We start from the raw sequence: 72,089 nt of genomic DNA, 5'->3' as shown, positions 1-72,089 counted from the left end.
TCCCATTCACAGTGACAGAGTCCCCAGTGTAATCTCCCATTCACAGTGACAGTGTCCCTGGTGTATTCTCCCACTCACAGTGACAGAGTCCCCAGTGTAATCTCCCACTCAACGTCACAGAGTCCCCACTGTAATCTCCCATTCACACTGACAGAGTCCCCAGTGTAATCTCCCACTCACAGTGACAGAGTCCCCGGTGTAATCTCTCCCTCATGTGACAGAGTCCCAAGTGTAATCTCCCACTCAGAGTGAAACAGTCCCCGGTGTAATCTCTCCCTTACCGTGACAGAGTCCACGGTGTAATATCCCACTCACAGTGACAGAGTCCACAGTGCAATCTCCCTCTCACAGTGACAGAATCCCCAGTGTAATCTCTCCCTCACCGTGACAGAGTCCCCAGAGTAAACTCCCACTCAGAGTGACACAGTCCCCGGCGTAATCTCTCCCTCACCGTGACAGAGTCCCTAGTGTACTCTCCCACTCACAGTGACATAGTCTCCATTGTAATCTCCCACTCACAGTGACAGAGTCCCCATTGTAATCTCCCACTCACAGTGACAGAGTCCCCTGTGTAATCTCTCCCTCACCGTGACAGAGTCCCCGGTGTAATCTCCCACTCACTGTGACACAGTCCCCTGTGTAATCTCCCACTCACAGTGAAATAGACCCTGGTGTAATCTCTCCCTTACCGTGACAGAGTCCACGGTGTAATCCCCATTCCCAGTGACAGAGTCCCCGGTGTAATCTCCCACTCGCTGTGACAGAGTCCCCATTGTAATCTCCCACTCACAGTGACAGAGTCCCCATTGTAATCTCCCACTCACAGTGACAGAGTCCCCAGTGTAATCTCCCACTCACAGTAACAGAGTACCCAGTGTAATCCCCATTCCCAGTGACAGAGTCCCCGGTGTAATCTCCCACTCACTGTGACACTGTCCCCTGTGTAATCACTCCCTCACAGTTACAGAGTCCCCAGTGTAATCTTTCCCTCACAGGGACACAGTCCCCTGTGTAATCTCTCCCTCACAGTTACAGAGTCCCAAGTGTAATCTCCCACTCACAGTGACAGAGTCCCCAGTGTAATCTCCCATTCACAGTGACACTATCCCCAGTGTAATCTCCCACTCACAGTGACAGAGTCCCCAGTGTAATCTCCCATTCACAGTGACACTATCACCAGTGTAATCTCCCACTCACAGTGACAGATTCCCAGTTTAATCTCGCATTCACAGTGACAGAGTCCCCAGTGTATTCTCCCACTCACCGTGACAGAGTCCCCGGTGTAATCTTTCATTCACAGTGACAGAGTCCCCAGTGTAATCTCTCCCTCACCGTGACAGAGTCCCCAGTGTAATCTCCCAATCACAGTGACACAGTCCCCGGTGTAATCTCCCATTCACAGTGACAGAGTCCCCAGTGTAATCTCCCACTCACAGTGACAGAGTCCCCAGTGTAATCTCCCACTCACCGTCACAGAGTCCCCAGTGTAATTTCGCATTCACAGTGACAGAGTCCCCAGTTTAATCTCCCACTCAGAGTGACAGAGTCCCCACTGTAATCTCCCATTCACAGTGACAGTGTCCCCAGTGTAATCTCCCACTCACAGAGAAATAGACCCTGGTGTAATCTCTCCCTTACCGTGACAGAGTCCACGGTGTAATCTCCCACTCACAGTGACAGAGTCCACAGTGCAATCTCCCACTCACAGTGACAGAGTCCCCAGTGTAATCTCACATTCACAGTGACACAGTCCCCGGTGTAATCTCTCCCCCACCGTGACAGAGTCCCCAGTGTATTCTCCCACTCACAGTGACAGAGTCCCCAGTGTAATCTCCCACTCACAGTGACAGAGTCCCCGGTGTAATCTCTCCCTCACTGTGACAGAGTCCCCATTGTAATCTCCCACTCACAGTGACAGAGTCCCCATTGTAATCTCCCACTCACAGTGACAGAGTCCCCAGTGTAATCTCCCACTCACAGTGACAGAGTACCCAGTGTAATCCCCATTCCCAGTGACAGAGCCCCCGGTGTAATCTCCCACTCACTGTGACACAGTCCCCTGTGTAATCACTCCCTCACAGTTACAGAGTCCCCAGTGTAATCTTTCCCTCACAGGGACACAGTCCCCTGTGTAATCTCTCCCTCACAGTTACAGAGTCCCAAGTGTAATCTCCCACTCACAGTGACAGAGTCCCCAGTGTAATCTCCCATTCACAGTGACACTATCCCCAGTGTAATCTCCCACTCACAGTGACAGAGTCCCCACTGTAATCTCCCATTCACAGTGACAGTGTCCCCAGTGTAATCTCCCACTCACAGTGAAATAGACCCTGGTGTAATCTCTCCCTTACCGTGACAGAGTCCACGGTGTAATCTCCCACTCACAGTGACACTATCCCCAGTGTAATCTCCCACTCACAGTGACAGAGTCCCCAGTGTAATCTCCCATTCACAGTGACACTATCACCAGTGTAATCTCCCACTCACAGTGACAGATTCCCAGTTTAATCTCGCATTCACAGTGACAGAGTCCCCAGTGTATTCTCCCACTCACCGTGACAGAGTCCCCGGTGTAATCTCGCATTCACAGTGACAGAGTCCCCAGTGTAATCTCCCACTCACAGTGACAGAGTCCCAAGTGTAATCTCCCATTCACAGTGACAGTGTCCCTGGTGTATTCTCCCACTCACAGTGACAGAGTCCCCAGTGTAATCTCCCACTCACCGTCACAGAGTCCCCAGTGTAATCTCGCATTCACAGTGACAGAGTCCCCAGTTTAATCTCCCACTCAGAGTGACAGAGTCCCCACGGTAATCTCCCATTCACAGTGACAGTGTCCCCAGTGTAATCTCCCACTCACAGTGAAATAGACCCTGGTGTAATCTCTCCCTTACCGTGACAGAGTCCACGGTGTAATATCCCACTCACAGTGACAGAGTCCACAGTGCAATCTCCCACTCACAGTGACAGAGTCCCCAGTGTAATCTCACATTCACAGTGACACAGTCCCTGGTGTAATCTCTCCCCCACCGTGACAGTGTCCCCAGTGTAATCTCCCACTCACAGTGAAATAGACCCTGGTGTAATCTCTCCCTTACCGTGACAGAGTCCCCGGTGTAATCTCCCACTCACTGTGACACAGTCCCCTGTGTAATCACTCCCTCAAAGTTACAGAGACCCCAGTGTAATCTTTCCCTCACAGGGACACAGTCCCCGGTGTAATCTCTCCCTCACAGTTACAGGGTCCCAAGTGTAATCTCCCACTCACAGTGACAGAGTCCCCAGTGTAATCTCCCATTCACAGTGACACTATCCCCAGTGTAATCTCCCACTCACAGTGACACTATCACCAGTGTAATCTCCCACTCACAGTGACAGATTTCCAGTTTAATCTCGCATTCACAGTGACAGAGTCCCCAGTCTATTCTCCCACTCACCGTGACAGAGTCCCTGGTGTAATCTCGCATTCACAGTGACAGAGTCCCCAGTGTAATCTCCCATTCACAGTGACAGAGTCCCCAGTGTAATCTCCCATTCACAGTGACAGTGTCCCTGGTGTATTCTCCCACTCACAGTGACAGAGTCCCCAGTGTAATCTCCCACTCAACGTCACAGAGTCCCCACTGTAATCTCCCATTCACACTGACAGAGTCCCCAGTGTAATCTCCCACTCACAGTGACAGAGTCCCCGGTGTAATCTCTCCCTCATGTGACAGAGTCCCAAGTGTAATCTCCCACTCAGAGTGAAACAGTCCCCGGTGTAATCTCTCCCTTACCGTGACAGAGTCCACGGTGTAATATCCCACTCACAGTGACAGAGTCCACAGTGCAATCTCCCTCTCACAGTGACAGAATCCCCAGTGTAATCTCTCCCTCACCGTGACAGAGTCCCCAGAGTAAACTCCCACTCAGAGTGACACAGTCCCCGGCGTAATCTCTCCCTCACCGTGACAGAGTCCCTAGTGTACTCTCCCACTCACAGTGACATAGTCTCCATTGTAATCTCCCACTCACAGTGACAGAGTCCCCATTGTAATCTCCCACTCACAGTGACAGAGTCCCCTGTGTAATCTCTCCCTCACCGTGACAGAGTCCCCGGTGTAATCTCCCACTCACTGTGACACAGTCCCCTGTGTAATCTCCCACTCACAGTGAAATAGACCCTGGTGTAATCTCTCCCTTACCGTGACAGAGTCCACGGTGTAATCCCCATTCCCAGTGACAGAGTCCCCGGTGTAATCTCCCACTCGCTGTGACAGAGTCCCCATTGTAATCTCCCACTCACAGTGACAGAGTCCCCATTGTAATCTCCCACTCACAGTGACAGAGTCCCCAGTGTAATCTCCCACTCACAGTAACAGAGTACCCAGTGTAATCCCCATTCCCAGTGACAGAGTCCCCGGTGTAATCTCCCACTCACTGTGACACTGTCCCCTGTGTAATCACTCCCTCACAGTTACAGAGTCCCCAGTGTAATCTTTCCCTCACAGGGACACAGTCCCCTGTGTAATCTCTCCCTCACAGTTACAGAGTCCCAAGTGTAATCTCCCACTCACAGTGACAGAGTCCCCAGTGTAATCTCCCATTCACAGTGACACTATCCCCAGTGTAATCTCCCACTCACAGTGACAGAGTCCCCAGTGTAATCTCCCATTCACAGTGACACTATCACCAGTGTAATCTCCCACTCACAGTGACAGATTCCCAGTTTAATCTCGCATTCACAGTGACAGAGTCCCCAGTGTATTCTCCCACTCACCGTGACAGAGTCCCCGGTGTAATCTTTCATTCACAGTGACAGAGTCCCCAGTGTAATCTCTCCCTCACCGTGACAGAGTCCCCAGTGTAATCTCCCAATCACAGTGACACAGTCCCCGGTGTAATCTCCCATTCACAGTGACAGAGTCCCCAGTGTAATCTCCCACTCACAGTGACAGAGTCCCCAGTGTAATCTCCCACTCACCGTCACAGAGTCCCCAGTGTAATTTCGCATTCACAGTGACAGAGTCCCCAGTTTAATCTCCCACTCAGAGTGACAGAGTCCCCACTGTAATCTCCCATTCACAGTGACAGTGTCCCCAGTGTAATCTCCCACTCACAGAGAAATAGACCCTGGTGTAATCTCTCCCTTACCGTGACAGAGTCCACGGTGTAATCTCCCACTCACAGTGACAGAGTCCACAGTGCAATCTCCCACTCACAGTGACAGAGTCCCCAGTGTAATCTCACATTCACAGTGACACAGTCCCCGGTGTAATCTCTCCCCCACCGTGACAGAGTCCCCAGTGTATTCTCCCACTCACAGTGACAGAGTCCCCAGTGTAATCTCCCACTCACAGTGACAGAGTCCCCGGTGTAATCTCTCCCTCACTGTGACAGAGTCCCCATTGTAATCTCCCACTCACAGTGACAGAGTCCCCATTGTAATCTCCCACTCACAGTGACAGAGTCCCCAGTGTAATCTCCCACTCACAGTGACAGAGTACCCAGTGTAATCCCCATTCCCAGTGACAGAGCCCCCGGTGTAATCTCCCACTCACTGTGACACAGTCCCCTGTGTAATCACTCCCTCACAGTTACAGAGTCCCCAGTGTAATCTTTCCCTCACAGGGACACAGTCCCCTGTGTAATCTCTCCCTCACAGTTACAGAGTCCCAAGTGTAATCTCCCACTCACAGTGACAGAGTCCCCAGTGTAATCTCCCATTCACAGTGACACTATCCCCAGTGTAATCTCCCACTCACAGTGACAGAGTCCCCACTGTAATCTCCCATTCACAGTGACAGTGTCCCCAGTGTAATCTCCCACTCACAGTGAAATAGACCCTGGTGTAATCTCTCCCTTACCGTGACAGAGTCCACGGTGTAATCTCCCACTCACAGTGACAGAGTCCACAGTGCAATCTCCCACTCACAGTGACAGAGTCCCCAGTGTAATCTCACATTCACAGTGACACAGTCCCCGGTGTAATCTCTCCCCCACCGTGACAGAGTCTCCAGTGTATTCTCCCACTCACAGTGACAGAATCCCCAGTGTAATCTCTCCCTCACCGTGACAGAGTCCCCAGAGTAAACTCCCACTCAGAGTGACACAGTCCCCGGCGTAATCTCTCCCTCACCGTGACAGAGTCCCCGGTGTACTCTCCCACTCACAGTGACAGAGTCTCCAGTGTAATCTCCCATTCACAGTGACAGAGTCCCCGGTGTAATCTCCCACTCACAGTGACAGAGTCCCCGGTGTAATCTCCCACTGACCATGACAGAGTCCCCAGTGTAATCTCCCATTCACAGTGACAAAGTCCACGGTGTAATCTCCCATTCACAGTGACACTATCCCCAGTGTAATCTCCCACTCACAGTGACAGAGTCCCCAGTGTAATCTCCCATTCACAGTGACACTATCACCAGTGTAATCTCCCACTCACAGTGACAGATTCCCAGTTTAATCTCCCATTCACAGTGCCAGAGTCCCCGGTGTAATCTCGCATTCACAGTGACAGAGTTCCCAGTGTAATCTCTCCCTCACCGTGACAGAGTCCCCAGTGTAATCTCCCAATCACAGTGACACAGTCCCCGGTGTAATCTCCCATTCACAGTGACAGAGTCCCCAGTGTAATCTCCCACTCACAGTGACAGAGTCCCAAGTGTAATCTCCCATTCACAGCGACAGTGTCCCTGGTGTATTCTCCCACTCACAGTGACAGAGTCCCCAGTGTAATCTCCCACTCAGCGTCACAGAGTCCCCAGTGTAATCTCGCATTCACAGTGACAGAGTCCCCAGTTTAATCGCCCACTCAGAGTGACAGAGTCCCCACTGTAATCTCCCATTCACACTGACAGAGTCCCCAGTGTAATCTCCCACTCACAGTGACAGAGTCCCCGGTGTAATCTCTCCCTCATGTGACAGAGTCCCCAGTGTAATCTCCCACTCAGAGTGAAACAGTCCCCAGTGTAATCTCTCCCTTACCGTGACAGAGTCCACGGTGTAATCTCCCACTCACAGTGACAGAGTCCACAGTGCAATCTCGCACTCACAGTGACAGAGTCCCCAGTGTAATCTCACATTCACAGTGACACAGTCCCCGGTGTAATCTCTCCCCCACCGTGACAGAGTCCCCAGTGTATTCTCCCACTCACAGTGACAGAATCCCCAGTGTAATCTCTCCCTCACCATGACAGAGTCCCAAGAGTAAACTCCCACTCAGAGTGACACAGTCCCCGGCATAATCTCTCCCTCACCGTGACAGAGTCCCAGGTGTACTCTCCCACTCATAGTGACAGAGTCTCCAGTGTAATCTCCCATTCACAGTGACAGAGTCCCCGGTGTAATCTCCCACTCACAGTGACAGAGTCCCCGGTGTAATCTCCCACTCACAGTGACAGAGTCCATGGTGTAATCTCCCACTCTCAATGACAGAGTCCCCGGTGTAATCTCCCACTGACCGTGACAGAGTCCCCAGTGTAATCTCCCATTCACAGTGACAAAGTCCACGGTGTAATCTCCCTTTCACAGTGACAGAGTCCCCAGTGTAATTTCCCAATCACAGTGACAAAGTCCACGGTGAAATCTCCCATTCACAGTGACACAGAGTCCCCAGTGTAATCTCCCACTCACAGTGACAGAGTCCCCAGTGTAAACTCCCATTCACAGTGACAGAGCCCCCGGTGTAATCTCCGACTCACAGTGACACCATCCCCAGTGTAATCACGCATTCACAGTGACAGAGTCCACAGTGTATTCTCCCACTCACCGTGACAGAGTCCCAGGTGTAATCTCGCATTCACAGTGACACAGTCCCCGGCGTAATCTCTCCCTCACCGTGACAGAGTCCCCGGTGTACTCTCCCACTCACAGTGACAGAGTCTCCAGTGTAATCTCCCATTCACAGTGACAGAGTCCCCGGTGTAATCTCCCACTCACAGTGACAGAGTCCCCGGTGTAATCTCCCACTCACAGTGACAGAGTCCACGGTGTAATCTCCCACTCTCAGTGACAGAGTCCCCGGTGTAATCTCCCACTGACCATGACAGAGTCCCCAGTGTAATCTCCCATTCACAGTGACAAAGTCCACGGTGTAATCTCCCATTCACAGTGACACTATCCCCAGTGTAATCTCCCACTCACAGTGACAGAGTCCCTAGTGTAATCTCCCATTCACAGTGACACTATCACCAGTGTAATCTCCCACTCACAGTGACAGATTCCCAGTTTAATCTCCCATTCACAGTGACAGAGTCCCCGGTGTAATCTCGCATTCACAGTGACAGAGTTCCCAGTGTAATCTCTCCCTCACCGTGACAGAGTCCCCAGTGTAATCTCCCAATCACAGTGACACAGTCCCCGGTGTAATCTCCCATTCACAGTGACAGAGTCCCCAGTGTAATCTCCCACTCACAGTGACAGAGTCCCAAGTGTAATCTCCCATTCACAGCGACAGTGTCCCTGGTGTATTCTCCCACTCACAGTGACAGAGTCCCCAGTGTAATCTCCCACTCAGCGTCACAGAGTCCCCAGTGTAATCTCGCATTCACAGTGACAGAGTCCCCAGTTTAATCGCCCACTCAGAGTGACAGAGTCCCCACTGTAATCTCCCATTCACACTGACAGAGTCCCCAGTGTAATCTCCCACTCACAGTGACAGAGTCCCCGGTGTAATCTCTCCCTCATGTGACAGAGTCCCCAGTGTAATCTCCCACTCAGAGTGAAACAGTCCCCAGTGTAATCTCTCCCTTACCGTGACAGAGTCCACGGTGTAATCTCCCACTCACAGTGACAGAGTCCACAGTGCAATCTCGCACTCACAGTGACAGAGTCCCCAGTGTAATCTCACATTCACAGTGACACAGTCCCCGGTGTAATCTCTCCCCCACCGTGACAGAGTCCCCAGTGTATTCTCCCACTCACAGTGACAGAATCCCCAGTGTAATCTCTCCCTCACCATGACAGAGTCCCAAGAGTAAACTCCCACTCAGAGTGACACAGTCCCCGGCATAATCTCTCCCTCACCGTGACAGAGTCCCAGGTGTACTCTCCCACTCATAGTGACAGAGTCTCCAGTGTAATCTCCCATTCACAGTGACAGAGTCCCCGGTGTAATCTCCCACTCACAGTGACAGAGTCCCCGGTGTAATCTCCCACTCACAGTGACAGAGTCCATGGTGTAATCTCCCACTCTCAATGACAGAGTCCCCGGTGTAATCTCCCACTGACCGTGACAGAGTCCCCAGTGTAATCTCCCATTCACAGTGACAAAGTCCACGGTGTAATCTCCCTTTCACAGTGACAGAGTCCCCAGTGTAATCTCCCAATCACAGTGACAAAGTCCACGGTGAAATCTCCCATTCACAGTGACACAGAGTCCCCAGTGTAATCTCCCACTCACAGTGACAGAGTCCCCAGTGTAAACTCCCATTCACAGTGACAGAGTCCCCGGTGTAATCTCCGACTCACAGTGACAGAGTCCCCGGTGTAATCTCCCACTCACACTGACAGAGTCCCCAGTGTAATCTCCCACTCACAGTGACACCATCCCCAGTGTAATCACGCATTCACAGTGACAGAGTCCACAGTGTATTCTCCCACTCACCGTGACAGAGTCCCAGGTGTAATCTCGCATTCACAGTGACAGAGTCCCCAGTGTTATCTCCCATTCACAGTGACAGAGTGCCCAGTGTAATCTCTCCCTGACAGTGACAGAGTCCATAGTGTAATCTCCCATTGACAGTGACAGAGTCCCCGGTGTAATCTCTGCCTCACCGTGACAGAGTCCCCGGTGAATTCTCCCATTCACAGTGACAGAGTCCCTGGTGTAATCTCTCCCTCACCGTGACAGAGTCCCCGGTGTGATCTCCCACTCACAGTGACAAAGACCCCGGTGTAATCTCTCCCTCACTGTGACAGAGTCCCCGGTGTAATCTCTCCCTCACTGTGACAGAGACCCCAGTGTAATCTCCCACTCACAGTGACAGAGTCCCCGGTGTAATCTCTCCCTCACTGTGACAGAGTCCCCATTGTAATCTCCCACTCACAGTGACAGAGTCCCCAGTGTAATCTCCCACTCACAGTGACAGAGTACCCAGTGTAATCTCCCATTCCCAGTGACAGAGTCCCCGGTGTAATCTCCCACTCACTGTGACACAGTCCCCTGTGTAATCACTCCCTCACAGTTACAGAGTCCCCAGTGTAATCTTTCCCTCACAGGGACACAGTCCCCTGTGTAATCTCTCCCTCACAGTTACAGAGTCCCAAGTGTAATCTCCCACTCACAGTGACACTATCCCCAGTGTAATCTCCCACTCACAGTGACAGAGTCCCCAGTGTAATCTCCCATTCACAGTGACACTATCACCAGTGTAATCTCCCACTCACAGTGACAGATTCCCAGTTTAATCTCGCATTCACAGTGACAGAGTCCCCAGTGTATTCTCCCACTCACCGTGACAGAGTCCCTGGTGTAATCTCGCATTCACAGTGACAGAGTCCCCAGTGTAATCTCCCACTCACAGTGACAGATTCCCAAGTGTAATCTCCCATTCACAGTGACAGTGTCCCTGGTGTATTCTCCCACTCACAGTGACAGAGTCCCCAGTGTAATCTCCCACTCACCGTCACAGAGTCCCCAGTGTAATCTCGCATTCACAGTGACAGAGTCCCCAGTTTAATCTCCCACTCAGAGTGACAGAGTCCCCACGGTAATCTCCCATTCACAGTGACAGTGTCCCCAGTGTAATCTCCCACTCACAGTGAAATAGACCCTGGTGTAATCTCTCCCTTACCGTGACAGAGTCCACGGTGTAATCTCCCACTCACAGTGACAGAGTCCACAGTGCAATCTCCCACTCACAGTGACAGAGTCCCCAGTGTAATCTCACATTCACAGTGACACAGTCCCCGGTGTAATCTCTCCCCCACCGTGACAGTGTCCCCAGTGTAATCTCCCACTCACAGTGAAATAGACCCTGGTGTAATCTCTCCCTTACCGTGACAGAGTCCCCGGTGTAATCTCCCACTCACTGTGACACAGTCCCCTGTGTAATCACTCCCTCAAAGTTACAGAGACCCCAGTGTAATCTTTCCCTCACAGGGACACAGTCCCCGGTGTAATCTCTCCCTCACAGTTACAGGGTCCCAAGTGTAATCTCCCACTCACAGTGACAGAGTCCCCAGTGTAATCTCCCATTCACAGTGACACTATCCCCAGTGTAATCTCCCACTCACAGTGACACTATCACCAGTGTAATCTCCCACTCACAGTGACAGATTTCCAGTTTAATCTCGCATTCACAGTGACAGAGTCCCCAGTCTATTCTCCCACTCACCGTGACAGAGTCCCTGGTGTAATCTCGCATTCACAGTGACAGAGTCCCCAGTGTAATCTCCCATTCACAGTGACAGAGTCCCCAGTGTAATCTCCCATTCACAGTGACAGTGTCCCTGGTGTATTCTCCCACTCACAGTGACAGAGTCCCCAGTGTAATCTCCCACTCAACGTCACAGAGTCCCCAGTGTAATCTCGCATTCACAGTGACAGAGTCCCCAGTTTAATCTCCCACTCAGAGTGACAGAGTCCCCACTGTAATCTCCCATTCACACTGACAGAGTCCCCAGTGTAATCTCCCACTCACAGTGACAGAGTCCCCGGTGTAATCTCTCCCTCATGTGACAGAGTCCCAAGTGTAATCTCCCACTCAGAGTGAAACAGTCCCCGGTGTAATCTCTCCCTTACCGTGACAGAGTCCACGGTGTAATATCCCACTCACAGTGACAGAGTCCACAGTGCAATCTCCCTCTCACAGTGACAGAATCCCCAGTGTAATCTCTCCCTCACCGTGACAGAGTCCCCAGAGTAAACTCCCACTCAGAGTGACACAGTCCCCGGCGTAATCTCTCCCTCACCGTGACAGAGTCCCTAGTGTACTCTCCCACTCACAGTGACATAGTCTCCATTGTAATCTCCCACTCACAGTGACAGAGTCCCCATTGTAATCTCCCACTCACAGTGACAGAGTCCCCAGTGTAATCTCCCACTCACAGTGACAGAGTCCCCTGTGTAATCTCTCCCTCACCGTGACAGAGTCCCCGGTGTAATCTCCCACTCACTGTGACACAGTCCCCTGTGTAATCACCCATTCACAGTGACAGAGTCCCCAGTGTAATCTCCCACTCACAGTGACAGAGTCCCAAGTGTAATCTCCCATTCACAGTGACAGTGTCCCTGGTGTATTCTCCCACTCACAGTGACATAGTCCCCAGTGTAATCTCCCACTCACCGTCACAGAGTCCCCAGTGTAATCTCGCATTCACAGTGACAGAGTCCCCAGTTTAATCTCCCACTCAGAGTGACAGAGTCCCCACTGTAATCTCCCATTCACAGTGACAGTGTCCCCAGTGTAATCTCCCACTCACAGTGAAATAGACCCTGGTGTAATCTCTCCCTTACCGTGACAGAGTCCACGGTGTAATCCCCATTCCCAGTGACAGAGACCCCGGTGTAATCTCCCACTCGCTGTGACAGAGTCCCCATTGTAATCTCCCACTCACAGTGACAGAGTCCCCATTGTAATCTCCCACTCACAGTGACAGAGTCCCCAGTGTAATCTCCCACTCACAGTGACAGAGTACCCAGTGTAATCCCCATTCCCAGTGACAGAGTCCCCGGTGTAATCTCCCACTCACTGTGACACTGTCCCCTGTGTAATCACTCCCTCACAGTTACAGAGTCCCCAGTGTAATCTTTCCCTCACAGGGACACAGTCCCCTGTGTAATCTCTCCCTCACAGTTACAGAGTCCCCAGTGTAATCTCCCATTCACAGTGACACTATCCCCAGTGTAATCTCCCACTCACAGTGACAGAGTCCCCAGTGTAATCTCCCATTCACAGTGACACTATCACCAGTGTAATCTCCCACTCACAGTGACAGATTCCCAGTTTAATCTCGCATTCACAGTGACAGAGTCCCCAGTGTATTCTCCCACTCACCGTGACAGAGTCCCCGGTGTAATCTTTCATTCACAGTGACAGAGTCCCCAGTGTAATCTCTCCCTCACCGTGACAGAGTCCCCAGTGTAATCTCCCAATCACAGTGACACAGTCCCCGGTGTAATCTCCCATTCACAGTGACAGAGTCCCCAGTGTAATCTCCCACTCACAGTGACAGAGTCCCAAGTGTAATCTCCCATTCACAGTGACAGTGTTCCTGGTGTATTCTCCCACTCACAGTGACAGAGTACCCAGTGTAATCTCCCACTCACCGTCACAGAGTCCCCAGTGTAATCTCGCATTCACAGTGACAGAGTCCCCAGTTTAATCTCCCACTCAGAGTGACAGAGTCCCCACTGTAATCTCCCATTCACAGTGACAGTGTCCCCAGTGTAATCTCCCACTCACAGAGAAATAGACCCTGGTGTAATCTCTCCCTTACCGTGACAGAGTCCACGGTGTAATCTCCCACTCACAGTGACAGAGTCCACAGTGCAATCTCCCACTCACAGTGACAGAGTCCCCAGTGTAATCTCACATTCACAGTGACACAGTCCCCGGTGTAATCTCTCCCCCACCGTGACAGAGTCCCCAGTGTATTCTCCCACTCACAGTGACAGAGTCCCCAGTGTAATCTCCCACTCACAGTGACAGAGTCCCCGGTGTAATCTCTCCCTCACTGTGACAGAGTCCCCATTGTAATCTCCCACTCACAGTGACAGAGTCCCCATTGTAATCTCCCACTCACAGTGACAGAGTCCCCAGTGTAATCTCCCACTCACAGTGACAGAGTACCCAGTGTAATCCCCATTCCCAGTGACAGAGTCCCCGGTGTAATCTCCCACTCACTGTGACACAGTCCCCTGTGTAATCACTCCCTCACAGTTACAGAGTCCCCAGTGTAATCTTTCCCTCACAGGGACACAGTCCCCTGTGTAATCTCTCCCTCACAGTTACAGAGTCCCAAGTGTAATCTCCCACTCACAGTGACAGAGTCCCCAGTGTAATCTCCCATTCACAGTGACACTATCCCCAGTGTAATCTCCCACTCACAGTGACAGAGTCCCCACTGTAATCTCCCATTCACAGTGACAGTGTCCCCAGTGTAATCTCCCACTCACAGTGAAATAGACCCTGGTGTAATCTCTCCCTTACCGTGACAGAGTCCACGGTGTAATCTCCCACTCACAGTGACAGAGTCCACAGTGCAATCTCCCACTCACAGTGACAGAGTCCCCAGTGTAATCTCACATTCACAGTGACACAGTCCCCGGTGTAATCTCTCCCCCACCGTGACAGAGTCTCCAGTGTATTCTCCCACTCACAGTGACAGAATCCCCAGTGTAATCTCTCCCTCACCGTGACAGAGTCCCCAGTGTAATCTCCCAATCACAGTGACACAGTCCCCGGTGTAATCTCCCATTCACAGTGACAGAGTCCCCAGTGTAATCTCCCACTCACAGTGACAGAGTCCCAAGTGTAATCTCCCATTCACAGCGACAGTGTCCCTGGTGTATTCTCCCACTCACAGTGACAGAGTCCCCAGTGTAATCTCCCACTCAGCGTCACAGAGTCCCCAGTGTAATCTCGCATTCACAGTGACAGAGTCCCCAGTTTAATCGCCCACTCAGAGTGACAGAGTCCCCACTGTAATCTCCCATTCACACTGACAGAGTCCCCAGTGTAATCTCCCACTCACAGTGACAGAGTCCCCGGTGTAATCTCTCCCTCATGTGACAGAGTCCCCAGTGTAATCTCCCACTCAGAGTGAAACAGTCCCCAGTGTAATCTCTCCCTTACCGTGACAGAGTCCACGGTGTAATCTCCCACTCACAGTGACAGAGTCCACAGTGCAATCTCGCACTCACAGTGACAGAGTCCCCAGTGTAATCTCACATTCACAGTGACACAGTCCCCGGTGTAATCTCTCCCCCACCGTGACAGAGTCCCCAGTGTATTCTCCCACTCACAGTGACAGAATCCCCAGTGTAATCTCTCCCTCACCATGACAGAGTCCCAAGAGTAAACTCCCACTCAGAGTGACACAGTCCCCGGCATAATCTCTCCCTCACCGTGACAGAGTCCCAGGTGTACTCTCCCACTCATAGTGACAGAGTCTCCAGTGTAATCTCCCATTCACAGTGACAGAGTCCCCGGTGTAATCTCCCACTCACAGTGACAGAGTCCCCGGTGTAATCTCCCACTCACAGTGACAGAGTCCATGGTGTAATCTCCCACTCTCAATGACAGAGTCCCCGGTGTAATCTCCCACTGACCGTGACAGAGTCCCCAGTGTAATCTCCCATTCACAGTGACAAAGTCCACGGTGTAATCTCCCTTTCACAGTGACAGAGTCCCCAGTGTAATCTCCCAATCACAGTGACAAAGTCCACGGTGAAATCTCCCATTCACAGTGACACAGAGTCCCCAGTGTAATCTCCCACTCACAGTGACAGAGTCCCCAGTGTAAACTCCCATTCACAGTGACAGAGCCCCCGGTGTAATCTCCGACTCACAGTGACAGAGTCCCCGGTGTAATCTCCCACTCACACTGACAGAGTCCCCAGTGTAATCTCCCACTCACAGTGACACCATCCCCAGTGTAATCTCGCATTCACAGTGACACAGTCCCCGGCGTAATCTCTCCCTCACCGTGACAGAGTCCCCGGTGTACTCTCCCACTCACAGTGACAGAGTCTCCAGTGTAATCTCCCATTCACAGTGACAGAGTCCCCGGTGTAATCTCCCACTCACAGTGACAGAGTCCCCGGTGTAATCTCCCACTCACAGTGACAGAGTCCACGGTGTAATCTCCCACTCTCAGTGACAGAGTCCCCGGTGTAATCTCCCACTGACCATGACAGAGTCCCCAGTGTAATCTCCCATTCACAGTGACAAAGTCCACGGTGTAATCTCCCATTCACAGTGACACTATCCCCAGTGTAATCTCCCACTCACAGTGACAGAGTCCCCAGTGTAATCTCCCATTCACAGTGACACTATCACCAGTGTAATCTCCCACTCACAGTGACAGATTCCCAGTTTAATCTCCCATTCACAGTGACAGAGTCCCCGGTGTAATCTCGCATTCACAGTGACAGAGTTCCCAGTGTAATCTCTCCCTCACCGTGACAGAGTCCCCAGTGTAATCTCCCAATCACAGTGACACAGTCCCCGGTGTAATCTCCCATTCACAGTGACAGAGTCCCCAGTGTAATCTCCCACTCACAGTGACAGAGTCCCAAGTGTAATCTCCCATTCACAGCGACAGTGTCCCTGGTGTATTCTCCCACTCACAGTGACAGAGTCCCCAGTGTAATCTCCCACTCAGCGTCACAGAGTCCCCAGTGTAATCTCGCATTCACAGTGACAGAGTCCCCAGTTTAATCGCCCACTCAGAGTGACAGAGTCCCCACTGTAATCTCCCATTCACACTGACAGAGTCCCCAGTGTAATCTCCCACTCACAGTGACAGAGTCCCCGGTGTAATCTCTCCCTCATGTGACAGAGTCCCCAGTGTAATCTCCCACTCAGAGTGAAACAGTCCCCAGTGTAATCTCTCCCTTACCGTGACAGAGTCCACGGTGTAATCTCCCACTCACAGTGACAGAGTCCACAGTGCAATCTCGCACTCACAGTGACAGAGTCCCCAGTGTAATCTCACATTCACAGTGACACAGTCCCCGGTGTAATCTCTCCCCCACCGTGACAGAGTCCCCAGTGTATTCTCCCACTCACAGTGACAGAATCCCCAGTGTAATCTCTCCCTCACCATGACAGAGTCCCAAGAGTAAACTCCCACTCAGAGTGACACAGTCCCCGGCATAATCTCTCCCTCACCGTGACAGAGTCCCAGGTGTACTCTCCCACTCATAGTGACAGAGTCTCCAGTGTAATCTCCCATTCACAGTGACAGAGTCCCCGGTGTAATCTCCCACTCACAGTGACAGAGTCCCCGGTGTAATCTCCCACTCACAGTGACAGAGTCCATGGTGTAATCTCCCACTCTCAATGACAGAGTCCCCGGTGTAATCTCCCACTGACCGTGACAGAGTCCCCAGTGTAATCTCCCATTCACAGTGACAAAGTCCACGGTGTAATCTCCCTTTCACAGTGACAGAGTCCCCAGTGTAATCTCCCAATCACAGTGACAAAGTCCACGGTGAAATCTCCCATTCACAGTGACACAGAGTCCCCAGTGTAATCTCCCACTCACAGTGACAGAGTCCCCAGTGTAAACTCCCATTCACAGTGACAGAGTCCCCGGTGTAATCTCCGACTCACAGTGACAGAGTCCCCGGTGTAATCTCCCACTCACACTGACAGAGTCCCCAGTGTAATCTCCCACTCACAGTGACACCATCCCCAGTTTAATCATGCATTCACAGTGACAGAGTCCACAGTGTATTCTCCCACTCACCGTGACAGAGTCCCAGGTGTAATCTCGCATTCACAGTGACAGAGTCCCCAGTGTTATCTCCCATTCACAGTGACAGAGTGCCCAGTGTAATCTCTCCCTGACAGTGACAGAGTCCATAGTGTAATCTCCCATTGACAGTGACAGAGTCCCCGGTGTAATCTCTGCCTCACCGTGACAGAGTCCCCGGTGAATTCTCCCATTCACAGTGACAGAGTCCCTGGTGTAATCTCTCCCTCACCGTGACAGAGTCCCCGGTGTGATCTCCCACTCACAGTGACAAAGACCCCGGTGTAATCTCTCCCTCACTGTGACAGAGTCCCCGGTGTAATCTCTCCCTCACTGTGACAGAGACCCCAGTGTAATTTCCCACTGACAGTGACACAGTCCCCGGTGTAATCTCCCCCTCACCGTGACAGAGTCCCCAGTGTAATCTCCCACTCACAGTGAAAGAGACCTTGGTGTAATCTCTCCCTCACCGTGACAGAGTCACCAGTGTAATCTCCCACTCAGATTGACAGAGTCCCCAGTGTAATCTCACATTCACAGTGACAGAGTACCTGGTGAAATCTCTCCCATTCACAGTGACAGAGTCCCTGGTATAATTTCCAACTCACAGTGACAGTTTCCCCATTGTAATCTCCCACTCACTGTGACAGAGTCCCCATTGTAATCTCCCACTCACAGTGACAGAGTCCCCATTGTAATCTCCCACTCACAGTGACAGAGTCCCCAGTGTAATCTCCCACTCACAGTGACCGAGTACCCAGTGTAATCTCCCATTCCCAGTGACAGAGTCCCCGGTGTAATCTCCCACTCACTGTGACACAGTCCCCTGTGTAATCACTCCCTCAAAGTTACAGAGACCCCAGTGTAATCTTTCCCTCACAGGGACACAGTCCCCTGTGTAATCTCTCCCTCACAGTTACAGAGTCCCAAGTGTAATCTCCCACTCACAGTGACACTATCCCCAGTGTAATCTCCCACTCACAGTGACAGAGTCCCCAGTGTAATCTCCCATTCACAGTGACACTATCACCAGTGTAATCTCCCACTCACAGTGACAGATTCCCAGTTTAATCTCGCATTCACAGTGACAGAGTCCCCAGTGTATTCTCCCACTCACCGTGACAGAGTCCCCGGTGTAATCTCGCATTCACAGTGACAGAGTCCCCAGTGTAATCTCCCACTCACAGTGACAGAGTCCCAAGTGTAATCTCCCATTCACAGTGACAGTGTCCCTGGTGTATTCTCCCACTCACAGTGACAGAGTCCCCAGTGTAATCTCCCACTCACCGTCACAGAGTCCCCAGTGTAATCTCGCATTCACAGTGACAGAGTCCCCAGTTTAATCTCCCACTCAGAGTGACAGAGTCCCCACGGTAATCTCCCATTCACAGTGACAGTGTCCCCAGTGTAATCTCCCACTCACAGTGAAATAGACCCTGGTGTAATCTCTCCCTTACCGTGACAGAGTCCACGGTGTAATATCCCACTCACAGTGACAGAGTCCACAGTGCAATCTCCCACTCACAGTGACAGAGTCCCCAGTGTAATCTCACATTCACAGTGACACAGTCCCCGGTGTAATCTCTCCCCCACCGTGACAGTGTCCCCAGTGTAATCTCCCACTCACAGTGAAATAGACCCTGGTGTAATCTCTCCCTTACCGTGACAGAGTCCCCGGTGTAATCTCCCACTCACTGTGACACAGTCCCCTGTGTAATCACTCCCTCAAAGTTACAGAGACCCCAGTGTAATCTTTCCCTCACAGGGACACAGTCCCCGGTGTAATCTCTCCCTCACAGTTACAGGGTCCTAAGTGTAATCTCCCACTCACAGTGACAGAGTCCCCAGTGTAATCTCCCATTCACAGTGACACTATCCCCAGTGTAATCTCCCACTCACAGTGACACTATCACCAGTGTAATCTCCCACTCACAGTGACAGATTTCCAGTTTAATCTCGCATTCACAGTGACAGAGTCCCCAGTCTATTCTCCCACTCACCGTGACAGAGTCCCTGGTGTAATCTCGCATTCACAGTGACAGAGTCCCCGGTGTAATCTCCGACTCACAGTGACAGAGTCCCCGGTGTAATCTCCCACTCACACTGACAGTGTCCCTGGTGTATTCTCCCACTCACAGTGACACCATCCCCAGTTTAATCATGCATTCACAGTGACAGAGTCCACAGTGTATTCTCCCACTCACCGTGACAGAGTCCCAGGTGTAATCTCGCATTCACAGTGACAGAGTCCCCAGTGTTATCTCCCATTCACAGTGACAGAGTGCCCAGTGTAATCTCTCCCTGACAGTGACAGAGTCCATAGTGTAATCTCCCATTGACAGTGACAGAGTCCCCGGTGTAATCTCTGCCTCACCGTGACAGAGTCCCCGGTGAATTCTCCCATTCACAGTGACAGAGTCCCTGGTGTAATCTCTCCCTCACCGTGACAGAGTCCCCGGTGTGATCTCCCACTCACAGTGACAAAGACCCCGGTGTAATCTCTCCCTCACTGTGACAGAGTCCCCGGTGTAATCTCTCCCTCACTGTGACAGAGACCCCAGTGTAATTTCCCACTGACAGTGACACAGTCCCCGGTGTAATCTCCCCCTCACCGTGACAGAGTCCCCAGTGTAATCTCCCACTCACAGTGAAAGAGACCTTGGTGTAATCTCTCCCTCACCGTGACAGAGTCACCAGTGTAATCTCCCACTCAGATTGACAGAGTCCCCAGTGTAATCTCACATTCACAGTGACAGAGTACCTGGTGAAATCTCTCCCATTCACAGTGACAGAGTCCCTGGTATAATTTCCAACTCACAGTGACAGTTTCCCCATTGTAATCTCCCACTCACTGTGACAGAGTCCCCATTGTAATCTCCCACTCACAGTGACAGAGTCCCCATTGTAATCTCCCACTCACAGTGACAGAGTCCCCAGTGTAATCTCCCACTCACAGTGACCGAGTACCCAGTGTAATCTCCCATTCCCAGTGACAGAGTCCCCGGTGTAATCTCCCACTCACTGTGACACAGTCCCCTGTGTAATCACTCCCTCAAAGTTACAGAGACCCCAGTGTAATCTTTCCCTCACAGGGACACAGTCCCCTGTGTAATCTCTCCCTCACAGTTACAGGGTCCCAAGTGTAATCTCCCACTCACAGTGACAGAGTCCCCAGTGTAATCTCCCATTCACAGTGACAGATTCCCAGTTTAATCTCGCATTCACAGTGACAGAGTCCCCAGTGTATTCTCCCACTCACCGTGACAGAGTCCCCGGTGTAATCTCGCATTCACAGTGACAGAGTCCCCAGTGTAATCTCCCATTCACAGTGACAGAGTCCCCAGTGTAATCTCCCATTCACAGTGACAGAGTGCCCAGTGTAATCTCTCCCTCACCGTGACAGAGTCCCCAGTGTAATCTCCCAATCACAGTGACACAGTCCCCGGTGTAATCTCGCATTCACAGTGAAAGAGTCCCCAGTGTAATCTCCCACTCACAGTGACAGAGTCCCAAGTGTAATCTCCCACTCACCGTCACAGAGTCCCCAGTGTAATCTCGCATTCACAGTGACAGAGTCCCCAGTTTAATCTCCCACTCAGAGTGACAGAGTCCCCACTGTAATCTCCCATTCACACTGACAGAGTCCCCAGTGTAATCTCCCACTCACAGTGACAGAGTCCCCGGTGTAATCTCTCCCTCATGTGACAGAGTCCCAAGTGTAATCTCCCACTCAGAGTGAAACAGTCCCCGGTGTAATCTCTCCCTTACCGTGACAGAGTCCACGGTGTAATATCCCACTCACAGTGACAGAGTCCACAGTGCAATCTCCCACTCACAGTGACAGAATCCCCAGTGTAATCTCTCCCTCACCGTGACAGAGTCCCCAGAGTAAACTCCCACTCAGAGTGACACAGTCCCCGGCGTAATCTCTCCCTCACTGTGACAGAGTCCCTAGTGTACTCTCCCACTCACAGTGACATAGTCTCCAGTGTAATCTCCCACTCACAGTGACAGAGTCCCCGGTGTAATCTCTCCCTCACTGTGACAGAGTCCCCATTGTAATCTCCCACTCACAGTGACAGAGTCCCCATTGTAATCTCCCACTCACAGTGACAGAGTCCCCAGTGTAATCTCCCACTCACAGTGACAGAGTACCCAGTGTAATCTCCCATTCCCAGTGACAGAGTCCCCGGTGTAATCTCCCACTCACTGTGACACAGTCCCCTGTGTAATCACTCCCTCACAGTTACAGAGTCCCCGGTGTAATCTCCCACTCACAGTGACAGAGTCCCCGGTGTAATCTCTCCCTCATGTGACAGAGTCCCCAGTGTAATCTCCCACTCAGAGTGAAACAGTCCCCGGTGTAATCTCTCCCTTACCGTGACAGAGTCCACGGTGTAATATCCCACTCACAGTGACAGAGTCCACAGTGCAATCTCCCACTCACAGTGACAGAATCCCCAGTGTAATCTCTCCCTCACCGTGACAGAGTCCCCAGAGTAAACTCCCACTCAGAGTGACACAGTCCCCGGCGTAATCTCTCCCTCACCGTGACAGAGTCCCTAGTGTACTCTCCCACTCACAGTGACATAGTCTCCAGTGTAATCTCCCACTCACAGTGACAGAGTCCGCGGTGTAATCTCTCCCTCACTGTGACAGAGTCCCCATTGTAATCTCCCACTCACAGTGACAGAGTCCCCAGTGTAATCTCCCACTCACAGTGACAGAGTACCCAGTGTAATCTCCCATTCCCAGTGACAGAGTGCCCGGTGTAATCTCCCACTCACTGTGACACAGTCCCCTGTGTAATCACTCCCTCACAGTTACAGAGTCCCCAGTGTAATCTTTCCCTCACAGGGACACAGTCCCCTGTGTAATCTCTCCCTCACAGTTACAGAGTCCCAAGTGTAATCTCCCACTCACAGTGACAGAGTCCCCAGTGTAATCTCCCATTCACAGTGACACTATCCCCAGTGTAATCTCCCACTCACAGTGACAGAGTCCCCAGTGTAATCTCCCACTCACAGTGACAGATTCCAAGTTTAATCTCGCATTCACAGTGACAGAGTCCCCAGTGTATTCTCCCACTCACCGTGACAGAGTCCCCTGTGTAATGTCCCACTCACCGTCACAGAGTCCCCAGTGTAATCTCGCATTCACAGTGACAGAGTCCCCAGTTTAATCTCCCACTCAGAGTGACAGAGTCCCCACGGTAATCTCCCATTCACAGTGACAGAGTCCCCAGTGTAATCTCCCACTCACAGTGAAATAGACCCTGGTGTAATCTCTCCCTTACCGTGACAGAGTCCACGGTGTAATCTCCCACTCACAGTGACAGAGTCCACAGTGCAATCTCCCACTCACAGTGACAGAGTCCCCAGTGTAATCTCACATTCACAGTGACAAAGTCCCCGGTGTAATCTCTCCCCCACCGTGACAGAGTCCCCAGTGTATTCTCCCACTCACAGTGACACAGTCCCCAGTGTAATCTCTCCCCCACCGTGACAGTGTCCCCAGTGTAATCTCCCACTCACAGTGAAATAGACCCTGGTGTAATCTCTCCCTTACCGTGACAGAGTCCCCGGTGTAATCTCCCACTCACTGTGACACAGTCCCCTGTGTAATCACTCCCTCAAAGTTACAGAGACCCCAGTGTAATCTTTCCCTCACAGGGACACAGTCCCCGGTGTAATCTCTCCCTCACAGTTACAGGGTCTCAAGTGTAATCTCCCACTCACAGTGACAGAGTCCCCAGTGTAATCTCCCATTCACAGTGACACTATCCCCAGTGTAATCTCCCACTCACAGTGACACTATCACCAGTGTAATCTCCCACTCAAAGTGACAGATTTCCAGTTTAATCTCGCATTCACAGTGACAGAGTCCCCAGTCTATTCTCCCACTCACCGTGACAGAGTCCCCGGTGTAATCTCGCATTCACAGTGACAGAGTCCCCAGTGTAATCTCCCAATCACAGTGACACAGTCCCCGGTGTAATCTCCCATTCACAGTGACAGAGTCCCCAGTGTAATCTCCCACTCACAGTGACAGAGTCCCAAGTGTAATCTCCCATTCACAGTGACAGTGTCCCTGGTGTATTCTCCCACTCACAGTGACAGAGTCCCCAGTGTAATCTCCCACTCACCGTCACAGAGTCCCCAGTGTAATCTCGCATTCACAGTGACAGAGTCCCCAGTTTAATCTCCCACTCAGAGTGACAGAGTCCCCACTGTAATCTCCCATTCACACTGACAGAGTCCCCAGTGTAATCTCCCACTCACAGTGACAGAGTCCCCGGTGTAATCTCTCCCTCATGTGACAGAGTCCCAAGTGTAATCTCCCACTCAGAGTGAAACAGTCCCCGGTGTAATCTCTCCCTTACCGTGACAGAGTCCACGGTGTAATATCCCACTCACAGTGACAGAGTCCACAGTGCAATCTCCCACTCACAGTGACAGAATCCCCAGTGTAATCTCTCCCTCACCGTGACAGAGTCCCCAGAGTAAACTCCCACTCAGAGTGACACAGTCCCCGGCGTAATCTCTCCCTCACCGTGACAGAGTCCCTAGTGTACTCTCCCACTCACAGTGACATAGTCTCCAGTGTAATCTCCCACTCACAGTGACAGAGTCCCCGGTGTAATCTCTCCCTCACTGTGACAGAGTCCCCATTGTAATCTCCCACTCACAGTGACAGAGTCCCCATTGTAATCTCCCACTCACAGTGACAGAGTCCCCAGTGTAATCTCCCACTCACAGTGACAGAGTACCCAGTGTAATCTCCCATTCCCAGTGACAGAGTCCCCGGTGTAATCTCCCACTCACTGTGACACAGTCCCCTGTGTAATCACTCCCTCACAGTTACAGAGTCCCCAGTGTAATCTCCCACTCACAGTGACAGAGTCCCCGGTGTAATCTCTCCCTCATGTGACAGAGTCCCCAGTGTAATCTCCCACTCAGAGTGAAACAGTCCCCGGTGTAATCTCTCCCTTACCGTGACAGAGTCCACGGTGTAATATCCCACTCACAGTGACAGAGTCCACAGTGCAATCTCCCACTCACAGTGACAGAATCCCCAGTGTAATCTCTCCCTCACCGTGACAAGAGTCCCCAGAGTAAACTCCCACTCAGAGTGACACAGTCCCCGGCGTAATCTCTCCCTCACCGTGACAGAGTCCCTAGTGTACTCTCCCACTCACAGTGACATAGTCTCCAGTGTAATCTCCCACTCACAGTGACAGAGTCCGCGGTGTAATCTCTCCCTCACTGTGACAGAGTCCCCATTGTAATCTCCCACTCACAGTGACAGAGTCCCCAGTGTAATCTCCCACTCACAGTGACAGAGTACCCAGTGTAATCTCCCATTCCCAGTGACAGAGTCCCCGGTGTAATCTCCCACTCACTGTGACACAGTCCCCTGTGTAATCACTCCCTCACAGTTACAGAGTCCCCAGTGTAATCTTTCCCTCACAGGGACACAGTCCCCTGTGTAATCTCTCCCTCACAGTTACAGAGTCCCAAGTGTAATCTCCCACTCACAGTGACAGAGTCCCCAGTGTAATCTCCCATTCACAGTGACACTATCCCCAGTGTAATCTCCCACTCACAGTGACAGAGTCCCCAGTGTAATCTCCCACTCACAGTGACAGATTCCAAGTTTAATCTCGCATTCACAGTGACAGAGTCCCCAGTGTATTCTCCCACTCACCGTGACAGAGTCCCCTGTGTAATGTCCCACTCACCGTCACAGAGTCCCCAGTGTAATCTCGCATTCACAGTGACAGAGTCCCCAGTTTAATCTCCCACTCAGAGTGACAGAGTCCCCACGGTAATCTCCCATTCACAGTGACAGTGTCCCCAGTGTAATCTCCCACTCACAGTGAAATAGACCCTGGTGTAATCTCTCCCTTACCGTGACAGAGTCCACGGTGTAATCTCCCACTCACAGTGACAGATTCCACAGTGCAATCTCCCACTCACAGTGACAGAGTCCCCAGTGTAATCTCACATTCACAGTGACACAGTCCCCGGTGTAATCTCTCCCCCACCGTGACAGAGTCCCCAGTGTATTCTCCCACTCACAGTGACACAGTCCCCAGTGTAATCTCTCCCCCACCGTGACAGTGTCCCCAGTGTAATCTCCCACTCACAGTGAAATAGACCCTGGTGTAATCTCTCCCTTACCGTGACAGAGTCCCCGGTGTAATCTCCCACTCACTGTGACACAGTCCCCTGTGTAATCACTCCCTCAAAGTTACAGAGACCCCAGTGTAATCTTTCCCTCACAGGGACACAGTCCCCGGTGTAATCTCTCCCTCACAGTTACAGGGTCTCAAGTGTAATCTCCCACTCACAGTGACAGAGTCCCCAATGTAATCTCCCATTCACAGTGACACTATCCCCAGTGTAATCTCCCACTCACAGTGACACTATCACCAGTGTAATCTCCCACTCAAAGTGACAGATTTCCAGTTTAATCTCGCATTCACAGTGACACAGTCCCCGGTGTAATCTCCCCCTCACCGTGACAGAGTCCCCAGTGTAATCTCCCACTCACAGTGAAAGAGACCTTGGTGTAATCTCTCCCTCACCGTGACAGAGTCACCAGTGTAATCTCCCACTCAGATTGACAGAGTCCCCAGTGTAATCTCACATTCACAGTGACAGAGTACCTGGTGAAATCTCTCCCATTCACAGTGACAGAGTCCCTGGTATAATTTCCAACTCACAGTGACAGTTTCCCCATTGTAATCTCCCACTCACTGTGACAGAGTCCCCATTGTAATCTCCCACTCACAGTGACAGAGTCCCCATTGTAATCTCCCACTCACAGTGACAGAGTCCCCAGTGTAATCTCCCACTCACAGTGACCGAGTACCCAGTGTAATCTCCCATTCCCAGTGACAGAGTCCCCGGTGTAATCTCCCACTCACTGTGACACAGTCCCCTGTGTAATCACTCCTTCAAAGTTACAGAGACCCCAGTGTAATCTTTCCCTCACAGGGACACAGTCCCCTGTGTAATCTCTCCCTCACAGTTACAGGGTCCCAAGTGTAATCTCCCACTCACAGTGACAGAGTCCCCAGTGTAATCTCCCATTCACAGTGACAGATTCCCAGTTTAATCTCGCATTCACAGTGACAGAGTCCCCAGTGTATTCTCCCACTCACCGTGACAGAGTCCCCGGTGTAATCTCGCATTCACAGTGACAGAGTCCCCAGTGTAATCTCCCATTCACAGTGACAGAGTCCCCAGTGTAATCTCCCATTCACAGTGACAGAGTGCCCAGTGTAATCTCTCCCTCACCGTGACAGAGTCCCCAGAGTAAACTCCCACTCAGAGTGACACAGTCCCCGGCGTAATCTCTCCCTCACCGTGACAGAGTCCCTAGTGTACTCTCCCACTCACAGTGACATAGTCTCCAGTGTAATCTCCCACTCACAGTGACAGAGTCCCCGGTGTAATCTCTCCCTCACTGTGACAGAGTCCCCATTGTAATCTCCCACTCACAGTGACAGAGTCCCCAGTGTAATCTCCCACTCACAGTGACAGAGTACCCAGTGTAATCTCCCATTCCCAGTGACAGAGTCCCCGGTGTAATCTCCCACTCACTGTGACACAGTCCCCTGTGTAATCACTCCCTCACAGTTACAGAGTCCCCAGTGTAATCTTTCCCTCACAGGGACACAGTCCCCTGTGTAATCTCTCCCTCACAGTTACAGAGTCCCAAGTGGAATCTCCCACTCACAGTGACACTATCCCCAGTGTAATCTCCCACTCACAGTGACAGAGTCCCCAGTGTAATCTCCCATTCACAGTGACACTATCACCAGTGTAATCTCCCACTCACAGTGACAGATTCCCAGTTTAATCTCGCATTCACAGTGACAGAGTCCCCAGTGTATTCTCCCACTCACCGTGACAGAGTCCCCGGTGTAATCTCGCATTCACAGTGACAGAGTCCCCAGTGTAATCTCCCACTCACAGTGACAGAGTCCCAAGTGTAATCTCCCATTCACAGTGACAGTGTCCCTGGTGTATTCTCCCACTCACAGTGACAGAGTCCCCAGTGTAATCTCCCACTCACCGTCACAGAGTCCCCAGTGTAATCTCGCATTCACAGTGACAGAGTCCCCAGTTTAATCTCCCACTCAGAGTGACAGAGTCCCCACGGTAATCTCCCATTCACAGTGACAGTGTCCCCAGTGTAATCTCCCACTCACAGTGAAATAGACCCTGGTGTAATCTCTCCCTTACCGTGACAGAGTCCACGGTGTAATATCCCACTCACAGTGACAGAGTCCACAGTGCAATCTCCCACTCACAGTGACAGAGTCCCCAGTGTAATCTCACATTCACAGTGACACAGTCCCCGGTGTAATCTCTCCCCCACCGTGACAGAGTCCCCAGTGTATTCTCCCACTCACAGTGACAGAGTCCCCAGTGTAATCTCCCACTCACAGTGACAGAGTCCCCGGTGTAATCTCTCCCTCACTGTGACAGAGTCCCCATTGTAATCTCCCACTCACAGTGACAGAGTCCCCATTGTAATCTCCCACTCACAGTGACAGAGTCCCCAGTGTAATCTCCCACTCACAGTGACAGAGTACCCAGTGTAATCCCCATTCCCAGTGACAGAGCCCCCGGTGTAATCTCCCACTCACTGTGACACAGTCCCCTGTGTAATCACTCCCTCACAGTTACAGAGTCCCCAGTGTAATCTTTCCCTCACAGGGACACAGTCCCCTGTGTAATCTCTCCCTCACAGTTACAGAGTCCCAAGTGTAATCTCCCACTCACAGTGACAGAGTCCCCAGTGTAATCTCCCATTCACAGTGACACTATCCCCAGTGTAATCTCCCACTCACAGTGACAGAGTCCCCACTGTAATCTCCCATTCACAGTGACAGTGTCCCCAGTGTAATCTCGCATTCACAGTGACAGAGTTCCCAGTGTAATCTCTCCCTCACCGTGACAGAGTCCACGGTGTAATCTCCCACTCACAGTGACAGAGTCCACAGTGCAATCTCCCACTCACAGTGACAGAGTCCCCAGTGTAATCTCACATTCACAGTGACACAGTCCCCGGTGTAATCTCTCCCCCACCGTGACAGAGTCTCCAGTGTATTCTCCCACTCACAGTGACAGAATCCCCAGTGTAATCTCTCCCTCACCGTGACAGAGTCCCCAGAGTAAACTCCCACTCAGAGTGACACAGTCCCCGGCGTAATCTCTCCCTCACCGTGACAGAGTCCCCGGTGTACTCTCCCACTCACAGTGACAGAGTCTCCAGTGTAATCTCCCATTCACAGTGACAGAGTCCCCGGTGTAATCTCCCACTCACAGTGACAGAGTCCCCGGTGTAATCTCCCACTGACCATGACAGAGTCCCCAGTGTAATCTCCCATTCACAGTGACAAAGTCCACGGTGTAATCTCCCATTCACAGTGACACTATCCCCAGTGTAATCTCCCACTCACAGTGACAGAGTCCCCAGTGTAATCTCCCATTCACAGTGACACTATCACCAGTGTAATCTCCCACTCACAGTGACAGATTCCCAGTTTAATCTCCCATTCACAGTGCCAGAGTCCCCGGTGTAATCTCGCATTCACAGTGACAGAGTTCCCAGTGTAATCTCTCCCTCACCGTGACAGAGTCCCCAGTGTAATCTCCCAATCACAGTGACACAGTCCCCGGTGTAATCTCCCATTCACAGTGACAGAGTCCCCAGTGTAATCTCCCACTCACAGTGACAGAGTCCCAAGTGTAATCTCCCATTCACAGCGACAGTGTCCCTGGTGTATTCTCCCACTCACAGTGACAGAGTCCCCAGTGTAATCTCCCACTCAGCGTCACAGAGTCCCCAGTGTAATCTCGCATTCACAGTGACAGAGTCCCCAGTTTAATCGCCCACTCAGAGTGACAGAGTCCCCACTGTAATCTCCCATTCACACTGACAGAGTCCCCAGTGTAATCTCCCACTCACAGTGACAGAGTCCCCGGTGTAATCTCTCCCTCATGTGACAGAGTCCCCAGTGTAATCTCCCACTCAGAGTGAAACAGTCCCCAGTGTAATCTCTCCCTTACCGTGACAGAGTCCACGGTGTAATCTCCCACTCACAGTGACAGAGTCCACAGTGCAATCTCGCACTCACAGTGACAGAGTCCCCAGTGTAATCTCACATTCACAGTGACACAGTCCCCGGTGTAATCTCTCCCCCACCGTGACAGAGTCCCCAGTGTATTCTCCCACTCACAGTGACAGAATCCCCAGTGTAATCTCTCCCTCACCATGACAGAGTCCCAAGAGTAAACTCCCACTCAGAGTGACACAGTCCCCGGCATAATCTCTCCCTCACCGTGACAGAGTCCCAGGTGTACTCTCCCACTCATAGTGACAGAGTCTCCAGTGTAATCTCCCATTCACAGTGACAGAGTCCCCGGTGTAATCTCCCACTCACAGTGACAGAGTCCCCGGTGTAATCTCCCACTCACAGTGACAGAGTCCATGGTGTAATCTCCCACTCTCAATGACAGAGTCCCCGGTGTAATCTCCCACTGACCGTGACAGAGTCCCCAGTGTAATCTCCCATTCACAGTGACAAAGTCCACGGTGTAATCTCCCTTTCACAGTGACAGAGTCCCCAGTGTAATTTCCCAATCACAGTGACAAAGTCCACGGTGAAATCTCCCATTCACAGTGACACAGAGTCCCCAGTGTAATCTCCCACTCACAGTGACAGAGTCCCCAGTGTAAACTCCCATTCACAGTGACAGAGCCCCCGGTGTAATCTCCGACTCACAGTGACAGAGTCCCCGGTGTAATCTCCCACTCACACTGACAGAGTCCCCAGTGTAATCTCCCACTCACAGTGACACCATCCCCAGTGTAATCACGCATTCACAGTGACAGAGTCCACAGTGTATTCTCCCACTCACCGTGACAGAGTCCCAGGTGTAATCTCGCATTCACAGTGACACAGTCCCCGGCGTAATCTCTCCCTCACCGTGACAGAGTCCCCGGTGTACTCTCCCACTCACAGTGACAGAGTCTCCAGTGTAATCTCCCATTCACAGTGACAGAGTCCCCGGTGTAATCTCCCACTCACAGTGACAGAGTCCCCGGTGTAATCTCCCACTCACAGTGACAGAGTCCACGGTGTAATCTCCCACTCTCAGTGACAGAGTCCCCGGTGTAATCTCCCACTGACCATGACAGAGTCCCCAGTGTAATCTCCCATTCACAGTGACAAAGTCCACGGTGTAATCTCCCATTCACAGTGACACTATCCCCAGTGTAATCTCCCACTCACAGTGACAGAGTCCCTAGTGTAATCTCCCATTCACAGTGACACTATCACCAGTGTAATCTCCCACTCACAGTGACAGATTCCCAGTTTAATCTCCCATTCACAGTGACAGAGTCCCCGGTGTAATCTCGCATTCACAGTGACAGAGTTCCCAGTGTAATCTCTCCCTCACCGTGACAGAGTCCCCAGTGTAATCTCCCAATCACAGTGACACAGTCCCCGGTGTAATCTCCCATTCACAGTGACAGAGTCCCCAGTGTAATCTCCCACTCACAGTGACAGAGTCCCAAGTGTAATCTCCCATTCACAGCGACAGTGTCCCTGGTGTATTCTCCCACTCACAGTGACAGAGTCCCCAGTGTAATCTCCCACTCAGCGTCACAGAGTCCCCAGTGTAATCTCGCATTCACAGTGACAGAGTCCCCAGTTTAATCGCCCACTCAGAGTGACAGAGTCCCCACTGTAATCTCCCATTCACACTGACAGAGTCCCCAGTGTAATCTCCCACTCACAGTGACAGAGTCCCCGGTGTAATCTCTCCCTCATGTGACAGAGTCCCCAGTGTAATCTCCCACTCAGAGTGAAACAGTCCCCAGTGTAATCTCTCCCTTACCGTGACAGAGTCCACGGTGTAATCTCCCACTCACAGTGACAGAGTCCACAGTGCAATCTCGCACTCACAGTGACAGAGTCCCCAGTGTAATCTCACATTCACAGTGACACAGTCCCCGGTGTAATCTCTCCCCCACCGTGACAGAGTCCCCAGTGTATTCTCCCACTCACAGTGACAGAATCCCCAGTGTAATCTCTCCCTCACCATGACAGAGTCCCAAGAGTAAACTCCCACTCAGAGTGACACAGTCCCCGGCATAATCTCTCCCTCACCGTGACAGAGTCCCAGGTGTACTCTCCCACTCATAGTGACAGAGTCTCCAGTGTAATCTCCCATTCACAGTGACAGAGTCCCCGGTGTAATCTCCCACTCACAGTGACAGAGTCCCCGGTGTAATCTCCCACTCACAGTGACAGAGTCCATGGTGTAATCTCCCACTCTCAATGACAGAGTCCCCGGTGTAATCTCCCACTGACCGTGACAGAGTCCCCAGTGTAATCTCCCATTCACAGTGACAAAGTCCACGGTGTAATCTCCCTTTCACAGTGACAGAGTCCCCAGTGTAATCTCCCAATCACAGTGACAAAGTCCACGGTGAAATCTCCCATTCACAGTGACACAGAGTCCCCAGTGTAATCTCCCACTCACAGTGACAGAGTCCCCAGTGTAAACTCCCATTCACAGTGACAGAGTCCCCGGTGTAATCTCCGACTCACAGTGACAGAGTCCCCGGTGTAATCTCCCACTCACACTGACAGAGTCCCCAGTGTAATCTCCCACTCACAGTGACACCATCCCCAGTGTAATCACGCATTCACAGTGACAGAGTCCACAGTGTATTCTCCCACTCACCGTGACAGAGTCCCAGGTGTAATCTCGCATTCACAGTGACAGAGTCCCCAGTGTTATCTCCCATTCACAGTGACAGAGTGCCCAGTGTAATCTCTCCCTGACAGTGACAGAGTCCATAGTGTAATCTCCCATTGACAGTGACAGAGTCCCCGGTGTAATCTCTGCCTCACCGTGACAGAGTCCCCGGTGAATTCTCCCATTCACAGTGACAGAGTCCCTGGTGTAATCTCTCCCTCACCGTGACAGAGTCCCCGGTGTGATCTCCCACTCACAGTGACAAAGACCCCGGTGTAATCTCTCCCTCACTGTGACAGAGTCCCCGGTGTAATCTCTCCCTCACTGTGACAGAGACCCCAGTGTAATCTCCCACTCACAGTGACAGAGTCCCCGGTGTAATCTCTCCCTCACTGTGACAGAGTCCCCATTGTAATCTCCCACTCACAGTGACAGAGTCCCCAGTGTAATCTCCCACTCACAGTGACAGAGTACCCAGTGTAATCTCCCATTCCCAGTGACAGAGTCCCCGGTGTAATCTCCCACTCACTGTGACACAGTCCCCTGTGTAATCACTCCCTCACAGTTACAGAGTCCCCAGTGTAATCTTTCCCTCACAGGGACACAGTCCCCTGTGTAATCTCTCCCTCACAGTTACAGAGTCCCAAGTGTAATCTCCCACTCACAGTGACACTATCCCCAGTGTAATCTCCCACTCACAGTGACAGAGTCCCCAGTGTAATCTCCCATTCACAGTGACACTATCACCAGTGTAATCTCCCACTCACAGTGACAGATTCCCAGTTTAATCTCGCATTCACAGTGACAGAGTCCCCAGTGTATTCTCCCACTCACCGTGACAGAGTCCCTGGTGTAATCTCGCATTCACAGTGACAGAGTCCCCAGTGTAATCTCCCACTCACAGTGACAGATTCCCAAGTGTAATCTCCCATTCACAGTGACAGTGTCCCTGGTGTATTCTCCCACTCACAGTGACAGAGTCCCCAGTGTAATCTCCCACTCACCGTCACAGAGTCCCCAGTGTAATCTCGCATTCACAGTGACAGAGTCCCCAGTTTAATCTCCCACTCAGAGTGACAGAGTCCCCACGGTAATCTCCCATTCACAGTGACAGTGTCCCCAGTGTAATCTCCCACTCACAGTGAAATAGACCCTGGTGTAATCTCTCCCTTACCGTGACAGAGTCCACGGTGTAATCTCCCACTCACAGTGACAGAGTCCACAGTGCAATCTCCCACTCACAGTGACAGAGTCCCCAGTGTAATCTCACATTCACAGTGACACAGTCCCCGGTGTAATCTCTCCCCCACCGTGACAGTGTCCCCAGTGTAATCTCCCACTCACAGTGAAATAGACCCTGGTGTAATCTCTCCCTTACCGTGACAGAGTCCCCGGTGTAATCTCCCACTCACTGTGACACAGTCCCCTGTGTAATCACTCCCTCAAAGTTACAGAGACCCCAGTGTAATCTTTCCCTCACAGGGACACAGTCCCCGGTGTAATCTCTCCCTCACAGTTACAGGGTCCCAAGTGTAATCTCCCACTCACAGTGACAGAGTCCCCAGTGTAATCTCCCATTCACAGTGACACTATCCCCAGTGTAATCTCCCACTCACAGTGACACTATCACCAGTGTAATCTCCCACTCACAGTGACAGATTTCCAGTTTAATCTCGCATTCACAGTGACAGAGTCCCCAGTCTATTCTCCCACTCACCGTGACAGAGTCCCTGGTGTAATCTCGCATTCACAGTGACAGAGTCCCCAGTGTAATCTCCCATTCACAGTGACAGAGTCCCCAGTGTAATCTCCCATTCACAGTGACAGTGTCCCTGGTGTATTCTCCCACTCACAGTGACAGAGTCCCCAGTGTAATCTCCCACTCAACGTCACAGAGTCCCCAGTGTAATCTCGCATTCACAGTGACAGAGTCCCCAGTTTAATCTCCCACTCAGAGTGACAGAGTCCCCACTGTAATCTCCCATTCACACTGACAGAGTCCCCAGTGTAATCTCCCACTCACAGTGACAGAGTCCCCGGTGTAATCTCTCCCTCATGTGACAGAGTCCCAAGTGTAATCTCCCACTCAGAGTGAAACAGTCCCCGGTGTAATCTCTCCCTTACCGTGACAGAGTCCACGGTGTAATATCCCACTCACAGTGACAGAGTCCACAGTGCAATCTCCCTCTCACAGTGACAGAATCCCCAGTGTAATCTCTCCCTCACCGTGACAGAGTCCCCAGAGTAAACTCCCACTCAGAGTGACACAGTCCCCGGCGTAATCTCTCCCTCACCGTGACAGAGTCCCTAGTGTACTCTCCCACTCACAGTGACATAGTCTCCATTGTAATCTCCCACTCACAGTGACAGAGTCCCCATTGTAATCTCCCACTCACAGTGACAGAGTCCCCAGTGTAATCTCCCACTCACAGTGACAGAGTCCCCTGTGTAATCTCTCCCTCACCGTGACAGAGTCCCCGGGTGTAATCTCCCACTCACTGTGACACAGTCCCCTGTGTAATCACCCATTCACAGTGACAGAGTCCCCAGTGTAATCTCCCACTCACAGTGACAGAGTCCCAAGTGTAATCTCCCATTCACAGTGACAGTGTCCCTGGTGTATTCTCCCACTCACAGTGACATAGTCCCCAGTGTAATCTCCCACTCACCGTCACAGAGTCCCCAGTGTAATCTCGCATTCACAGTGACAGAGTCCCCAGTTTAATCTCCCACTCAGAGTGACAGAGTCCCCACTGTAATCTCCCATTCACAGTGACAGTGTCCCCAGTGTAATCTCCCACTCACAGTGAAATAGGACCCTGGTGTAATCTCTCCCTTACCGTGACAGAGTCCACGGTGTAATCCCCATTCCCAGTGACAGAGACCCCGGTGTAATCTCCCACTCGCTGTGACAGAGTCCCCATTGTAATCTCCCACTCACAGTGACAGAGTCCCCATTGTAATCTCCCACTCACAGTGACAGAGTCCCCAGTGTAATCTCCCACTCACAGTGACAGAGTACCCAGTGTAATCCCCATTCCCAGTGACAGAGTCCCCGGTGTAATCTCCCACTCACTGTGACACTGTCCCCTGTGTAATCACTCCCTCACAGTTACAGAGTCCCCAGTGTAATCTTTCCCCTCACAGGGACACAGTCCCCCTGTGTAATCTCTCCCTCACAGTTACAGAGTCCCCAGTGTAATCTCCCATTCACAGTGACACTATCCCCAGTGTAATCTCCCACTCACAGTGACAGAGTCCCCAGTGTAATCTCCCATTCACAGTGACACTATCACCAGTGTAATCTCCCACTCACAGTGACAGATTCCCAGTTTAATCTCGCATTCACAGTGACAGAGTCCCCAGTGTATTCTCCCACTCACCGTGACAGAGTCCCCGGTGTAATCTTTCATTCACAGTGACAGAGTCCCCAGTGTAATCTCTCCTCACCGTGACAGAGTCCCCAGTGTAATCTCCAATCACAGTGACACAGTCCCGGTGTAATCTCCCATTCACAGTGACAGAGTCCCCAGTGTAATCTCCCACTCACAGTGACAGAGTCCCAAGTGTAATCTCCATTCACAGTGACAGTGTTCCTGGTGTATTCTCCCACTCACAGTGACAGAGTACCCAGTGTAATCTCCCACTCACCGTCACAGAGTCCCCAGTGTAATCTCGCATTCACAGTGACAGAGTCCCCAGTTTAATCTCCCACTCAGAGTGACAGAGTCCCCACTGTAATCTCCCATTCACAGTGACAGTGTCCCCAGTGTAATCTCCCACTCACAGAGAAATAGACCCTGGTGTAATCTCTCCCTTACCGTGACAGAGTCCACGGTGTAATCTCCCACTCACAGTGACAGAGTCCACAGTGCAATCTCCCACTCACAGTGACAGAGTCCCCGGTGTAATCTCTCCCTCACTGTGACAGAGTCCCCATTGTAATCTCCCACTCACAGTGACAGAGTCCCCAGTGTAATCTCCCACTCACAGTGACAGAGTACCCAGTGTAATCTCCCATTCCCAGTGACAGAGTCCCCGGTGTAATCTCCCACTCACTGTGACACAGTCCCCTGTGTAATCACTCCCTCACAGTTACAGAGTCCCCAGTGTAATCTTTCCCTCACAGGGACACAGTCCCCTGTGTAATCTCTCCCTCACAGTTACAGAGTCCCAAGTGGAATCTCCCACTCACAGTGACACTATCCCCAGTGTAATCTCCCACTCACAGTGACAGAGTCCCCAGTGTAATCTCCCATTCACAGTGACACTATCACCAGTGTAATCTCCCACTCACAGTGACAGATTCCCAGTTTAATCTCGCATTCACAGTGACAGAGTCCCCAGTGTATTCTCCCACTCACCGTGACAGAGTCCCCGGTGTAATCTCGCATTCACAGTGACAGAGTCCCCAGTGTAATCTCCCACTCACAGTGACAGAGTCCCAAGTGTAATCTCCCATTCACAGTGACAGTGTCCCTGGTGTATTCTCCCACTCACAGTGACAGAGTCCCCAGTGTAATCTCCCACTCACCGTCACAGAGTCCCCAGTGTAATCTCGCATTCACAGTGACAGAGTCCCCAGTTTAATCTCCCACTCAGAGTGACAGAGTCCCCACGGTAATCTCCCATTCACAGTGACAGTGTCCCCAGTGTAATCTCCCACTCACAGTGAAATAGACCCTGGTGTAATCTCTCCCTTACCGTGACAGAGTCCACGGTGTAATATCCCACTCACAGTGACAGAGTCCACAGTGCAATCTCCCACTCACAGTGACAGAGTCCCCAGTGTAATCTCACATTCACAGTGACACAGTCCCCGGTGTAATCTCTCCCCCACCGTGACAGTGTCCCCAGTGTAATCTCCCACTCACAGTGAAATAGACCCTGGTGTAATCTCTCCCTTACCGTGACAGAGTCCCCGGTGTAATCTCCCACTCACTGTGACACAGTCCCCTGTGTAATCACTCCCTCAAAGTTACAGAGACCCCAGTGTAATCTTTCCCTCACAGGGACACAGTCCCCGGTGTAATCTCTCCCTCACAGTTACAGGGTCCCAAGTGTAATCTCCCACTCACAGTGACAGAGTCCCCAGTGTAATCTCCCATTCACAGTGACACTATCCCCAGTGTAATCTCCCACTCACAGTGACACTATCACCAGTGTAATCTCCCACTCACAGTGACAGATTTCCAGTTTAATCTCGCATTCACAGTGACAGAGTCCCCAGTCTATTCTCCCACTCACCGTGACAGAGTCCCTGGTGTAATCTCGCATTCACAGTGACAGAGTCCCCAGTGTAATCTCCCATTCACAGTGACAGAGTCCCCAGTGTAATCTCCCATTCACAGTGACAGTGTCCCTGGTGTATTCTCCCACTCACAGTGACAGAGTCCCCAGTGTAATCTCCCACTCAACGTCACAGAGTCCCCACTGTAATCTCCCATTCACACTGACAGAGTCCCCAGTGTAATCTCCCACTCACAGTGACAGAGTCCCCGGTGTAATCTCTCCCTCATGTGACAGAGTCCCAAGTGTAATCTCCCACTCAGAGTGAAACAGTCCCCGGTGTAATCTCTCCCTTACCGTGACAGAGTCCACGGTGTAATATCCCACTCACAGTGACAGAGTCCACAGTGCAATCTCCCTCTCACAGTGACAGAATCCCCAGTGTAATCTCTCCCTCACCGTGACAGAGTCCCCAGAGTAAACTCCCACTCAGAGTGACACAGTCCCCGGCGTAATCTCTCCCTCACCGTGACAGAGTCCCTAGTGTACTCTCCCACTCACAGTGACATAGTCTCCATTGTAATCTCCCACTCACAGTGACAGAGTCCCCATTGTAATCTCCCACTCACAGTGACAGAGTCCCCTGTGTAATCTCTCCCTCACCGTGACAGAGTCCCCGGTGTAATCTCCCACTCACTGTGACACAGTCCCCTGTGTAATCTCCCACTCACAGTGAAATAGACCCTGGTGTAATCTCTCCCTTACCGTGACAGAGTCCACGGTGTAATCCCCATTCCCAGTGACAGAGTCCCCGGTGTAATCTCCCACTCGCTGTGACAGAGTCCCCATTGTAATCTCCCACTCACAGTGACAGAGTCCCCATTGTAATCTCCCACTCACAGTGACAGAGTCCCCAGTGTAATCTCCCACTCACAGTAACAGAGTACCCAGTGTAATCCCCATTCCCAGTGACAGAGTCCCCGGTGTAATCTCCCACTCACTGTGACACTGTCCCCTGTGTAATCACTCCCTCACAGTTACAGAGTCCCCAGTGTAATCTTTCCCTCACAGGGACACAGTCCCCTGTGTAATCTCTCCCTCACAGTTACAGAGTCCCAAGTGTAATCTCCCACTCACAGTGACAGAGTCCCCAGTGTAATCTCCCATTCACAGTGACACTATCCCCAGTGTAATCTCCCACTCACAGTGACAGAGTCCCCAGTGTAATCTCCCATTCACAGTGACACTATCACCAGTGTAATCTCCCACTCACAGTGACAGATTCCCAGTTTAATCTCGCATTCACAGTGACAGAGTCCCCAGTGTATTCTCCCACTCACCGTGACAGAGTCCCCGGTGTAATCTTTCATTCACAGTGACAGAGTCCCCAGTGTAATCTCTCCCTCACCGTGACAGAGTCCCCAGTGTAATCTCCCAATCACAGTGACACAGTCCCCGGTGTAATCTCCCATTCACAGTGACAGAGTCCCCAGTGTAATCTCCCACTCACAGTGACAGAGTCCCCAGTGTAATCTCCCACTCACCGTCACAGAGTCCCCAGTGTAATTTCGCATTCACAGTGACAGAGTCCCCAGTTTAATCTCCCACTCAGAGTGACAGAGTCCCCACTGTAATCTCCCATTCACAGTGACAGTGTCCCCAGTGTAATCTCCCACTCACAGAGAAATAGACCCTGGTGTAATCTCTCCCTTACCGTGACAGAGTCCACGGTGTAATCTCCCACTCACAGTGACAGAGTCCACAGTGCAATCTCCCACTCACAGTGACAGAGTCCCCAGTGTAATCTCACATTCACAGTGACACAGTCCCCGGTGTAATCTCTCCCCCACCGTGACAGAGTCCCCAGTGTATTCTCCCACTCACAGTGACAGAGTCCCCAGTGTAATCTCCCACTCACAGTGACAGAGTCCCCGGTGTAATCTCTCCCTCACTGTGACAGAGTCCCCATTGTAATCTCCCACTCACAGTGACAGAGTCCCCATTGTAATCTCCCACTCACAGTGACAGAGTCCCCAGTGTAATCTCCCACTCACAGTGACAGAGTACCCAGTGTAATCCCCATTCCCAGTGACAGAGCCCCCGGTGTAATCTCCCACTCACTGTGACACAGTCCCCTGTGTAATCACTCCCTCACAGTTACAGAGTCCCCAGTGTAATCTTTCCCTCACAGGGACACAGTCCCCTGTGTAATCTCTCCCTCACAGTTACAGAGTCCCAAGTGTAATCTCCCACTCACAGTGACAGAGTCCCCAGTGTAATCTCCCATTCACAGTGACACTATCCCCAGTGTAATCTCCCACTCACAGTGACAGAGTCCCCACTGTAATCTCCCATTCACAGTGACAGTGTCCCCAGTGTAATCTCCCACTCACAGTGAAATAGACCCTGGTGTAATCTCTCCCTTACCGTGACAGAGTCCACGGTGTAATCTCCCACTCACAGTGACACTATCCCCAGTGTAATCTCCCACTCACAGTGACAGAGTCCCCAGTGTAATCTCCCATTCACAGTGACACTATCACCAGTGTAATCTCCCACTCACAGTGACAGATTCCCAGTTTAATCTCGCATTCACAGTGACAGAGTCCCCAGTGTATTCTCCCACTCACCGTGACAGAGTCCCCGGTGTAATCTCGCATTCACAGTGACAGAGTCCCCAGTGTAATCTCCCACTCACAGTGACAGAGTCCCAAGTGTAATCTCCCATTCACAGTGACAGTGTCCCTGGTGTATTCTCCCACTCACAGTGACAGAGTCCCCAGTGTAATCTCCCACTCACCGTCACAGAGTCCCCAGTGTAATCTCGCATTCACAGTGACAGAGTCCCCAGTTTAATCTCCCACTCAGAGTGACAGAGTCCCCACGGTAATCTCCCATTCACAGTGACAGTGTCCCCAGTGTAATCTCCCACTCACAGTGAAATAGACCCTGGTGTAATCTCTCCCTTACCGTGACAGAGTCCACGGTGTAATATCCCACTCACAGTGACAGAGTCCACAGTGCAATCTCCCACTCACAGTGACAGAGTCCCCAGTGTAATCTCACATTCACAGTGACACAGTCCCTGGTGTAATCTCTCCCCCACCGTGACAGTGTCCCCAGTGTAATCTCCCACTCACAGTGAAATAGACCCTGGTGTAATCTCTCCCTTACCGTGACAGAGTCCCCGGTGTAATCTCCCACTCACTGTGACACAGTCCCCTGTGTAATCACTCCCTCAAAGTTACAGAGACCCCAGTGTAATCTTTCCCTCACAGGGACACAGTCCCCGGTGTAATCTCTCCCTCACAGTTACAGGGTCCCAAGTGTAATCTCCCACTCACAGTGACAGAGTCCCCAGTGTAATCTCCCATTCACAGTGACACTATCCCCAGTGTAATCTCCCACTCACAGTGACACTATCACCAGTGTAATCTCCCACTCACAGTGACAGATTTCCAGTTTAATCTCGCATTCACAGTGACAGAGTCCCCAGTCTATTCTCCCACTCACCGTGACAGAGTCCCTGGTGTAATCTCGCATTCACAGTGACAGAGTCCCCAGTGTAATCTCCCATTCACAGTGACAGAGTCCCCAGTGTAATCTCCCATTCACAGTGACAGTGTCCCTGGTGTATTCTCCCACTCACAGTGACAGAGTCCCCAGTGTAATCTCCCACTCAACGTCACAGAGTCCCCACTGTAATCTCCCATTCACACTGACAGAGTCCCCAGTGTAATCTCCCACTCACAGTGACAGAGTCCCCGGTGTAATCTCTCCCTCATGTGACAGAGTCCCAAGTGTAATCTCCCACTCAGAGTGAAACAGTCCCCGGTGTAATCTCTCCCTTACCGTGACAGAGTCCACGGTGTAATATCCCACTCACAGTGACAGAGTCCACAGTGCAATCTCCCTCTCACAGTGACAGAATCCCCAGTGTAATCTCTCCCTCACCGTGACAGAGTCCCCAGAGTAAACTCCCACTCAGAGTGACACAGTCCCCGGCGTAATCTCTCCCTCACCGTGACAGAGTCCCTAGTGTACTCTCCCACTCACAGTGACATAGTCTCCATTGTAATCTCCCACTCACAGTGACAGAGTCCCCATTGTAATCTCCCACTCACAGTGACAGAGTCCCCTGTGTAATCTCTCCCTCACCGTGACAGAGTCCCCGGTGTAATCTCCCACTCACTGTGACACAGTCCCCTGTGTAATCTCCCACTCACAGTGAAATAGACCCTGGTGTAATCTCTCCCTTACCGTGACAGAGTCCACGGTGTAATCCCCATTCCCAGTGACAGAGTCCCCGGTGTAATCTCCCACTCGCTGTGACAGAGTCCCCATTGTAATCTCCCACTCACAGTGACAGAGTCCCCATTGTAATCTCCCACTCACAGTGACAGAGTCCCCAGTGTAATCTCCCACTCACAGTAACAGAGTACCCAGTGTAATCCCCATTCCCAGTGACAGAGTCCCCGGTGTAATCTCCCACTCACTGTGACACTGTCCCCTGTGTAATCACTCCCTCACAGTTACAGAGTCCCCAGTGTAATCTTTCCCTCACAGGGACACAGTCCCCTGTGTAATCTCTCCCTCACAGTTACAGAGTCCCAAGTGTAATCTCCCACTCACAGTGACAGAGTCCCCAGTGTAATCTCCCATTCACAGTGACACTATCCCCAGTGTAATCTCCCACTCACAGTGACAGAGTCCCCAGTGTAATCTCCCATTCACAGTGACACTATCACCAGTGTAATCTCCCACTCACAGTGACAGATTCCCAGTTTAATCTCGCATTCACAGTGACAGAGTCCCCAGTGTATTCTCCCACTCACCGTGACAGAGTCCCCGGTGTAATCTTTCATTCACAGTGACAGAGTCCCCAGTGTAATCTCTCCCTCACCGTGACAGAGTCCCCAGTGTAATCTCCCAATCACAGTGACACAGTCCCCGGTGTAATCTCCCATTCACAGTGACAGAGTCCCCAGTGTAATCTCCCACTCACAGTGACAGAGTCCCCAGTGTAATCTCCCACTCACCGTCACAGAGTCCCCAGTGTAATTTCGCATTCACAGTGACAGAGTCCCCAGTTTAATCTCCCACTCAGAGTGACAGAGTCCCCACTGTAATCTCCCATTCACAGTGACAGTGTCCCCAGTGTAATCTCCCACTCACAGAGAAATAGACCCTGGTGTAATCTCTCCCTTACCGTGACAGAGTCCACGGTGTAATCTCCCACTCACAGTGACAGAGTCCACAGTGCAATCTCCCACTCACAGTGACAGAGTCCCCAGTGTAATCTCACATTCACAGTGACACAGTCCCCGGTGTAATCTCTCCCCCACCGTGACAGAGTCCCCAGTGTATTCTCCCACTCACAGTGACAGAGTCCCCAGTGTAATCTCCCACTCACAGTGACAGAGTCCCCGGTGTAATCTCTCCCTCACTGTGACAGAGTCCCCATTGTAATCTCCCACTCACAGTGACAGAGTCCCCATTGTAATCTCCCACTCACAGTGACAGAGTCCCCAGTGTAATCTCCCACTCACAGTGACAGAGTACCCAGTGTAATCCCCATTCCCAGTGACAGAGCCCCCGGTGTAATCTCCCACTCACTGTGACACAGTCCCCTGTGTAATCACTCCCTCACAGTTACAGAGTCCCCAGTGTAATCTTTCCCTCACAGGGACACAGTCCCCTGTGTAATCTCTCCCTCACAGTTACAGAGTCCCAAGTGTAATCTCCCACTCACAGTGACAGAGTCCCCAGTGTAATCTCCCATTCACAGTGACACTATCCCCAGTGTAATCTCCCACTCACAGTGACAGAGTCCCCACTGTAATCTCCCATTCACAGTGACAGTGTCCCCAGTGTAATCTCCCACTCACAGTGAAATAGACCCTGGTGTAATCTCTCCCTTACCGTGACAGAGTCCACGGTGTAATCTCCCACTCACAGTGACAGAGTCCACAGTGCAATCTCCCACTCACAGTGACAGAGTCCCCAGTGTAATCTCACATTCACAGTGACACAGTCCCCGGTGTAATCTCTCCCCCACCGTGACAGAGTCTCCAGTGTATTCTCCCACTCACAGTGACAGAATCCCCAGTGTAATCTCTCCCTCACCGTGACAGAGTCCCCAGAGTAAACTCCCACTCAGAGTGACACAGTCCCCGGCGTAATCTCTCCCTCACCGTGACAGAGTCCCCGGTGTACTCTCCCACTCACAGTGACAGAGTCTCCAGTGTAATCTCCCATTCACAGTGACAGAGTCCCCGGTGTAATCTCCCACTCACAGTGACAGAGTCCCCGGTGTAATCTCCCACTGACCATGACAGAGTCCCCAGTGTAATCTCCCATTCACAGTGACAAAGTCCACGGTGTAATCTCCCATTCACAGTGACACTATCCCCAGTGTAATCTCCCACTCACAGTGACAGAGTCCCCAGTGTAATCTCCCATTCACAGTGACACTATCACCAGTGTAATCTCCCACTCACAGTGACAGATTCCCAGTTTAATCTCCCATTCACAGTGCCAGAGTCCCCGGTGTAATCTCGCATTCACAGTGACAGAGTTCCCAGTGTAATCTCTCCCTCACCGTGACAGAGTCCCCAGTGTAATCTCCCAATCACAGTGACACAGTCCCCGGTGTAATCTCCCATTCACAGTGACAGAGTCCCCAGTGTAATCTCCCACTCACAGTGACAGAGTCCCAAGTGTAATCTCCCATTCACAGCGACAGTGTCCCTGGTGTATTCTCCCACTCACAGTGACAGAGTCCCCAGTGTAATCTCCCACTCAGCGTCACAGAGTCCCTAGTGTAATCTCGCATTCACAGTGACAGAGTCCCCAGTTTAATCGCCCACTCAGAGTGACAGAGTCCCCACTGTAATCTCCCATTCACACTGACAGAGTCCCCAGTGTAATCTCCCACTCACAGTGACAGAGTCCCCGGTGTAATCTCTCCCTCATGTGACAGAGTCCCCAGTGTAATCTCCCACTCAGAGTGAAACAGTCCCCAGTGTAATCTCTCCCTTACCGTGACAGAGTCCACGGTGTAATCTCCCACTCACAGTGACAGAGTCCACAGTGCAATCTCGCACTCACAGTGACAGAGTCCCCAGTGTAATCTCACATTCACAGTGACACAGTCCCCGGTGTAATCTCTCCCCCACCGTGACAGAGTCCCCAGTGTATTCTCCCACTCACAGTGACAGAATCCCCAGTGTAATCTCTCCCTCACCATGACAGAGTCCCAAGAGTAAACTCCCACTCAGAGTGACACAGTCCCCGGCATAATCTCTCCCTCACCGTGACAGAGTCCCAGGTGTACTCTCCCACTCATAGTGACAGAGTCTCCAGTGTAATCTCCCATTCACAGTGACAGAGTCCCCGGTGTAATCTCCCACTCACAGTGACAGAGTCCCCGGTGTAATCTCCCACTCACAGTGACAGAGTCCATGGTGTAATCTCCCACTCTCAATGACAGAGTCCCCGGTGTAATCTCCCACTGACCGTGACAGAGTCCCCAGTGTAATCTCCCATTCACAGTGACAAAGTCCACGGTGTAATCTCCCTTTCACAGTGACAGAGTCCCCAGTGTAATTTCCCAATCACAGTGACAAAGTCCACGGTGAAATCTCCCATTCACAGTGACACAGAGTCCCCAGTGTAATCTCCCACTCACAGTGACAGAGTCCCCAGTGTAAACTCCCATTCACAGTGACAGAGCCCCCGGTGTAATCTCCGACTCACAGTGACACCATCCCCAGTGTAATCACGCATTCACAGTGACAGAGTCCACAGTGTATTCTCCCACTCACCGTGACAGAGTCCCAGGTGTAATCTCGCATTCACAGTGACACAGTCCCCGGCGTAATCTCTCCCTCACCGTGACAGAGTCCCCGGTGTACTCTCCCACTCACAGTGACAGAGTCTCCAGTGTAATCTCCCATTCACAGTGACAGAGTCCCCGGTGTAATCTCCCACTCACAGTGACAGAGTCCCCGGTGTAATCTCCCACTCACAGTGACAGAGTCCACGGTGTAATCTCCCACTCTCAGTGACAGAGTCCCCGGTGTAATCTCCCACTGACCATGACAGAGTCCCCAGTGTAATCTCCCATTCACAGTGACAAAGTCCACGGTGTAATCTCCCATTCACAGTGACACTATCCCCAGTGTAATCTCCCACTCACAGTGACAGAGTCCCTAGTGTAATCTCCCATTCACAGTGACACTATCACCAGTGTAATCTCCCACTCACAGTGACAGATTCCCAGTTTAATCTCCCATTCACAGTGACAGAGTCCCCGGTGTAATCTCGCATTCACAGTGACAGAGTTCCCAGTGTAATCTCTCCCTCACCGTGACAGAGTCCCCAGTGTAATCTCCCAATCACAGTGACACAGTCCCCGGTGTAATCTCCCATTCACAGTGACAGAGTCCCCAGTGTAATCTCCCACTCACAGTGACAGAGTCCCAAGTGTAATCTCCCATTCACAGCGACAGTGTCCCTGGTGTATTCTCCCACTCACAGTGACAGAGTCCCCAGTGTAATCTCCCACTCAGCGTCACAGAGTCCCCAGTGTAATCTCGCATTCACAGTGACAGAGTCCCCAGTTTAATCGCCCACTCAGAGTGACAGAGTCCCCACTGTAATCTCCCATTCACACTGACAGAGTCCCCAGTGTAATCTCCCACTCACAGTGATAGAGTCCCCGGTGTAATCTCTCCCTCATGTGACAGAGTCCCCAGTGTAATCTCCCACTCAGAGTGAAACAGTCCCCAGTGTAATCTCTCCCTTACCGTGACAGAGTCCACGGTGTAATCTCCCACTCACAGTGACAGAGTCCACAGTGCAATCTCGCACTCACAGTGACAGAGTCCCCAGTGTAATCTCACATTCACAGTGACACAGTCCCCGGTGTAATCTCTCCCCCACCGTGACAGAGTCCCCAGTGTATTCTCCCACTCACAGTGACAGAATCCCCAGTGTAATCTCTCCCTCACCATGACAGAGTCCCAAGAGTAAACTCCCACTCAGAGTGACACAGTCCCCGGCATAATCTCTCCCTCACCGTGACAGAGTCCCAGGTGTACTCTCCCACTCATAGTGACAGAGTCTCCAGTGTAATCTCCCATTCACAGTGACAGAGTCCCCGGTGTAATCTCCCACTCACAGTGACAGAGTCCCCGGTGTAATCTCCCACTCACAGTGACAGAGTCCATGGTGTAATCTCCCACTCTCAATGACAGAGTCCCCGGTGTAATCTCCCACTGACCGTGACAGAGTCCCCAGTGTAATCTCCCATTCACAGTGACAAAGTCCACGGTGTAATCTCCCTTTCACAGTGACAGAGTCCCCAGTGTAATCTCCCAATCACAGTGACAAAGTCCACGGTGAAATCTCCCATTCACAGTGACACAGAGTCCCCAGTGTAATCTCCCACTCACAGTGACAGAGTCCCCAGTGTAAACTCCCATTCACAGTGACAGAGTCCCCGGTGTAATCTCCGACTCACAGTGACAGAGTCCCCGGTGTAATCTCCCACTCACACTGACAGAGTCCCCAGTGTAATCTCCCACTCACAGTGACACCATCCCCAGTGTAATCACGCATTCACAGTGACAGAGTCCACAGTGTATTCTCCCACTCACCGTGACAGAGTCCCAGGTGTAATCTCGCATTCACAGTGACAGAGTCCCCAGTGTTATCTCCCATTCACAGTGACAGAGTGCCCAGTGTAATCTCTCCCTGACAGTGACAGAGTCCATAGTGTAATCTCCCATTGACAGTGACAGAGTCCCCGGTGTAATCTCTGCCTCACCGTGACAGAGTCCCCGGTGAATTCTCCCATTCACAGTGACAGAGTCCCTGGTGTAATCTCTCCCTCACCGTGACAGAGTCCCCGGTGTGATCTCCCACTCACAGTGACAAAGACCCCGGTGTAATCTCTCCCTCACTGTGACAGAGTCCCCGGTGTAATCTCTCCCTCACTGTGACAGAGACCCCAGTGTAATCTCCCACTCACAGTGACAGAGTCCCCGGTGTAATCTCTCCCTCACTGTGACAGAGTCCCCATTGTAATCTCCCACTCACAGTGACAGAGTCCCCAGTGTAATCTCCCACTCACAGTGACAGAGTACCCAGTGTAATCTCCCATTCCCAGTGACAGAGTCCCCGGTGTAATCTCCCACTCACTGTGACACAGTCCCCTGTGTAATCACTCCCTCACAGTTACAGAGTCCCCAGTGTAATCTTTCCCTCACAGGGACACAGTCCCCTGTGTAATCTCTCCCTCACAGTTACAGAGTCCCAAGTGTAATCTCCCACTCACAGTGACACTATCCCCAGTGTAATCTCCCACTCACAGTGACAGAGTCCCCAGTGTAATCTCCCATTCACAGTGACACTATCACCAGTGTAATCTCCCACTCACAGTGACAGATTCCCAGTTTAATCTCGCATTCACAGTGACAGAGTCCCCAGTGTATTCTCCCACTCACCGTGACAGAGTCCCTGGTGTAATCTCGCATTCACAGTGACAGAGTCCCCAGTGTAATCTCCCACTCACAGTGACAGATTCCCAAGTGTAATCTCCCATTCACAGTGACAGTGTCCCTGGTGTATTCTCCCACTCACAGTGACAGAGTCCCCAGTGTAATCTCCCACTCACCGTCACAGAGTCCCCAGTGTAATCTCGCATTCACAGTGACAGAGTCCCCAGTTTAATCTCCCACTCAGAGTGACAGAGTCCCCACGGTAATCTCCCATTCACAGTGACAGTGTCCCCAGTGTAATCTCCCACTCACAGTGAAATAGACCCTGGTGTAATCTCTCCCTTACCGTGACAGAGTCCACGGTGTAATCTCCCACTCACAGTGACAGAGTCCACAGTGCAATCTCCCACTCACAGTGACAGAGTCCCCAGTGTAATCTCACATTCACAGTGACACAGTCCCCGGTGTAATCTCTCCCCCACCGTGACAGTGTCCCCAGTGTAATCTCCCACTCACAGTGAAATAGACCCTGGTGTAATCTCTCCCTTACCGTGACAGAGTCCCCGGTGTAATCTCCCACTCACTGTGACACAGTCCCCTGTGTAATCACTCCCTCAAAGTTACAGAGACCCCAGTGTAATCTTTCCCTCACAGGGACACAGTCCCCGGTGTAATCTCTCCCTCACAGTTACAGGGTCCCAAGTGTAATCTCCCACTCACAGTGACAGAGTCCCCAGTGTAATCTCCCATTCACAGTGACACTATCCCCAGTGTAATCTCCCACTCACAGTGACACTATCACCAGTGTAATCTCCCACTCACAGTGACAGATTTCCAGTTTAATCTCGCATTCACAGTGACAGAGTCCCCAGTCTATTCTCCCACTCACCGTGACAGAGTCCCTGGTGTAATCTCGCATTCACAGTGACAGAGTCCCCAGTGTAATCTCCCATTCACAGTGACAGAGTCCCCAGTGTAATCTCCCATTCACAGTGACAGTGTCCCTGGTGTATTCTCCCACTCACAGTGACAGAGTCCCCAGTGTAATCTCCCACTCAACGTCACAGAGTCCCCAGTGTAATCTCGCATTCACAGTGACAGAGTCCCCAGTTTAATCTCCCACTCAGAGTGACAGAGTCCCCACTGTAATCTCCCATTCACACTGACAGAGTCCCCAGTGTAATCTCCCACTCACAGTGACAGAGTCCCCGGTGTAATCTCTCCCTCATGTGACAGAGTCCCAAGTGTAATCTCCCACTCAGAGTGAAACAGTCCCCGGTGTAATCTCTCCCTTACCGTGACAGAGTCCACGGTGTAATATCCCACTCACAGTGACAGAGTCCACAGTGCAATCTCCCTCTCACAGTGACAGAATCCCCAGTGTAATCTCTCCCTCACCGTGACAGAGTCCCCAGAGTAAACTCCCACTCAGAGTGACACAGTCCCCGGCGTAATCTCTCCCTCACCGTGACAGAGTCCCTAGTGTACTCTCCCACTCACAGTGACATAGTCTCCATTGTAATCTCCCACTCACAGTGACAGAGTCCCCATTGTAATCTCCCACTCACAGTGACAGAGTCCCCAGTGTAATCTCCCACTCACAGTGACAGAGTCCCCTGTGTAATCTCTCCCTCACCGTGACAGAGTCCCCGGTGTAATCTCCCACTCACTGTGACACAGTCCCCTGTGTAATCACCCATTCACAGTGACAGAGTCCCCAGTGTAATCTCCCACTCACAGTGACAGAGTCCCAAGTGTAATCTCCCATTCACAGTGACAGTGTCCCTGGTGTATTCTCCCACTCACAGTGACATAGTCCCCAGTGTAATCTCCCACTCACCGTCACAGAGTCCCCAGTGTAATCTCGCATTCACAGTGACAGAGTCCCCAGTTTAATCTCCCACTCAGAGTGACAGAGTCCCCACTGTAATCTCCCATTCACAGTGACAGTGTCCCCAGTGTAATCTCCCACTCACAGTGAAATAGACCCTGGTGTAATCTCTCCCTTACCGTGACAGAGTCCACGGTGTAATCCCCATTCCCAGTGACAGAGACCCCGGTGTAATCTCCCACTCGCTGTGACAGAGTCCCCATTGTAATCTCCCACTCACAGTGACAGAGTCCCCATTGTAATCTCCCACTCACAGTGACAGAGTCCCCAGTGTAATCTCCCACTCACAGTGACAGAGTACCCAGTGTAATCCCCATTCCCAGTGACAGAGTCCCCGGTGTAATCTCCCACTCACTGTGACACTGTCCCCTGTGTAATCACTCCCTCACAGTTACAGAGTCCCCAGTGTAATCTTTCCCTCACAGGGACACAGTCCCCTGTGTAATCTCTCCCTCACAGTTACAGAGTCCCCAGTGTAATCTCCCATTCACAGTGACACTATCCCCAGTGTAATCTCCCACTCACAGTGACAGAGTCCCCAGTGTAATCTCCCATTCACAGTGACACTATCACCAGTGTAATCTCCCACTCACAGTGACAGATTCCCAGTTTAATCTCGCATTCACAGTGACAGAGTCCCCAGTGTATTCTCCCACTCACCGTGACAGAGTCCCCGGTGTAATCTTTCATTCACAGTGACAGAGTCCCCAGTGTAATCTCTCCCTCACCGTGACAGAGTCCCCAGTGTAATCTCCCAATCACAGTGACACAGTCCCCGGTGTAATCTCCCATTCACAGTGACAGAGTCCCCAGTGTAATCTCCCACTCACAGTGACAGAGTCCCAAGTGTAATCTCCCATTCACAGTGACAGTGTTCCTGGTGTATTCTCCCACTCACAGTGACAGAGTACCCAGTGTAATCTCCCACTCACCGTCACAGAGTCCCCAGTGTAATCTCGCATTCACAGTGACAGAGTCCCCAGTTTAATCTCCCACTCAGAGTGACAGAGTCCCCACTGTAATCTCCCATTCACAGTGACAGTGTCCCCAGTGTAATCTCCCACTCACAGAGAAATAGACCCTGGTGTAATCTCTCCCTTACCGTGACAGAGTCCACGGTGTAATCTCCCACTCACAGTGACAGAGTCCACAGTGCAATCTCCCACTCACAGTGACAGAGTCCCCAGTGTAATCTCACATTCACAGTGACACAGTCCCCGGTGTAATCTCTCCCCCACCGTGACAGAGTCCCCAGTGTATTCTCCCACTCACAGTGACAGAGTCCCCAGTGTAATCTCCCACTCACAGTGACAGAGTCCCCGGTGTAATCTCTCCCTCACTGTGACAGAGTCCCCATTGTAATCTCCCACTCACAGTGACAGAGTCCCCATTGTAATCTCCCACTCACAGTGACAGAGTCCCCAGTGTAATCTCCCACTCACAGTGACAGAGTACCCAGTGTAATCCCCATTCCCAGTGACAGAGTCCCCGGTGTAATCTCCCACTCACTGTGACACAGTCCCCTGTGTAATCACTCCCTCACAGTTACAGAGTCCCCAGTGTAATCTTTCCCTCACAGGGACACAGTCCCCTGTGTAATCTCTCCCTCACAGTTACAGAGTCCCAAGTGTAATCTCCCACTCACAGTGACAGAGTCCCCAGTGTAATCTCCCATTCACAGTGACACTATCCCCAGTGTAATCTCCCACTCACAGTGACAGAGTCCCCACTGTAATCTCCCATTCACAGTGACAGTGTCCCCAGTGTAATCTCCCACTCACAGTGAAATAGACCCTGGTGTAATCTCTCCCTTACCGTGACAGAGTCCACGGTGTAATCTCCCACTCACAGTGACAGAGTCCACAGTGCAATCTCCCACTCACAGTGACAGAGTCCCCAGTGTAATCTCACATTCACAGTGACACAGTCCCCGGTGTAATCTCTCCCCCACCGTGACAGAGTCTCCAGTGTATTCTCCCACTCACAGTGACAGAATCCCCAGTGTAATCTCTCCCTCACCGTGACAGAGTCCCCAGTGTAATCTCCCAATCACAGTGACACAGTCCCCGGTGTAATCTCCCATTCACAGTGACAGAGTCCCCAGTGTAATCTCCCACTCACAGTGACAGAGTCCCAAGTGTAATCTCCCATTCACAGCGACAGTGTCCCTGGTGTATTCTCCCACTCACAGTGACAGAGTCCCCAGTGTAATCTCCCACTCAGCGTCACAGAGTCCCCAGTGTAATCTCGCATTCACAGTGACAGAGTCCCCAGTTTAATCGCCCACTCAGAGTGACAGAGTCCCCACTGTAATCTCCCATTCACACTGACAGAGTCCCCAGTGTAATCTCCCACTCACAGTGACAGAGTCCCCGGTGTAATCTCTCCCTCATGTGACAGAGTCCCCAGTGTAATCTCCCACTCAGAGTGAAACAGTCCCCAGTGTAATCTCTCCCTTACCGTGACAGAGTCCACGGTGTAATCTCCCACTCACAGTGACAGAGTCCACAGTGCAATCTCGCACTCACAGTGACAGAGTCCCCAGTGTAATCTCACATTCACAGTGACACAGTCCCCGGTGTAATCTCTCCCCCACCGTGACAGAGTCCCCAGTGTATTCTCCCACTCACAGTGACAGAATCCCCAGTGTAATCTCTCCCTCACCATGACAGAGTCCCAAGAGTAAACTCCCACTCAGAGTGACACAGTCCCCGGCATAATCTCTCCCTCACCGTGACAGAGTCCCAGGTGTACTCTCCCACTCATAGTGACAGAGTCTCCAGTGTAATCTCCCATTCACAGTGACAGAGTCCCCGGTGTAATCTCCCACTCACAGTGACAGAGTCCCCGGTGTAATCTCCCACTCACAGTGACAGAGTCCATGGTGTAATCTCCCACTCTCAATGACAGAGTCCCCGGTGTAATCTCCCACTGACCGTGACAGAGTCCCCAGTGTAATCTCCCATTCACAGTGACAAAGTCCACGGTGTAATCTCCCTTTCACAGTGACAGAGTCCCCAGTGTAATCTCCCAATCACAGTGACAAAGTCCACGGTGAAATCTCCCATTCACAGTGACACAGAGTCCCCAGTGTAATCTCCCACTCACAGTGACAGAGTCCCCAGTGTAAACTCCCATTCACAGTGACAGAGCCCCCGGTGTAATCTCCGACTCACAGTGACAGAGTCCCCGGTGTAATCTCCCACTCACACTGACAGAGTCCCCAGTGTAATCTCCCACTCACAGTGACACCATCCCCAGTGTAATCTCGCATTCACAGTGACACAGTCCCCGGCGTAATCTCTCCCTCACCGTGACAGAGTCCCCGGTGTACTCTCCCACTCACAGTGACAGAGTCTCCAGTGTAATCTCCCATTCACAGTGACAGAGTCCCCGGTGTAATCTCCCACTCACAGTGACAGAGTCCCCGGTGTAATCTCCCACTCACAGTGACAGAGTCCACGGTGTAATCTCCCACTCTCAGTGACAGAGTCCCCGGTGTAATCTCCCACTGACCATGACAGAGTCCCCAGTGTAATCTCCCATTCACAGTGACAAAGTCCACGGTGTAATCTCCCATTCACAGTGACACTATCCCCAGTGTAATCTCCCACTCACAGTGACAGAGTCCCCAGTGTAATCTCCCATTCACAGTGACACTATCACCAGTGTAATCTCCCACTCACAGTGACAGATTCCCAGTTTAATCTCCCATTCACAGTGACAGAGTCCCCGGTGTAATCTCGCATTCACAGTGACAGAGTTCCCAGTGTAATCTCTCCCTCACCGTGACAGAGTCCCCAGTGTAATCTCCCAATCACAGTGACACAGTCCCCGGTGTAATCTCCCATTCACAGTGACAGAGTCCCCAGTGTAATCTCCCACTCACAGTGACAGAGTCCCAAGTGTAATCTCCCATTCACAGCGACAGTGTCCCTGGTGTATTCTCCCACTCACAGTGACAGAGTCCCCAGTGTAATCTCCCACTCAGCGTCACAGAGTCCCCAGTGTAATCTCGCATTCACAGTGACAGAGTCCCCAGTTTAATCGCCCACTCAGAGTGACAGAGTCCCCACTGTAATCTCCCATTCACACTGACAGAGTCCCCAGTGTAATCTCCCACTCACAGTGACAGAGTCCCCGGTGTAATCTCTCCCTCATGTGACAGAGTCCCCAGTGTAATCTCCCACTCAGAGTGAAACAGTCCCCAGTGTAATCTCTCCCTTACCGTGACAGAGTCCACGGTGTAATCTCCCACTCACAGTGACAGAGTCCACAGTGCAATCTCGCACTCACAGTGACAGAGTCCCCAGTGTAATCTCACATTCACAGTGACACAGTCCCCGGTGTAATCTCTCCCCCACCGTGACAGAGTCCCCAGTGTATTCTCCCACTCATAGTGACAGAATCCCCAGTGTAATCTCTCCCTCACCATGACAGAGTCCCAAGAGTAAACTCCCACTCAGAGTGACACAGTCCCCGGCATAATCTCTCCCTCACCGTGACAGAGTCCCAGGTGTACTCTCCCACTCATAGTGACAGAGTCTCCAGTGTAATCTCCCATTCACAGTGACAGAGTCCCCGGTGTAATCTCCCACTCACAGTGACAGAGTCCCCGGTGTAATCTCCCACTCACAGTGACAGAGTCCATGGTGTAATCTCCCACTCTCAATGACAGAGTCCCCGGTGTAATCTCCCACTGACCGTGACAGAGTCCCCAGTGTAATCTCCCATTCACAGTGACAAAGTCCACGGTGTAATCTCCCTTTCACAGTGACAGAGTCCCCAGTGTAATCTCCCAATCACAGTGACAAAGTCCACGGTGAAATCTCCCATTCACAGTGACACAGAGTCCCCAGTGTAATCTCCCACTCACAGTGACAGAGTCCCCAGTGTAAACTCCCATTCACAGTGACAGAGTCCCCGGTGTAATCTCCGACTCACAGTGACAGAGTCCCCGGTGTAATCTCCCACTCACACTGACAGAGTCCCCAGTGTAATCTCCCACTCACAGTGACACCATCCCCAGTTTAATCATGCATTCACAGTGACAGAGTCCACAGTGTATTCTCCCACTCACCGTGACAGAGTCCCAGGTGTAATCTCGCATTCACAGTGACAGAGTCCCCAGTGTTATCTCCCATTCACAGTGACAGAGTGCCCAGTGTAATCTCTCCCTGACAGTGACAGAGTCCATAGTGTAATCTCCCATTGACAGTGACAGAGTCCCCGGTGTAATCTCTGCCTCACCGTGACAGAGTCCCCGGTGAATTCTCCCATTCACAGTGACAGAGTCCCTGGTGTAATCTCTCCCTCACCGTGACAGAGTCCCCGGTGTGATCTCCCACTCACAGTGACAAAGACCCCGGTGTAATCTCTCCCTCACTGTGACAGAGTCCCCGGTGTAATCTCTCCCTCACTGTGACAGAGACCCCAGTGTAATTTCCCACTGACAGTGACACAGTCCCCGGTGTAATCTCCCCCTCACCGTGACAGAGTCCCCAGTGTAATCTCCCACTCACAGTGAAAGAGACCTTGGTGTAATCTCTCCCTCACCGTGACAGAGTCACCAGTGTAATCTCCCACTCAGATTGACAGAGTCCCCAGTGTAATCTCACATTCACAGTGACAGAGTACCTGGTGAAATCTCTCCCATTCACAGTGACAGAGTCCCTGGTATAATTTCCAACTCACAGTGACAGTTTCCCCATTGTAATCTCCCACTCACTGTGACAGAGTCCCCATTGTAATCTCCCACTCACAGTGACAGAGTCCCCATTGTAATCTCCCACTCACAGTGACAGAGTCCCCAGTGTAATCTCCCACTCACAGTGACCGAGTACCCAGTGTAATCTCCCATTCCCAGTGACAGAGTCCCCGGTGTAATCTCCCACTCACTGTGACACAGTCCCCTGTGTAATCACTCCCTCAAAGTTACAGAGACCCCAGTGTAATCTTTCCCTCACAGGGACACAGTCCCCTGTGTAATCTCTCCCTCACAGTTACAGAGTCCCAAGTGTAATCTCCCACTCACAGTGACACTATCCCCAGTGTAATCTCCCACTCACAGTGACAGAGTCCCCAGTGTAATCTCCCATTCACAGTGACACTATCACCAGTGTAATCTCCCACTCACAGTGACAGATTCCCAGTTTAATCTCGCATTCACAGTGACAGAGTCCCCAGTGTATTCTCCCACTCACCGTGACAGAGTCCCCGGTGTAATCTCGCATTCACAGTGACAGAGTCCCCAGTGTAATCTCCCACTCACAGTGACAGAGTCCCAAGTGTAATCTCCCATTCACAGTGACAGTGTCCCTGGTGTATTCTCCCACTCACAGTGACAGAGTCCCCAGTGTAATCTCCCACTCACCGTCACAGAGTCCCCAGTGTAATCTCGCATTCACAGTGACAGAGTCCCCAGTTTAATCTCCCACTCAGAGTGACAGAGTCCCCACGGTAATCTCCCATTCACAGTGACAGTGTCCCCAGTGTAATCTCCCACTCACAGTGAAATAGACCCTGGTGTAATCTCTCCCTTACCGTGACAGAGTCCACGGTGTAATATCCCACTCACAGTGACAGAGTCCACAGTGCAATCTCCCACTCACAGTGACAGAGTCCCCAGTGTAATCTCACATTCACAGTGACACAGTCCCCGGTGTAATCTCTCCCCCACCGTGACAGTGTCCCCAGTGTAATCTCCCACTCACAGTGAAATAGACCCTGGTGTAATCTCTCCCTTACCGTGACAGAGTCCCCGGTGTAATCTCCCACTCACTGTGACACAGTCCCCTGTGTAATCACTCCCTCAAAGTTACAGAGACCCCAGTGTAATCTTTCCCTCACAGGGACACAGTCCCCGGTGTAATCTCTCCCTCACAGTTACAGGGTCCTAAGTGTAATCTCCCACTCACAGTGACAGAGTCCCCAGTGTAATCTCCCATTCACAGTGACACTATCCCCAGTGTAATCTCCCACTCACAGTGACACTATCACCAGTGTAATCTCCCACTCACAGTGACAGATTTCCAGTTTAATCTCGCATTCACAGTGACAGAGTCCCCAGTCTATTCTCCCACTCACCGTGACAGAGTCCCTGGTGTAATCTCGCATTCACAGTGACAGAGTCCCCGGTGTAATCTCCGACTCACAGTGACAGAGTCCCCGGTGTAATCTCCCACTCACACTGACAGTGTCCCTGGTGTATTCTCCCACTCACAGTGACACCATCCCCAGTTTAATCATGCATTCACAGTGACAGAGTCCACAGTGTATTCTCCCACTCACCGTGACAGAGTCCCAGGTGTAATCTCGCATTCACAGTGACAGAGTCCCCAGTGTTATCTCCCATTCACAGTGACAGAGTGCCCAGTGTAATCTCTCCCTGACAGTGACAGAGTCCATAGTGTAATCTCCCATTGACAGTGACAGAGTCCCCGGTGTAATCTCTGCCTCACCGTGACAGAGTCCCCGGTGAATTCTCCCATTCACAGTGACAGAGTCCCTGGTGTAATCTCTCCCTCACCGTGACAGAGTCCCCGGTGTGATCTCCCACTCACAGTGACAAAGACCCCGGTGTAATCTCTCCCTCACTGTGACAGAGTCCCCGGTGTAATCTCTCCCTCACTGTGACAGAGACCCCAGTGTAATTTCCCACTGACAGTGACACAGTCCCCGGTGTAATCTCCCCCTCACCGTGACAGAGTCCCCAGTGTAATCTCCCACTCACAGTGAAAGAGACCTTGGTGTAATCTCTCCCTCACCGTGACAGAGTCACCAGTGTAATCTCCCACTCAGATTGACAGAGTCCCCAGTGTAATCTCACATTCACAGTGACAGAGTACCTGGTGAAATCTCTCCCATTCACAGTGACAGAGTCCCTGGTATAATTTCCAACTCACAGTGACAGTTTCCCCATTGTAATCTCCCACTCACTGTGACAGAGTCCCCATTGTAATCTCCCACTCACAGTGACAGAGTCCCCATTGTAATCTCCCACTCACAGTGACAGAGTCCCCAGTGTAATCTCCCACTCACAGTGACCGAGTACCCAGTGTAATCTCCCATTCCCAGTGACAGAGTCCCCGGTGTAATCTCCCACTCACTGTGACACAGTCCCCTGTGTAATCACTCCCTCAAAGTTACAGAGACCCCAGTGTAATCTTTCCCTCACAGGGACACAGTCCCCTGTGTAATCTCTCCCTCACAGTTACAGGGTCCCAAGTGTAATCTCCCACTCACAGTGACAGAGTCCCCAGTGTAATCTCCCATTCACAGTGACAGATTCCCAGTTTAATCTCGCATTCACAGTGACAGAGTCCCCAGTGTATTCTCCCACTCACCGTGACAGAGTCCCCGGTGTAATCTCGCATTCACAGTGACAGAGTCCCCAGTGTAATCTCCCATTCACAGTGACAGAGTCCCCAGTGTAATCTCCCATTCACAGTGACAGAGTGCCCAGTGTAATCTCTCCCTCACCGTGACAGAGTCCCCAGTGTAATCTCCCAATCACAGTGACACAGTCCCCGGTGTAATCTCGCATTCACAGTGAAAGAGTCCCCAGTGTAATCTCCCACTCACAGTGACAGAGTCCCAAGTGTAATCTCCCATTCACAGTGACAGTGTCCCTGGTGTATTCTCCCACTCACAGTGACAGAGTCCCCAGTGTAATCTCCCACTCACCGTCACAGAGTCCCCAGTGTAATCTCGCATTCACAGTGACAGAGTCCCCAGTTTAATCTCCCACTCAGAGTGACAGAGTCCCCACTGTAATCTCCCATTCACACTGACAGAGTCCCCAGTGTAATCTCCCACTCACAGTGACAGAGTCCCCGGTGTAATCTCTCCCTCATGTGACAGAGTCCCAAGTGTAATCTCCCACTCAGAGTGAAACAGTCCCCGGTGTAATCTCTCCCTTACCGTGACAGAGTCCACGGTGTAATATCCCACTCACAGTGACAGAGTCCACAGTGCAATCTCCCACTCACAGTGACAGAATCCCCAGTGTAATCTCTCCCTCACCGTGACAGAGTCCCCAGAGTAAACTCCCACTCAGAGTGACACAGTCCCCGGCGTAATCTCTCCCTCACTGTGACAGAGTCCCTAGTGTACTCTCCCACTCACAGTGACATAGTCTCCAGTGTAATCTCCCACTCACAGTGACAGAGTCCCCGGTGTAATCTCTCCCTCACTGTGACAGAGTCCCCATTGTAATCTCCCACTCACAGTGACAGAGTCCCCATTGTAATCTCCCACTCACAGTGACAGAGTCCCCAGTGTAATCTCCCACTCACAGTGACAGAGTACCCAGTGTAATCTCCCATTCCCAGTGACAGAGTCCCCGGTGTAATCTCCCACTCACTGTGACACAGTCCCCTGTGTAATCACTCCCTCACAGTTACAGAGTCCCCGGTGTAATCTCCCACTCACAGTGACAGAGTCCCCGGTGTAATCTCTCCCTCATGTGACAGAGTCCCCAGTGTAATCTCCCACTCAGAGTGAAACAGTCCCCGGTGTAATCTCTCCCTTACCGTGACAGAGTCCACGGTGTAATATCCCACTCACAGTGACAGAGTCCACAGTGCAATCTCCCACTCACAGTGACAGAATCCCCAGTGTAATCTCTCCCTCACCGTGACAGAGTCCCCAGAGTAAACTCCCACTCAGAGTGACACAGTCCCCGGCGTAATCTCTCCCTCACCGTGACAGAGTCCCTAGTGTACTCTCCCACTCACAGTGACATAGTCTCCAGTGTAATCTCCCACTCACAGTGACAGAGTCCGCGGTGTAATCTCTCCCTCACTGTGACAGAGTCCCCATTGTAATCTCCCACTCACAGTGACAGAGTCCCCAGTGTAATCTCCCACTCACAGTGACAGAGTACCCAGTGTAATCTCCCATTCCCAGTGACAGAGTCCCCGGTGTAATCTCCCACTCACTGTGACACAGTCCCCTGTGTAATCACTCCCTCACAGTTACAGAGTCCCCAGTGTAATCTTTCCCTCACAGGGACACAGTCCCCTGTGTAATCTCTCCCTCACAGTTACAGAGTCCCAAGTGTAATCTCCCACTCACAGTGACAGAGTCCCCAGTGTAATCTCCCATTCACAGTGACACTATCCCCAGTGTAATCTCCCACTCACAGTGACAGAGTCCCCAGTGTAATCTCCCACTCACAGTGACAGATTCCAAGTTTAATCTCGCATTCACAGTGACAGAGTCCCCAGTGTATTCTCCCACTCACCGTGACAGAGTCCCCTGTGTAATGTCCCACTCACCGTCACAGAGTCCCCAGTGTAATCTCGCATTCACAGTGACAGAGTCCCCAGTTTAATCTCCCACTCAGAGTGACAGAGTCCCCACGGTAATCTCCCATTCACAGTGACAGAGTCCCCAGTGTAATCTCCCACTCACAGTGAAATAGACCCTGGTGTAATCTCTCCCTTACCGTGACAGAGTCCACGGTGTAATCTCCCACTCACAGTGACAGAGTCCACAGTGCAATCTCCCACTCACAGTGACAGAGTCCCCAGTGTAATCTCACATTCACAGTGACAAAGTCCCCGGTGTAATCTCTCCCCCACCGTGACAGAGTCCCCAGTGTATTCTCCCACTCACAGTGACACAGTCCCCAGTGTAATCTCTCCCCCACCGTGACAGTGTCCCCAGTGTAATCTCCCACTCACAGTGAAATAGACCCTGGTGTAATCTCTCCCTTACCGTGACAGAGTCCCCGGTGTAATCTCCCACTCACTGTGACACAGTCCCCTGTGTAATCACTCCCTCAAAGTTACAGAGACCCCAGTGTAATCTTTCCCTCACAGGGACACAGTCCCCGGTGTAATCTCTCCCTCACAGTTACAGGGTCTCAAGTGTAATCTCCCACTCACAGTGACAGAGTCCCCAGTGTAATCTCCCATTCACAGTGACACTATCCCCAGTGTAATCTCCCACTCACAGTGACACTATCACCAGTGTAATCTCCCACTCAAAGTGACAGATTTCCAGTTTAATCTCGCATTCACAGTGACAGAGTCCCCAGTCTATTCTCCCACTCACCGTGACAGAGTCCCCGGTGTAATCTCGCATTCACAGTGACAGAGTCCCCAGTGTAATCTCCCAATCACAGTGACACAGTCCCCGGTGTAATCTCCCATTCACAGTGACAGAGTCCCCAGTGTAATCTCCCACTCACAGTGACAGAGTCCCAAGTGTAATCTCCCATTCACAGTGACAGTGTCCCTGGTGTATTCTCCCACTCACAGTGACAGAGTCCCCAGTGTAATCTCCCACTCACCGTCACAGAGTCCCCAGTGTAATCTCGCATTCACAGTGACAGAGTCCCCAGTTTAATCTCCCACTCAGAGTGACAGAGTCCCCACTGTAATCTCCCATTCACACTGACAGAGTCCCCAGTGTAATCTCCCACTCACAGTGACAGAGTCCCCGGTGTAATCTCTCCCTCATGTGACAGAGTCCCAAGTGTAATCTCCCACTCAGAGTGAAACAGTCCCCGGTGTAATCTCTCCCTTACCGTGACAGAGTCCACGGTGTAATATCCCACTCACAGTGACAGAGTCCACAGTGCAATCTCCCACTCACAGTGACAGAATCCCCAGTGTAATCTCTCCCTCACCGTGACAGAGTCCCCAGAGTAAACTCCCACTCAGAGTGACACAGTCCCCGGCGTAATCTCTCCCTCACCGTGACAGAGTCCCTAGTGTACTCTCCCACTCACAGTGACATAGTCTCCAGTGTAATCTCCCACTCACAGTGACAGAGTCCCCGGTGTAATCTCTCCCTCACTGTGACAGAGTCCCCATTGTAATCTCCCACTCACAGTGACAGAGTCCCCATTGTAATCTCCCACTCACAGTGACAGAGTCCCCAGTGTAATCTCCCACTCACAGTGACAGAGTACCCAGTGTAATCTCCCATTCCCAGTGACAGAGTCCCCGGTGTAATCTCCCACTCACTGTGACACAGTCCCCTGTGTAATCACTCCCTCACAGTTACAGAGTCCCCAGTGTAATCTCCCACTCACAGTGACAGAGTCCCCGGTGTAATCTCTCCCTCATGTGACAGAGTCCCCAGTGTAATCTCCCACTCAGAGTGAAACAGTCCCCGGTGTAATCTCTCCCTTACCGTGACAGAGTCCACGGTGTAATATCCCACTCACAGTGACAGAGTCCACAGTGCAATCTCCCACTCACAGTGACAGAATCCCCAGTGTAATCTCTCCCTCACCGTGACAAGAGTCCCCAGAGTAAACTCCCACTCAGAGTGACACAGTCCCCGGCGTAATCTCTCCCTCACCGTGACAGAGTCCCTAGTGTACTCTCCCACTCACAGTGACATAGTCTCCAGTGTAATCTCCCACTCACAGTGACAGAGTCCGCGGTGTAATCTCTCCCTCACTGTGACAGAGTCCCCATTGTAATCTCCCACTCACAGTGACAGAGTCCCCAGTGTAATCTCCCACTCACAGTGACAGAGTACCCAGTGTAATCTCCCATTCCCAGTGACAGAGTCCCCGGTGTAATCTCCCACTCACTGTGACACAGTCCCCTGTGTAATCACTCCCTCACAGTTACAGAGTCCCCAGTGTAATCTTTCCCTCACAGGGACACAGTCCCCTGTGTAATCTCTCCCTCACAGTTACAGAGTCCCAAGTGTAATCTCCCACTCACAGTGACAGAGTCCCCAGTGTAATCTCCCATTCACAGTGACACTATCCCCAGTGTAATCTCCCACTCACAGTGACAGAGTCCCCAGTGTAATCTCCCACTCACAGTGACAGATTCCAAGTTTAATCTCGCATTCACAGTGACAGAGTCCCCAGTGTATTCTCCCACTCACCGTGACAGAGTCCCCTGTGTAATGTCCCACTCACCGTCACAGAGTCCCCAGTGTAATCTCGCATTCACAGTGACAGAGTCCCCAGTTTAATCTCCCACTCAGAGTGACAGAGTCCCCACGGTAATCTCCCATTCACAGTGACAGTGTCCCCAGTGTAATCTCCCACTCACAGTGAAATAGACCCTGGTGTAATCTCTCCCTTACCGTGACAGAGTCCACGGTGTAATCTCCCACTCACAGTGACAGATTCCACAGTGCAATCTCCCACTCACAGTGACAGAGTCCCCAGTGTAATCTCACATTCACAGTGACACAGTCCCCGGTGTAATCTCTCCCCCACCGTGACAGAGTCCCCAGTGTATTCTCCCACTCACAGTGACACAGTCCCCAGTGTAATCTCTCCCCCACCGTGACAGTGTCCCCAGTGTAATCTCCCACTCACAGTGAAATAGACCCTGGTGTAATCTCTCCCTTACCGTGACAGAGTCCCCGGTGTAATCTCCCACTCACTGTGACACAGTCCCCTGTGTAATCACTCCCTCAAAGTTACAGAGACCCCAGTGTAATCTTTCCCTCACAGGGACACAGTCCCCGGTGTAATCTCTCCCTCACAGTTACAGGGTCTCAAGTGTAATCTCCCACTCACAGTGACAGAGTCCCCAATGTAATCTCCCATTCACAGTGACACTATCCCCAGTGTAATCTCCCACTCACAGTGACACTATCACCAGTGTAATCTCCCACTCAAAGTGACAGATTTCCAGTTTAATCTCGCATTCACAGTGACACAGTCCCCGGTGTAATCTCCCCCTCACCGTGACAGAGTCCCCAGTGTAATCTCCCACTCACAGTGAAAGAGACCTTGGTGTAATCTCTCCCTCACCGTGACAGAGTCACCAGTGTAATCTCCCACTCAGATTGACAGAGTCCCCAGTGTAATCTCACATTCACAGTGACAGAGTACCTGGTGAAATCTCTCCCATTCACAGTGACAGAGTCCCTGGTATAATTTCCAACTCACAGTGACAGTTTCCCCATTGTAATCTCCCACTCACTGTGACAGAGTCCCCATTGTAATCTCCCACTCACAGTGACAGAGTCCCCATTGTAATCTCCCACTCACAGTGACAGAGTCCCCAGTGTAATCTCCCACTCACAGTGACCGAGTACCCAGTGTAATCTCCCATTCCCAGTGACAGAGTCCCCGGTGTAATCTCCCACTCACTGTGACACAGTCCCCTGTGTAATCACTCCTTCAAAGTTACAGAGACCCCAGTGTAATCTTTCCCTCACAGGGACACAGTCCCCTGTGTAATCTCTCCCTCACAGTTACAGGGTCCCAAGTGTAATCTCCCACTCACAGTGACAGAGTCCCCAGTGTAATCTCCCATTCACAGTGACAGATTCCCAGTTTAATCTCGCATTCACAGTGACAGAGTCCCCAGTGTATTCTCCCACTCACCGTGACAGAGTCCCCGGTGTAATCTCGCATTCACAGTGACAGAGTCCCCAGTGTAATCTCCCATTCACAGTGACAGAGTCCCCAGTGTAATCTCCCATTCACAGTGACAGAGTGCCCAGTGTAATCTCTCCCTCACCGTGACAGAGTCCCCAGAGTAAACTCCCACTCAGAGTGACACAGTCCCCGGCGTAATCTCTCCCTCACCGTGACAGAGTCCCTAGTGTACTCTCCCACTCACAGTGACATAGTCTCCAGTGTAATCTCCCACTCACAGTGACAGAGTCCCCGGTGTAATCTCTCCCTCACTGTGACAGAGTTCCCATTGTAATCTCCCACTCACAGTGACAGAGTCCCCAGTGTAATCTCCCACTCACAGTGACAGAGTACCCAGTGTAATCTCCCATTCCCAGTGACAGAGTCCCCGGTGTAATCTCCCACTCACTGTGACACAGTCCCCTGTGTAATCACTCCCTCACAGTTACAGAGTCCCCAGTGTAATCTTTCCCTCACAGGGACACAGTCCCCTGTGTAATCTCTCCCTCACAGTTACAGAGTCCCAAGTGGAATCTCCCACTCACAGTGACACTATCCCCAGTGTAATCTCCCACTCACAGTGACAGAGTCCCCAGTGTAATCTCCCATTCACAGTGACACTATCACCAGTGTAATCTCCCACTCACAGTGACAGATTCCCAGTTTAATCTCGCATTCACAGTGACAGAGTCCCCAGTGTATTCTCCCACTCACCGTGACAGAGTCCCCGGTGTAATCTCGCATTCACAGTGACAGAGTCCCCAGTGTAATCTCCCACTCACAGTGACAGAGTCCCCAGTGTAATCTCGCATTCACAGTGACAGAGTCCCCAGTTTAATCTCCCACTCAGAGTGACAGAGTCCCCACGGTAATCTCCCATTCACAGTGACAGTGTCCCCAGTGTAATCTCCCACTCACAGTGAAATAGACCCTGGTGTAATCTCTCCCTTACCGTGACAGAGTCCACGGTGTAATATCCCACTCACAGTGACAGAGTCCACAGTGCAATCTCCCACTCACAGTGACAGAGTCCCCAGTGTAATCTCACATTCACAGTGACACAGTCCCCGGTGTAATCTCTCCCCCACCGTGACAGTGTCCCCAGTGTAATCTCCCACTCACAGTGAAATAGACCCTGGTGTAATCTCTCCCTTACCGTGACAGAGTCCCCGGTGTAATCTCCCACTCACTGTGACACAGTCCCCTGTGTAATCACTCCCTCAAAGTTACAGAGACCCCAGTGTAATCTTTCCCTCACAGGGACACAGTCCCCGGTGTAATCTCTCCCTCACAGTTACAGGGTCCCAAGTGTAATCTCCCACTCACAGTGACAGAGTCCCCAGTGTAATCTCCCATTCACAGTGACACTATCCCCAGTGTAATCTCCCACTCACAGTGACACTATCACCAGTGTAATCTCCCACTCACAGTGACAGATTTCCAGTTTAATCTCGCATTCACAGTGACAGAGTCCCCAGTCTATTCTCCCACTCACCGTGACAGAGTCCCTGGTGTAATCTCGCATTCACAGTGACAGAGTCCCCAGTGTAATCTCCCATTCACAGTGACAGAGTCCCCAGTGTAATCTCCCATTCACAGTGACAGTGTCCCTGGTGTATTCTCCCACTCACAGTGACAGAGTCCCCAGTGTAATCTCCCACTCAACGTCACAGAGTCCCCACTGTAATCTCCCATTCACACTGACAGAGTCCCCAGTGTAATCTCCCACTCACAGTGACAGAGTCCCCGGTGTAATCTCTCCCTCATGTGACAGAGTCCCAAGTGTAATCTCCCACTCAGAGTGAAACAGTCCCCGGTGTAATCTCTCCCTTACCGTGACAGAGTCCACGGTGTAATATCCCACTCACAGTGACAGAGTCCACAGTGCAATCTCCCTCTCACAGTGACAGAATCCCCAGTGTAATCTCTCCCTCACCGTGACAGAGTCCCCAGAGTAAACTCCCACTCAGAGTGACACAGTCCCCGGCGTAATCTCTCCCTCACCGTGACAGAGTCCCTAGTGTACTCTCCCACTCACAGTGACATAGTCTCCATTGTAATCTCCCACTCACAGTGACAGAGTCCCCATTGTAATCTCCCACTCACAGTGACAGAGTCCCCTGTGTAATCTCTCCCTCACCGTGACAGAGTCCCCGGTGTAATCTCCCACTCACTGTGACACAGTCCCCTGTGTAATCTCCCACTCACAGTGAAATAGACCCTGGTGTAATCTCTCCCTTACCGTGACAGAGTCCACGGTGTAATCCCCATTCCCAGTGACAGAGTCCCCGGTGTAATCTCCCACTCGCTGTGACAGAGTCCCCATTGTAATCTCCCACTCACAGTGACAGAGTCCCCATTGTAATCTCCCACTCACAGTGACAGAGTCCCCAGTGTAATCTCCCACTCACAGTAACAGAGTACCCAGTGTAATCCCCATTCCCAGTGACAGAGTCCCCGGTGTAATCTCCCACTCACTGTGACACTGTCCCCTGTGTAATCACTCCCTCACAGTTACAGAGTCCCCAGTGTAATCTTTCCCTCACAGGGACACAGTCCCCTGTGTAATCTCTCCCTCACAGTTACAGAGTCCCAAGTGTAATCTCCCACTCACAGTGACAGAGTCCCCAGTGTAATCTCCCATTCACAGTGACACTATCCCCAGTGTAATCTCCCACTCACAGTGACAGAGTCCCCAGTGTAATCTCCCATTCACAGTGACACTATCACCAGTGTAATCTCCCACTCACAGTGACAGATTCCCAGTTTAATCTCGCATTCACAGTGACAGAGTCCCCAGTGTATTCTCCCACTCACCGTGACAGAGTCCCCGGTGTAATCTTTCATTCACAGTGACAGAGTCCCCAGTGTAATCTCTCCCTCACCGTGACAGAGTCCCCAGTGTAATCTCCCAATCACAGTGACACAGTCCCCGGTGTAATCTCCCATTCACAGTGACAGAGTCCCCAGTGTAATCTCCCACTCACAGTGACAGAGTCCCCAGTGTAATCTCCCACTCACCGTCACAGAGTCCCCAGTGTAATTTCGCATTCACAGTGACAGAGTCCCCAGTTTAATCTCCCACTCAGAGTGACAGAGTCCCCACTGTAATCTCCCATTCACAGTGACAGTGTCCCCAGTGTAATCTCCCACTCACAGAGAAATAGACCCTGGTGTAATCTCTCCCTTACCGTGACAGAGTCCACGGTGTAATCTCCCACTCACAGTGACAGAGTCCACAGTGCAATCTCCCACTCACAGTGACAGAGTCCCCAGTGTAATCTCACATTCACAGTGACACAGTCCCCGGTGTAATCTCTCCCCCACCGTGACAGAGTCCCCAGTGTATTCTCCCACTCACAGTGACAGAGTCCCCAGTGTAATCTCCCACTCACAGTGACAGAGTCCCCGGTGTAATCTCTCCCTCACTGTGACAGAGTCCCCATTGTAATCTCCCACTCACAGTGACAGAGTCCCCATTGTAATCTCCCACTCACAGTGACAGAGTCCCCAGTGTAATCTCCCACTCACAGTGACAGAGTACCCAGTGTAATCCCCATTCCCAGTGACAGAGCCCCCGGTGTAATCTCCCACTCACTGTGACACAGTCCCCTGTGTAATCACTCCCTCACAGTTACAGAGTCCCCAGTGTAATCTTTCCCTCACAGGGACACAGTCCCCTGTGTAATCTCTCCCTCACAGTTACAGAGTCCCAAGTGTAATCTCCCACTCACAGTGACAGAGTCCCCAGTGTAATCTCCCATTCACAGTGACACTATCCCCAGTGTAATCTCCCACTCACAGTGACAGAGTCCCCACTGTAATCTCCCATTCACAGTGACAGTGTCCCCAGTGTAATCTCCCACTCACAGTGAAATAGACCCTGGTGTAATCTCTCCCTTACCGTGACAGAGTCCACGGTGTAATCTCCCACTCACAGTGACACTATCCCCAGTGTAATCTCCCACTCACAGTGACAGAGTCCCCAGTGTAATCTCCCATTCACAGTGACACTATCACCAGTGTAATCTCCCACTCACAGTGACAGATTCCCAGTTTAATCTCGCATTCACAGTGACAGAGTCCCCAGTGTATTCTCCCACTCACCGTGACAGAGTCCCCGGTGTAATCTCGCATTCACAGTGACAGAGTCCCCAGTGTAATCTCCCACTCACAGTGACAGAGTCCCAAGTGTAATCTCCCATTCACAGTGACAGTGTCCCTGGTGTATTCTCCCACTCACAGTGACAGAGTCCCCAGTGTAATCTCCCACTCACCGTCACAGAGTCCCCAGTGTAATCTCGCATTCACAGTGACAGAGTCCCCAGTTTAATCTCCCACTCAGAGTGACAGAGTCCCCACGGTAATCTCCCATTCACAGTGACAGTGTCCCCAGTGTAATCTCCCACTCACAGTGAAATAGACCCTGGTGTAATCTCTCCCTTACCGTGACAGAGTCCACGGTGTAATATCCCACTCACAGTGACAGAGTCCACAGTGCAATCTCCCACTCACAGTGACAGAGTCCCCAGTGTAATCTCACATTCACAGTGACACAGTCCCTGGTGTAATCTCTCCCCCACCGTGACAGTGTCCCCAGTGTAATCTCCCACTCACAGTGAAATAGACCCTGGTGTAATCTCTCCCTTACCGTGACAGAGTCCCCGGTGTAATCTCCCACTCACTGTGACACAGTCCCCTGTGTAATCACTCCCTCAAAGTTACAGAGACCCCAGTGTAATCTTTCCCTCACAGGGACACAGTCCCCGGTGTAATCTCTCCCTCACAGTTACAGGGTCCCAAGTGTAATCTCCCACTCACAGTGACAGAGTCCCCAGTGTAATCTCCCATTCACAGTGACACTATCCCCAGTGTAATCTCCCACTCACAGTGACACTATCACCAGTGTAATCTCCCACTCACAGTGACAGATTTCCAGTTTAATCTCGCATTCACAGTGACAGAGTCCCCAGTCTATTCTCCCACTCACCGTGACAGAGTCCCTGGTGTAATCTCGCATTCACAGTGACAGAGTCCCCAGTGTAATCTCCCATTCACAGTGACAGAGTCCCCAGTGTAATCTCCCATTCACAGTGACAGTGTCCCTGGTGTATTCTCCCACTCACAGTGACAGAGTCCCCAGTGTAATCTCCCACTCAACGTCACAGAGTCCCCACTGTAATCTCCCATTCACACTGACAGAGTCCCCAGTGTAATCTCCCACTCACAGTGACAGAGTCCCCGGTGTAATCTCTCCCTCATGTGACAGAGTCCCAAGTGTAATCTCCCACTCAGAGTGAAACAGTCCCCGGTGTAATCTCTCCCTTACCGTGACAGAGTCCACGGTGTAATATCCCACTCACAGTGACAGAGTCCACAGTGCAATCTCCCTCTCACAGTGACAGAATCCCCAGTGTAATCTCTCCCTCACCGTGACAGAGTCCCCAGAGTAAACTCCCACTCAGAGTGACACAGTCCCCGGCGTAATCTCTCCCTCACCGTGACAGAGTCCCTAGTGTACTCTCCCACTCACAGTGACATAGTCTCCATTGTAATCTCCCACTCACAGTGACAGAGTCCCCATTGTAATCTCCCACTCACAGTGACAGAGTCCCCTGTGTAATCTCTCCCTCACCGTGACAGAGTCCCCGGTGTAATCTCCCACTCACTGTGACACAGTCCCCTGTGTAATCTCCCACTCACAGTGAAATAGACCCTGGTGTAATCTCTCCCTTACCGTGACAGAGTCCACGGTGTAATCCCCATTCCCAGTGACAGAGTCCCCGGTGTAATCTCCCACTCGCTGTGACAGAGTCCCCATTGTAATCTCCCACTCACAGTGACAGAGTCCCCATTGTAATCTCCCACTCACAGTGACAGAGTCCCCAGTGTAATCTCCCACTCACAGTAACAGAGTACCCAGTGTAATCCCCATTCCCAGTGACAGAGTCCCCGGTGTAATCTCCCACTCACTGTGACACTGTCCCCTGTGTAATCACTCCCTCACAGTTACAGAGTCCCCAGTGTAATCTTTCCCTCACAGGGACACAGTCCCCTGTGTAATCTCTCCCTCACAGTTACAGAGTCCCAAGTGTAATCTCCCACTCACAGTGACAGAGTCCCCAGTGTAATCTCCCATTCACAGTGACACTATCCCCAGTGTAATCTCCCACTCACAGTGACAGAGTCCCCAGTGTAATCTCCCATTCACAGTGACACTATCACCAGTGTAATCTCCCACTCACAGTGACAGATTCCCAGTTTAATCTCGCATTCACAGTGACAGAGTCCCCAGTGTATTCTCCCACTCACCGTGACAGAGTCCCCGGTGTAATCTTTCATTCACAGTGACAGAGTCCCCAGTGTAATCTCTCCCTCACCGTGACAGAGTCCCCAGTGTAATCTCCCAATCACAGTGACACAGTCCCCGGTGTAATCTCCCATTCACAGTGACAGAGTCCCCAGTGTAATCTCCCACTCACAGTGACAGAGTCCCCAGTGTAATCTCCCACTCACCGTCACAGAGTCCCCAGTGTAATTTCGCATTCACAGTGACAGAGTCCCCAGTTTAATCTCCCACTCAGAGTGACAGAGTCCCCACTGTAATCTCCCATTCACAGTGACAGTGTCCCCAGTGTAATCTCCCACTCACAGAGAAATAGACCCTGGTGTAATCTCTCCCTTACCGTGACAGAGTCCACGGTGTAATCTCCCACTCACAGTGACAGAGTCCACAGTGCAATCTCCCACTCACAGTGACAGAGTCCCCAGTGTAATCTCACATTCACAGTGACACAGTCCCCGGTGTAATCTCTCCCCCACCGTGACAGAGTCCCCAGTGTATTCTCCCACTCACAGTGACAGAGTCCCCAGTGTAATCTCCCACTCACAGTGACAGAGTCCCCGGTGTAATCTCTCCCTCACTGTGACAGAGTCCCCATTGTAATCTCCCACTCACAGTGACAGAGTCCCCATTGTAATCTCCCACTCACAGTGACAGAGTCCCCAGTGTAATCTCCCACTCACAGTGACAGAGTACCCAGTGTAATCCCCATTCCCAGTGACAGAGCCCCCGGTGTAATCTCCCACTCACTGTGACACAGTCCCCTGTGTAATCACTCCCTCACAGTTACAGAGTCCCCAGTGTAATCTTTCCCTCACAGGGACACAGTCCCCTGTGTAATCTCTCCCTCACAGTTACAGAGTCCCAAGTGTAATCTCCCACTCACAGTGACAGAGTCCCCAGTGTAATCTCCCATTCACAGTGACACTATCCCCAGTGTAATCTCCCACTCACAGTGACAGAGTCCCCACTGTAATCTCCCATTCACAGTGACAGTGTCCCCAGTGTAATCTCCCACTCACAGTGAAATAGACCCTGGTGTAATCTCTCCCTTACCGTGACAGAGTCCACGGTGTAATCTCCCACTCACAGTGACAGAGTCCACAGTGCAATCTCCCACTCACAGTGACAGAGTCCCCAGTGTAATCTCACATTCACAGTGACACAGTCCCCGGTGTAATCTCTCCCCCACCGTGACAGAGTCTCCAGTGTATTCTCCCACTCACAGTGACAGAATCCCCAGTGTAATCTCTCCCTCACCGTGACAGAGTCCCCAGAGTAAACTCCCACTCAGAGTGACACAGTCCCCGGCGTAATCTCTCCCTCACCGTGACAGAGTCCCCGGTGTACTCTCCCACTCACAGTGACAGAGTCTCCAGTGTAATCTCCCATTCACAGTGACAGAGTCCCCGGTGTAATCTCCCACTCACAGTGACAGAGTCCCCGGTGTAATCTCCCACTGACCATGACAGAGTCCCCAGTGTAATCTCCCATTCACAGTGACAAAGTCCACGGTGTAATCTCCCATTCACAGTGACACTATCCCCAGTGTAATCTCCCACTCACA

The sequence above is a fragment of the Mobula birostris genome, chromosome 8, assembly GCF_030028105.1.
Source record: "Mobula birostris isolate sMobBir1 chromosome 8, sMobBir1.hap1, whole genome shotgun sequence".
NCBI lineage: Eukaryota > Metazoa > Chordata > Chondrichthyes > Myliobatiformes > Myliobatidae > Mobula > Mobula birostris.
The sequence above is the reverse complement of the archived record's forward strand: the minus strand, read 5'-3'. Positions refer to the sequence as shown.